At 36.4% G+C, this 72,089-nt stretch overlaps 2 protein-coding genes across 4 annotated transcripts in view; both read left to right on the top strand.

Moving 5' to 3' along the window:
• LOC137388906 (elongation factor-like GTPase 1) overlaps positions 1–11,109 on the top strand; it is a 57,803-nt gene extending 46,694 nt beyond the window's left edge. The window contains exons 17-22 of the mRNA XM_068075391.1: positions 1–91; positions 2,168–2,307; positions 3,397–3,921; positions 4,656–4,886; positions 9,308–9,492; positions 10,915–11,109. The exon at positions 1–91 is cut by the window's left edge and continues 57 nt beyond it. Of these exons, the coding sequence (XP_067931492.1) occupies positions 1–91; positions 2,168–2,307; positions 3,397–3,921; positions 4,656–4,886; positions 9,308–9,492; positions 10,915–11,103 (1,361 nt within the window). The 3' untranslated portion in view covers positions 11,104–11,109. The remainder of the gene's footprint in view (positions 92–2,167; positions 2,308–3,396; positions 3,922–4,655; positions 4,887–9,307; positions 9,493–10,914) is intronic.
• A 13,204-nt stretch (positions 11,110–24,313) lies between these two features.
• LOC137387167 (CUB and sushi domain-containing protein 3-like) lies at positions 24,314–71,849 on the top strand. 3 transcript variants are annotated; one of them, XM_068073492.1, is made up of 18 exons: positions 24,314–24,480; positions 28,738–28,986; positions 35,074–35,199; positions 44,483–44,704; positions 46,490–46,690; positions 49,372–49,539; positions 50,094–50,288; positions 50,512–50,697; positions 51,192–51,209; positions 56,827–56,997; positions 57,512–57,688; positions 59,637–59,816; positions 60,645–60,818; positions 62,167–62,272; positions 64,037–64,210; positions 64,972–65,067; positions 68,227–68,422; positions 71,035–71,849. In XM_068073492.1, exons 1-18 carry the CDS (start codon positions 24,423–24,425, stop codon positions 71,278–71,280), a joined length of 2,943 nt encoding a protein of 980 aa, XP_067929593.1. In that variant the 5' UTR covers positions 24,314–24,422; the 3' UTR covers positions 71,281–71,849. The 3 variants fall into 3 exon arrangements, with proteins under 3 accessions (XP_067929593.1, XP_067929594.1, XP_067929595.1); XM_068073493.1 differs by lacking the exon at positions 51,192–51,209; XM_068073494.1 differs by lacking the exon at positions 64,037–64,210.
• The last annotated feature ends 240 nt before the right edge of the window (positions 71,850–72,089 follow it).

Below are 72,089 nucleotides of genomic sequence, written 5' to 3'. Positions count from 1 at the left end.
TACAGATACATATACAGCCAACTGGTGAGCATGTTCTGGTTGCTGCTGGTGAGGTACATCTGCAGCGCTGCATCGATGACCTGCGTAAAAGGTTCGAGTTTTGTACTAGCTAACTCTAGCTGCTATGATCGGTTAGGTTTTCACTAGAATATTTCATCACTTAACACCTGTTGCTTTATCGTGCGGGTGATCCCCTAATAGCATATGTTTGCTGGCTGAGAATATTGTTGCTCTGGTAGTCCTTTAGAAGTTAGTCGTTTAGAATTGATTGTTTTATTAGTTGTCAACATGATGTGTAGAAATCCTTGCACTCCTTATTTAATCTTGCTTAAGGTGAAAATCTATTTTATTTTTACTTGATTCCTCAAACATTGTGACCTAACTGGTTTACAGTAGAAAACATTGTGACCTAACTGGTTTACAGTAGAAACATTGTGACCTAACTGGTTTACAGTAGAAAACATTGTGGCCTAACTGGTTTACAGTAGAAACATTGTGACCTAACTGGTTTACAGTAGAAAACATTGACCTAACTGGTTTACAGTAGAAAACATTGTGACCTAACTGGTTTACAGTAGAAAACATTGACCTAACTGGTTTACAGTAGAAAACATTGTGACCTAACTGGTTTACAGTAGAAAACAGTAGTTTACAAAGGTTCTGCTTCCCTTCAATTTGCTACATTCTTTACTTTCCTTGGTGGAGCTATTTTATGAATTGATATGTTATCACTTCTGCCTTACGTTTCTTCCATCACGCTGCTCTATGGTTTCTGTTTGAGCTGTCTCATATTTACTGTTTCTTGCTCTTGCTAGAGTTACCTCCTCATTATTTTTTTTTGTTTTTATTCCATTTGCTTATTTCACCAACATATGAGATAATATTAAATGTCATATTTTATCACACATGTGAGACAGAAAACGAGAATCCATAACTCCGCCGCAACGTTAGATAGGTAATATCTTAATGCATTTGTTCTGTATATCTTAAATATACCAGGCAAGTCTCTTAGTGAGTATAGCTAGTACTAGATGGTATTGCATGGGTAATAAATTAATTATTCAATGAATCACCTAATGTAACATAAGCTAGTAACATACTATAATAACAGCCATTTCCTTTATCTGAAGCCAGCTTGTTACGTTACACGTAATGATCTCTCATGCAATCATAAACTTGAATCATGCTAGCATTTTTGCAAGTGCTGCATAATTATGTGCACTATTATTCGATAGTATGGTAAGGACAGCGTAATGTAGTAAGTTGGCTCACCTGTTTGCAGATCTGGTGGTTTCGATTTCAAGCCAAGTGCAAAGCAAATTTTTCACTCCGAAAACTTTATTGCTATGGCTAGACACACAAACAACAAACACTGAGATGTACATGTATATATATATATATATATATATATATAGATTGATTGAATAATCAAAGATCTCTCTTAGTGAATGTAGCTAGTCCGGTAATCCCTTACTTCTTCATATAAAACTTTCTTGGCTTCAGTACTTCGCGGGTAAAACTTATTCATTAAAAATGAAAAATCCAAGAGAACACTGAAATAAAAGATCTAAAATGCATAAAATATCCCTCATGCCCTCTCATCTCTCATGCCCTCTCATCTCTCATGCCCTCTCATCTCTCATGCCCTCTCATCTCTCATGCCCTCTCATCTCTCAAGCCCTCTCATCTCTCATGCCCTCTCATCTTATTATAGCAGTCATTGCAGTTTGCTGCTTATTATGTTTTGTGAAGTCTAGAAGTGGCAAGTGTTTGTGACATCTTTCACGATGCCACCTAAAGGCTCTTGACCCTCAATATCATCTAATGAACTTAAAAAAAGAGGAAACCGCTCATAAATTATGAAAAAGTTACAGTCCTTTAGTGGGTTTGAGTTTATTAGTTTCTATCTTGTGGATTTTCACAGTTCAAGGGTGGGGGGTCTCTGATCAAGGGCGGGGGGTCTCTGATCAAGGGTGGGTGGGGTCTCTGATCAAGGGTGGGTTGGTCTCAGTTCAAGGGTGGGTCTGTTATCTTGATTAACCACTATAAATGTGGGATTACTGTAGTGACCCATCAAAGGGGTTATGGACCCGCTCATTGAGATGAATTACAACGAGACATGGTCGCAGTGACCGGGTAAAATAATTGTTTGCCATTTTATTTATAGGTACTGTGGAGTAGCCATAAATGTGTCTGAGCCTATCGTTCCGTTTAGAGAGACTATAGTGGAGTCCCCCAAATTGGATATGGTTAACGAGGCTATTGAAGGGGAGAATAGATTTGTCAAGGAGTCTCGTCAGGACTTAGGTAGCTCTTTTACAGTATATATCATGAGCATATTAGCATAATATATTGTAAATTCTTTATGCTATTTGATTGTTTGTAATGACAGTAGTGTTTGTATATATAAGTTTGTTTGCATCAACAAGAGCAGTTTAGGACTGTGTATGTAGGGGTGTGACCACACTAAATAGGTGGCGACTTGCAGCTTGCACTTTAGTGTTCTTGTTATTTACAGAAAACAACTTGTGCTATTTGGTCAAATGCGTTTTGCGTATTTATAATAAATAATGGTAAATGCACACACTACTAGGATGTGTACTTACTAATCAGGTTTTTTTTGGTCGTGTTTCAGTGGTATCAGCCATCTTATTGTCTATTCTGCTTTACGAGTCGAATTACTTCCTTTAATAAATTTTTTTTCAAAGCTGATGGCATACATAGTCTGTATTATTCATATATAACGAGTACAGTCGGGAATGATTACCATTAACAATACTGTAGATAATGACTTTTAGTGATGCCATGGGTCGCATGAGTTCTTGCATGATGCACCATTTACTCTATTGTTTGCAATCATCTTACTATCATCGGTCATGCTAATGGTTGTAGAACTGCTTACCTCAAGTAAAGGCAAATAGTGGCTTAATTTTTCTTTTTTTTCTGATCATTTCTGTGTTTAGGTAATGGTAAGTCTAGATATAACTGTAAGAAGAGGTTTAGCTGTAATTGTAAGTAGTTGTTAACTGTAATTGTGAGTAGTGGTTTAACTGTAGTTAGAGGTTTAACTGTAATTGCAAGTAGTGGCTTAACTGGAATTGTAAGTAGTGGCTTAACGGTAATTATAAGTAGAGATTTAACGGTAATTATAAGTAGAGATTTAACTGTAATTATAAGAAGAGATTTAAATGTAATTATAAGAGGTTTAACTGTAATTGTATGTAGAGATTTGCTTGTGACTATGAGTGGAGTTTAACTGAGAATTTGGGTTAAAGTGTAACTGTATTGTGAAGAAGCCCACCATCACACTTAGCTGCGGTTCTGGGAAACAGTTATTCATCTGGTCTACGCAAAGCATACTCCGTCAATGATTTGTCTCTCTTGTGTGTTTCACAGAGAAAGTTATATCAGTGACTCGAGGGAATATGACAATCTCTTTAGAGGCTGTCCCGCTGCCGTCTTCCATATCAACACTGCTTGACTCACACGAGTCTCTGTTACAAGCCTTAGATCACCATCTATGTCAGTCTATCGGGGGACGTACAACTAAGTATGACAGGCAAATCAGTCTGAATGAAGAATCATTGCTTAAACTGATATCTCTTCGTGAACAATTAGAAAAGTTGCTCTCGGCTATAGAAGGCTGGGATTGGCTCGCTTCTCGTATTTGGAGTTTTGGGCCTAGAAAATACGGACCAAATATTTTAATGAATGGTGTGAGGGACTATCATAGACCCAGTATCTGGGACATAGTAAACGCAGGAGAAGAATCACCGTGTCTGAGGGATTTTGATAGCTCTATTGTAAACGGATTTCAACTGGCCACACTAATGGGTCCCATGTGTGACGAGCCAATGAGGGGAGTGGCCATCATTATCAGATCTTGGGATTTCGATATTCAACCAGAACTTACACAACTAGGTATGTTCTCAGTTACTCACTGGTCTTTAAGAAAGATTGTTTTATCATATTTAGAACTGAATCATTTACAAATGGGTTTCTTCTAGATTTAATTGCGCAACAAAATTTTATGATTAATGCCTCAAATATGCCATGACTCACCAGGTCAACAAGATTGTATATGATTAATGCCTCTGTGTAATGCAATAATATCACGACTCACCAGGTCAACAAGATTGTATGATTAATGCCTCTGTGTAATGCAATAATATCACGACTCACCAGGTCAACAAGATTGTATGATTAATGCCATTGTGTGATGCAATAATATCACGACTCACCAGGTCAACAAGATTGTATGATTAATGCCATTGTGTGATGCAATAATATCACGACTCACCAGGTCAACAAGATTGTATGATTAATGCCATTGTGTAATGCAATAATATCACGACTCACCAAGTCAACAAGATTGTATGGTTAATGCCATTGTGTAATGCAATAATATCACGACTCACCAGGTCAACAAGATTGTATGATTAATGCCATTGTGTAATGCAATAATATCACGACTCACCAAGTCAACAAGGTTATATGATTAATGCCATTGTGTAATGCAATAATATCACGACTCACCAAGTCAACAAGATTCAAGTGATGAGTTTCATAAATTGTCACTGCTAAATCCTCACAAATATTATGGAGTATGGAGCGCTAAGTATAGTTTTACAAAAATAGGTTCTTTTCCTTCTCAGTCAAAGAAACAAAGGAAGAAACAGGAAGTGACACGGAAACAGACTCTATCTTATCTGGTTCCTCTTCCATGGTATCCGGGTCAAGAAGAAGTACACGAATGGCTTCTATCCACTCAGGACAAATAATCTCAGGGGTGAAGGAAGCGATTAGGAAGGCATTCCAGGCTCAGCCTCAGAGACTCATGTGGGCCATGTATTCCTGTGACATTCACGCTTCTGCTAATGTCTTAGGTTAGCCTCACTCATCTCTTCTTCGTTTCTTCTTGTTTTCTTCCTTGATAACTCTGTGTCTAGATAACTCTATATCTAGATAACTCTGTGTCTAGATAACTCTGTGTCTAGATAGCTCTGTGTCTAGATAACTCTGTATCTAGATAACTCTGTGTCTAGATAGCTCTGTGTCTAGATAACTCTGTATCTAAATAACTCTGTGTCTAGATAACTCTGTGTCTAGATAACTCTGTGTCTAGATAACTCTGTATCTAAATAACTCTGTGTCTAAATAAAACTGTGTCTAGATAACTCTGTAGCTAGATAACGCTTTCTCTAGATAAAACTGTGTTTAATTAACACTGTGTTTAGATGATGCCGTATCTACAGGATGCTGTATCTAAATTATTTCGTGACTAGATAACGCTGTATCTAGATAACGCTGCATATAAATGACCCTGTATTTAGATAAATTGTGCAAATCGCACTGCATTCCAGCCATTAAAGGCTGATTTAAATTAAAAGTTTAAAATTATGAATAAGATACAATATATATATTATGTTAGTATTAATCTTACCTAGGTCAAGGTCAAGCTAGAGTAAGTTACCTTGTGTATTTATCATCACCTCCATCTCTAATGATGTGTGTAAGTAACAACTCAAGCCTTCATTTATTTTCCTTTGATGCACTTTAGGTTTTCTGCGTGGTTTCGTATAGTACAGTGCACCCGCAGGATACGATTACCCTCATATACAACTTTTTCACCTAACGAAGTGGAACGCGATTATTTTTTCACCTCACTATATGAATTTTATTTCACCATACGAGTTCAACAAAATTTTCGCCCAAGTTCAAATTTGGCAGTCAGTGTGCTTATTACGTATGTCAAAATAACAAAGACACCGAAAAGCTTTTCGCCAAAAATATTTTCCAAACGCTTGAAAGAGACACGGTGACCGATTTATCTCAGCTCAGCAATTCCCGTGTGTAAAACGGTAATATTTTTTTTTTTAAATCAGTAGCAAAGTTAGATTGCGATCCCTTCATACTGAAGGTCTTCGTGGTCAAACAACTTCTCTTAACCCGCTAATAAAAATCCACTTTATTACGAAAACAGCATTGTTCAGGCTTTTTTGCCGAGTTCGGTTGCAAAAGGTTTTAAATGGGTCTGCTAAAAGTTATAGAAAAAGCGAAGACAGAAACTGATAAGTGATAAATTGTTGAAATACAGTAAAATAGTTGAAATAGATACCAAAACTTAGCTTCAAGTGTGAGTTTAGTAAGTTAAACTTATTTGAGGTGAATTCATAGTTTATGTTATACGTACGTCTTGAAGGTAAGAACTCCCTATGATGATACGTACATTATAATGTTACATTTTATTGCAGATATGGCAGATCATAATCACTAAATACACTAAAGTTATTGTAGATAGCATTAGTTACTAAGGTTAACATACTATTTTGTTACAAGTTTTTAATATGTACAGCACTTACATGTATATAAAATTTTGATGATTTTTCCCAAGAGATGTTTGCACTATATAATTACTATGGTTTCTATACCCCTACATACGACTTTTTCATCATACGGTGCCAACGCTGGAATGGGTCAAAATCGTTTCCTGAGGGTGTACTGTACATCTATTTCAATATTACATCAATCATTACCGTTATAGAGGGGTTATGTTAGCTGTGAAACTATAAGACTAATTACTATGCATTTTTATGGATTGTTATGGCAGTCCTGTGCACCATGAGAGATCATCGGGTGTAATAACTATGTGTACAATTATTACCTAATGCAGCAAGGTGGATGTGCGCCTGGCTGAATGTTAGAGTTCAAATCCCTTGCAGTATGGTATCTTTTTTCCTAATATTCACCTGCGGCTACGGATGGACATGAGTCGCCAGTGGATGGTCTGGGGTGGATCTTTACTATAGTAAAGATTTGCTCCAGTTTGTGACAGTCTTAGCATGCAAGTTTGATCTTGGAAGGAATTGCCACTTGAAGTCATCGGGGCAAACTTAGTAAATCCTGGAATATGCTGAAAACCATTTCAAATGTAGTCGCATTCTGCCAACTACCACAGTAATATAACTATATATTCTTGTTAAACTATAAGCTTGCTGCAAATTTGTGTAAATGACTCACCAATTATGTATTGAGTGTCTTTCTAATAGCTCTTTGAGATTTAAGCACCATTTCAACTGCATTAGATTGAAAAGTGTACAGCCAATCCTTTATAAATATAATCTTTTATAAATATAATCTTTTATAAATATAATCTTTTATAAATATAATCTTTTATAAATATAATCTTTTATAAATATAATCTTTTATAAATATGATCTTTTATAAATATGATCTTTTATAAATATAATATTTTATAAATATAATCTTTTATAAATATAATATTTTATAAATATAATCTTTTATTAATATGATCTTTTATAAATATGATCTTTTATAAATATAATCTTTTATAAATATGATCTTTTATAAATATGATCTTTTATAAATATGATCTTTTATAAATATAATCTTTTATAAATAAAATCTTTTATAAATATAATTTTTTATAAATATAATCTTTTATAAATATAATCTTTTATAAATATAATTTTTTATAAATATAATCTTTCATAAATACAATATTTTATAAATATAATCTTTTATAAATATAATCTTTTATAAATATAATCTTTTATAAATATAATCTTTTATAAATATGATCTTTTATAAATATGATCTTTTATAAATATGATCTTTTATAAATATGATCTTTTATAAATATGATCTTTTATAAATATAATCTTTTATAAATATAATATTTTATAAATATAATCTTTTATAAATATAATCTTTTATAAATATGATCTTTTATAAATATAATGTTTTATAAATATAATCTTTTATAAATATCTTTTATAAATATGATCTTTTATAAATATAATCTTTTATAAATATAATCTTTTATAAATATAATCTTTTATAAATATAATTTTTTTATACATGTAATATTTTATAAATGTAATTTTTTATAAATATGATCTTTTATAAATATAATCTTTTATAAATATAATACTTTATAATTATAATCTTTTATAAATATAATCTTTTATAAATATAATCTTTTATAAATATAATCTTTTATAAATATAATATTTTTTAAATATAATCTTTTATAAATATGATCTTTTATAAATATAATCTTTTATAAATATAATATTTTATAATTATAATCTTTTATAAATATAATCTTTTATAAATATAATCTTTTATAAATATAATCTTTTATAAATATAATCTTATATAATTATAATCTTTTATAAATATAATCTTTTATAAATATAATCTTTTATAAATATAATTTTTTATAAATATGATCTTTTATAAATATAATCTTTTATAAATATAATATTTTATAATTATAATCTTTTATAAATATAATCTTTTATAAATATAATCTTTTATAAATATAATCTTTTATAAATATAATCTTTTATAAATATAATCTTTTATAATTATAATCTTTTATAAATATAATCTTTTATAAATATAATCTTTTATAAATATAATATTTTTTAAATATAATCTTTTAAAAATAGTTTTTGGTGCATGCCTTTGGCCATCATTAAATTTGGGAGTGTTACCTATATCTTTTTATCAAACTTCAAATTACGTTCAGATAAGTTTCTAGGCATTGAGAATATATTCACCTTTTTTATTATAAGTCATTGTAGTCGACTGTTTACCAGCCTTTCCGAAATAGGAATAAAGGTCTGTACCAATGCAATATTATAATATTGTAGGACCACTCCATTTTTTTATGAAGATGTTAAGTTTTATTCATGAACAATTTTGATGTGGATATTATTTTTATGGGGTTTCTAATCTAGCTGAGTTTACTGTGACAGCCAAATTTACTTTTTAACTAAATGTTTGGTGCTTTATTTGCCTTCCATGAAGGAAAATTTGGTTGATTCACTCTATAATTTTGTGCTAAGCTTGTGCAATTCGATGTTTATGCTTCTCTCACCTCTGCTCTATATTACTCACTCAGGCAGTGTGCAGTCCTCCTTTAGTATTGCCGCAAACAAGCTATGGGTAGTCAAGTCTTGCTGGTAGCACCTGCTTGCTACTGCCAAAGTGTCAGTTTTGTAATTAAAACTAGTCATCCCAATAAGTAATGTCAGGTGAAACCTGGTGAATATAACCCACATAGCAGTGTTGGCAGGTTGTGATATTAGGTTTACCACACAACTCACCTTTTCACTCTTTAATATTCTATTTTATTAGCTCCTTCCAATAGAGAATGGCAAATTACGTCACAATCTGCTAAGGTGATCCTTTCCTTGATTCATAGTTTTTTATGTTGCTTAATATTGGAATATGGCTAGATGGTTTCCAAAATACAAATATAATTTGGTGTTCACAGGTAAAGTGTATGGTGTAATCGGGAAGAGAAATGGAAAGGTTATTTCAGAAGAAATGCAGGAAGGTACTCAGATATTCAACATTAAGGCAACACTGCCCGTCGCTGAAAGCTTTGGCTTTTGTGATGAGATTAGAAAACGTACGAGTGGTCTCGCTAGCCCACAGCTTATCTTTAGCCACTGGGAGGTAAGTAAAAACCTCAAGCAATGTCACGGTTGTATTTTTATTCGTATGGTTAGTAGTGTGAACATACAACCTCTAATCATTAGCAATTATTCAGTACAAAAGGGTTTAGCATGCGTATGACTCTATAAGAGTTACACATATGTATGTTTTATTAACATTTAATGAAAAGCTTATTCAAATTAAATAATTTTTTTTTCATTTTGCATTCAAACATCAGCAGCCGTGTAGTATGAAACCGATTGATCTCTCAATGTCATGTTGTCAGTAAGTGTACTCAACTGTCAACTCTAAATGTCAGCTGTCAACTCTAAGTGTCAGCTGTTAACTCTAAGTGTCAGCTGTCAACTCCAAGTGTCAGCTGTCAAATCTAAATGTCAGCTGTCAACTATAAGTGTCAGCTGTTAACTCTAAGTGTCAGCTGTCAACTCCAAGTGTCAGCTGTCAACTCCAAGTGTCAGCTGTCAACTCCAAGTGTCAGCTGTCAACTCCCAAGTGTCAGCTGTCAACTTCAAGTGTCAGCTGTCAACTCCAAGTGTCAGCTGTCAACTCCAAGTGTCAGCTGTCAACTCTAAGTGTCGGCTGTCAACTCTAAGTGTCGGCTGTCAACTCTAAGCCACCTTAAAACTTGTGAAGTACAAACTGAGTTGTCAATCACCTCATTTAGCTACCCAAAAGTGTAAGCCATGCCTCATTCTCACCAAACACTACAAAGTGCCTTTTTGCTTTTGTTTGGTTGTTGGGTTTTGCTATGAAATTTTGTATTTACGCTTTTGGGGTATGAAACACGCATGACTACAAACTAGTTTCTATAAACAAATATTACTACTATTTTTGGAAGTGATTACTTAATAAAATTGCCCAGAGAAAGATTACTTCGAGATATTATGACAAGATTAAGAAGTTGCTATTCATTTTTAAGAATAATCTGTGAATAATTTATGACATATTGTAATTTGTGAAAATTCACTATATAATCTATGTTTACTGTGAAAGACCTGGAAACAACATTTAATACAATCTAAATCTCACGCGGCTTGCAGCTAGCAAAAAAAACACTTGAACTTGGCTCAAAAGACACTTTCAACTAACCATTGGAGTTTGATGTTATCTTATCGGTGGAAAACTTACAAATCACACTTTAGGCAGGCAGTGTTCTATTATCAGCTTTTTTATAAACTGTAAAAGAAAGTTTTCTATGTTATTACTGTATTTTCGAATTCGATTGGTTTTTTTAACTATCGGTCTAATACCGATTTGTCCAAATCCAATCTGTCTGATAAACCAATTCGTCCAAAAACATTTAGTGTACAACCGATTCGTTGTAATAGATGTACCAAGCAGTGAGTAGATGCGGGTGAAAAGTCGATTGATATTTAGACGGTTGATAGTCGTATCAGTTTTTATTGAACTGATTCTTGTCAGGTGCTAGACTTGGATCCTTACTGGCAACCTTGTACAGAAGAGGAGATGGCCCACTATGGAGAAAAATATGACACTGAAAATCGCGCTAAAGTCTACATGAACCAAATAAGAAAACGGAAGGGGCTTAAAACTGAGGAGAATATCGTTGCTCATGCGGAGAAGCAGAGGACTTTGGGAAAGAAGAAGTAGATAGGATGGTGGATTGTTGTTTGTTGAGAAAATGCTTTTCTTGTTTTAATAAAATATTTTCTACTTTAGTGAAAGGTCTGCTATATTCTCCTAGAAAAGTAGTTTGCACTAATGGCACTATTTATTCTTTAAAGGTTGACTTGCAACAAAATTCACATTACAGTTATTTGGTATCAAAAGATTCACCATGTCTTACTCTGTTGTGTTGTAGGTGCCAAATATGTGGAAATGTGATTACAAGCTCTTAAAAGCTCAAAAACGAAAAGCCGCCGTAGATTGGAATCTCTTTATTTCTCTGACGTCATTACATTTGGTTATTGTCTTGTATTGAATGAATTGAAAGGCCAATAAAAAGCTCAATATAAACTTATCGTAGCACTAGTTTATGACAAACACTTCGGGTCATGATTATCAGACAATGATATGTACTCTTTCGAGCTAAGGTTAAAAAGTTTAACGAATTTTTACGGTAAGTTATAAGATATCACTGCTAAAAGTGACAGCATGATGGTGAATCTGTTGATACCAAATAACTGTAATGTGAATTTTGTTGCAAGTCAACCTCAAGATAAAAGTTATGTTCTATATTCTAATAGCAGTAAAGGTGCGTTTACACCAGGCCGATTTATCGGGGTTGCTTCAACTTCGATAGAGTCGGAGTTTGAACCGCTTCTAGTCTGTCTACGATTTGAAATATGTTTATGCAGAGGCTTTCACACCGGACCAACTCCGATTATACAAAATGGGTCACTATTTTAACCAATTGAATACAACATCGATACCTATTCCATTTTGACCGCTTATCACCAAAAACGGAAACGAAGGCCTCGCCATTGATGCATATCACGCCCACACTGCTTCTTACAGTAATTCTTATAGTAATAATAGTAATAATTTAGTTCATCTAAAGTAATTTTTTGCAATGATGGAACAAGACAACGACAATTTACTACTATGTTGTGCTGCAGCTGTTATAGCTTCAGATGAAGTCGAAGAAAAACAGGTACGTACACGTTTTAATTTAGATATAGAGTCTATTATTTATGTTATTCATATTGCGAACATTCAATTTAACAATTTTGTTTGCAATTTTTTTACCGATGTTTCAATTCACGTAATTTTATTAATTGTCACTGTACCCGATTAGACCAACCGTTAGAGAAATATTAGCTATTACTGTATTATTATTCTGGAAAATATTTCCTTGATTTGTGACCCAAACCAACTTTTCACATGATTCTACTACTGTCTGTTCTGTGTATTTGTAGGAAGATTTGAGGAAAAGTAAACCATAGGTCGGTCCAATTACTGGATCGCGTACCATACATGGCGCTTTTTATTCAACTGTGCCAAACTAATTGATGCTACTGGCGATGACAAACTACCATCCAACCGGGTTGGCACGTTCCAAAATTACTTTCGATTGTCTAAAGAAGAGTTTCGCTTAGTTTTATCGAAAGTGGAGCTAGAAATAAAAAAGCTAGATACCCACTATAGAGAAGCTATTACTGCAGAAGAAAGATTGATGGTAACACTGAGATATTTAGCTACCGGCGCTAGTTTAACTCAGCTGCATTATGAATGGTACATCTCAGTTGCTAGCTTATAACAAATAATTTCCAAGACTTCAAGAGTAATCTACAATTGTTTAAAAGATGATCTTTTTAAAACTCTGTCTAGTGTGCAAGAATGGCTCAACATCTCCACTGATTTGGAACAGAAATGGAATTTCCCAAATGCCATTGGTGCCCGTTACGGCAAACATGTCATGATGAACATGCCTTGGCATGCATGGTCTGAGTACCATAACTACAAGGGGCAGAAATCAATTATCTTGCTGGCTATGTGTGACGCAAACTACTCTTTGACATATGTTGATGTTGAGGCACAAGGTCGAGCTTCAGATGGGGGTATTTTTGAGGTAAGAACGCTGCAGGCAGCATTGACCAGTAATAATATTAATGTACCACCTGCCGGCTTACTGCTAGGGTGTGAAAAACCTTTACCTTATGTAATATTAGCTGATGAGGCGTTTCCTCCAAAATCTCACTCTATGCAACCATATTCAAAAAGGGTTTTGACAGATGAGAGAGGGATTTTTAATTACCGTTTATCAGGGGTTAGAAGACTAATCGAAAACTAACCGAGTAGGCATTGTCACAATGATACAGGTAGGCTTAATTTAAAGCATTTTATAACTAAGTTGCTTCATATTCATCTCTTGTATTCTGACATTTATCATCAGCAATTTCTGCACGGTGATACAAATAATTGCAATCATTTTAAAAATTTTCACATGATTGACCTGTAGTTTGGTAAGCATATCCAAGACTGTCTCTTGCGGTAGTGAATGAGAAGTACTTATGTTTTAGATCTGTCAAGCAATGGTAACACAGTCATGGTTTGATGAATTATTATTATATTTGATGTACATCAACCAACACTACAGTAGCTCATTTGATCGCAGCAATTATGCTGTTTGCCATCTACTGTACAGCAGTCAAACATTTGGCTCAATGGCATAGACAGTGTCTAAAGTGCATGTTTATTGAATATTTGAGTCCTATTGATCTGTGTAAAAAACATTCTCACACACTTATGACATATACAGTGGTGTGCAAAATAAACTAGACCTCTTTTCTGGGAAACTAAAAGTCTCATTTACAAACTTTCTTATCCACTGTAAATATAGTCTGTAAATTTAGTCCATGGCCATAAATTATATATTAATTTAATCCTCTTTTTGTCCTTATTTCCCATATATAAACGAAGCAGCCGTGAAATTAAATTTTTTAATAATTGTGTAGGCTGAATTCTGACCATTTCAATATTTTGAAATGTTGAAGATAAAAAGAAATGTTCAGAATTTAGCCTACACAATGGTTTAAAACATAATTTAGCCTACACAATGGTTTAAAACATAATTTAGCCTACACAATGGTTTAAAACATAATTTAGCCTACACAATGGTTTAAAACATAATTTAGCCTACACAATGGTTTAAAACATAATTTAGCCTACACAATGGTTTAAAACATAATTTAGCCTACACAATGGTTTAAAACATAATTTAGCCTACACAATGGTTTAAAACATAATTTAGCCTACACAATGGTTTAAAACATAATTTAGCCTACACAATGGTTTAAAACATAATTTAGCCTACACAATGGTTTAAAACATAATTTAGCCTACACAATGGTTTAAAACATAATTTAGCCTACACAATGGTTTAAAACATAATTTAGCCTACACAATGGTTTAAAACATAATTTAGCCTACACAATGGTTTAAAACATAATTTAGCCTACACAATGGTTTAAAACATAATTTAGCCTACACAATGGTTTAAAACATAATTTAGCCTACACAATGGTTTAAAACATAATTTAGCCTACACAATGGTTTAAAACATAATTTTACAACTCTTTTATTTACATATTTGAAATAAGGACAAAAAGGGATACATTTAATATATAATTCATGGCTACGGACAGAATGCACAGCGGGTAACCATGTTGTAAATAAGAGTTTCAGTATTCCCATAAAAGAGTTATATAAGCAGAAAATATAAGCTTATGATTATATAAAACTTGCTGGTATTACTATAATGTTGAATAGCTCGAATAACTGTCTGCTTCAGTTGATGTACCATATATAGGTGGTTGTTCTTGAAACTAAGCATCATGGAGAATTTGTTGGATTTTCAACAATGCGGTCGAGGCTAATTGTTTGTTCGGAATTTGACGGAGCTTGCCAGCATAGTCAAACACGTCTAATTTGGTTTGCCTATTTTCTTGCACTGTAATCATGGTGTATGTGATAGTTTTGGGAGCTTGGGCTCTAATTCCGTCGGGCTCTGACCTCTTGCGCTTCAGCGACCGGGGATGCCTGAACTGGAGTTTCAGCTTTGGGCGCACTTTCAGCATTTAATTTCTTGAGGCTGGAAAATGTGGCAATTGGTACAGCTAATACCAGTGAATCAGTTGTAGCTGACCTATCCATGTCAGCTTGACTGACTGAGTCTGTTGGTGCTGAAAAAGATGACGAATATGAGTTATTTGTAGAAGTGTCATACAGTAGCGTGGATATTGTTAAACACTCCATGTACAATTTGTAAAATTCTGTAAATGAACTATGTACCTTCACTAGGCATCTCAATACTAGACTCAGTCTGATTGACATGCACCGTCGCAGAAAGGAACATTAGGCTAGTGTAATATGGCCAAGACAGTCGATATGCATCTCCTGCGCCTGGCCTCTGGGATCTGAGCACCTTTTTGTATTCCTTCAGCCAGTATGTGCGTAGCCCTTGGTATTTGGCTTTGACAATTTGAACTAAAATGAGACGAAAAACATAAAATAAATAATTTACAGATTAAACTCTTGTGTAGGTAAAAGTGGGTGATCTGTAAGGACACCATCAACATTGATAGAAGTAGGTTGCAGTTTGGTAAGGGTTCAAATAAAAGCGATTATTAATAAATTTTTTGTAATAAACAAATTATCAACATTAACATAAATAATGTTTAATTACTAAATGCTTACTACCATTGTTAGATCAGCTGTTTACACTATAACACTGCACTGCGCACTAGTGCTAGTCCTACTAACCTGTACTGTTCAGCGACTTTGGCTAGATCCACATGCTGTCCTTGAGCCTGTGAAAAATGGTCCGGATGCGTATGGTTTCATATATGAAACCATATAGTTTATATAGTGGTTGCAACTCTGCAATTAACTGCTCAGTACTTATAAATTTTAATGCTAGTTTTAACTGATCTTTAGGTAAGACGGAATAGACAGCCATTTTTTATGCTTACATGTCCCACGCAATGGCAAATTTTTGCAATATTGCGAGATAATGATTGGTTAATTTCTTGTTTCCCTCTGACAAGGATGGCCGTCAAAATAGGACCAACATAGTATGCAGCATCTCACTGATTTTGTGACGGTGACGGGGGACAAGGCAGTTTTTACAACCGATTTGCCTTTTACACCAGGCCGATTTTGTCAGAGTTGAAACAACTCCAACAAATCGGCCTGGTGTAAACGCACCTTTAGTTTCTTTCATGCTTAATCAAATAGCTCGGGCAGCTGCATGTTTAATCAAATAACTCGCGCAGGTACATGTTTAATCAAATAGCCCGTGCAGGTGCATGTTTAATCAAATAACCCGTGCAGGTGCTTGTTTAATCAAATAACCCGTGCAGGTGCATGTTTAATCAGATAACCCGTGCAGGTGCATGTTTAATCAAATAGCCCGTGCAGGTACATGTTTAATCAAATAGCCCATGCAGGTGCATGTTTAATCAAATAACCCGTGCAGGTGCTTGTTTAATCAAATAACCCGTGCAGGTGCATGTTTAATCAAATAACCCGTGCAGGTGCATGTTTAATCAAATAGCCCGTGCAGGTGCATGTTTCATCAAATAACCTGTGTAGGTGCATGTTTAATCAAATAGCCCGCGCAGGTGCATGTTTAATCAAATAGCCTGCGCAGGTGCATGCTTAATCAAATAGCCTGCGCAGGTGCATGTTTAATCAAATAGCCTGCGCAGGTGCATGTTTAATCAAATAGCCTGCGCAGGTGCATGTTTAATCAAATAGCCTGTGCAGGTGCATGTTTAATCAAATAGCCCGTACAAGTGCATGTTTAATCAAATAACCTGTGTAGGTGCATGTTTAATCAAATAGCTCGTACAGGTGCATGTTTAATCAAATAGCCGTGCAGGTGCATGTTTAATCAACTAGCCTGCGCAGGTGCATGTTTAATCAAATAGCCTGCGCAGGTGCATGCTTAATCAAATAGCCTGTGCAGGTGCATGTTTAATCAAATAACCTGTGCAGGTGCATGTTTAATCAAATAGCCTGCGCAGGTGCATGTTTAATCAAATAGCCTGCGCAGGTGCATTTTTAATCAAATAGCTCGTACAGGTGCATGTTTAATCAAATAGCCGTGCAGGTGCTTGTTTAATCAAATAGCTCGTGCAGGTGCATGTTTCATCAAATAACCTGTGCAGGTGCATGTTTAATCAAATAACCTGTGCAGGTGCATGTTTAATCAAATAACCTGTGCAGGTGCATGTTTAATCAAATAACCCGTGCAGGTGCATGTTTAATCAAATAACCCGTGCAGGTGCATGTTTAATCAAATAGCCTGCGCAGGTGCATGTTTAATCAAATAGCCTGTGCAGGTGCATGTTTAATCAAATAACTTGTGCAGGTGCTTGTTTAATCAAATAGCCTGTGCAGGTGCATGTTTAATCAAATAACTTGTGCAGGTGCATGTTTAATCAAATAGCCTGCGCAGGTGCATGTTTAATCAAATAGCCTGTGCAGGTGCATGTTTAATCAAATAACTTGTGCAGGTGCATGTTTAATCAAATAGCCTGTGCAGGTGCATGTTTAAAAGACTGATTTTCAGGAATCAGATAAAGTTTTGAGGCCAAATATTTTAGCGACTTCGCAGAATACATTGAGCATATGTGTGTGATGTGAATGAAAGCAGCCCAAAAAATGTGGAAATGCATAGCGTTTGTGCGGACTAACAGACAGGCATACACAAAAATAAAATGGTCTTTATTAAATAACTGATAACTAATTACTGGTGACTAATTACTAATAATCCTACTCAGACCATTACGGGTAAACCTAAGCCAGCCAACATAACTCTCTTTTATTACCAGTTGTCACATACCAGTTCCATTGTAACAAACTGGAATGCTTATTAAGTGCTTTTCAGTTTAAAGGCAACCCTTAACTGGGAGTAAAGAAATATTTGTACTCATTCGACATACGCACACACTCTAACACCTGTATGCCAGTGTAGCATCTAATCACCGCCTTTTAGCATAACATGTAACCAGGCCTGTATTCCCTGAGCCGACTGAGTCACCCCAACTTTTTAGTGATTTTCGGCGGCAAAGTACTAAGAATTGCAGTCTAAGTTCATTCACTCAGAATTTCCAACAACTAATTTACTAGCAACTAGCGTTCTATATTGTTTTTGTGGTGGTTTCGCCAAATGAGTGATCTTGTGAGACTTTATTAAGACTTGGAAACTGAACTTTATTGCTTATAGTGGGGGTGTGAAGAAGACCCCAAAACTTGCATTTTCCTTTTCATAACATAACCAAATCAAAACATCGATGAGGAGCGCTCTGGGGCAAGCTCGTCTAAATAATCTTCTAATATTACCCATAAAAATGTTGAAATAGATACAGAATCAGTTGTAGAGGATTTTTGCCATGGACACACTGACAGAACAAGCTATTTCAATAAAAAAGTAATAGCTCTTGTTCTGGCAATGCCCCTTAAAGAAATATGTAGTGTCATGTGTTTTATATCATAATTTTGTTATCGTTCTTTGAATGAAAAAAATTTTTGCCTATCATGAACCATAAACAATATATTTATGTAGATTTTGATGCTTACAGTTATTGCATCTATGCATACTGTGAGGGTTGTTGATGCTTAAAAGGTCCAGAGCTGCGGGGCGCTGCCCCGAATCCTTTTGCATGGCTTACACCGCCCCCAGGTGTTCATAACTAGTCGCCTAACATTTGCCACCCCAACTTGCAACCAGGAATACATGCCTGCATGTAACTCCCGACAGTAATAAAAGAGAGTTATGTTGGCTGGCTTAGGTGTAATTCTCTCCTATAGCGAGTATGAGAATACTATAGCCTTTGTCAGTTAGGGTAAATACCATCATTTGTGTGTAAATTGTCAGCCATATTTGTCACCAGCGTTACTGCTAGTTTTTGACACATTTGGGTTGACCTTAGAAAGCCGACTTTTTACCATGAGTAATAAATAACACCAGTATCTATCTTTCAAATTTTGTTGTTCTAATAGCTTTGATCTGTTTATCAATATTTGTTGACACAGTCTCAATTTATAGCTATACTTGTATCAATCTTTTGATGCATTGGCTATTTATCAATCAGATTTGTGTCACGAGTAATGGCTTGGAGTCTGTTGTGATATGATATAAGAAGTTGTCTTCTCTTTTTCTAAAATATTTTTCAGAATAAAAAAGAAAACAACTTTTATGTTGCGTTTCACCAAAGACCTCAATTTATCTAATACCCACATTAGTGTATATCATTCATTGATCATTGTATAGGCAAATTTTTCACTTCAAGTACCTTTTCAAAACCGAAAGGACACTAACAGAATTACCAAAGAAACAAAGAGTGACGCGAATCTGTTCCGCAAAATATCAGCATGCTTGCCCAAGTGAAGATAGTAGAGAAAGCACTTGTCGAGTGCACCAACCTGCCTATCCTCGCATAGATGTCATGGAAAGCACATGTCAAGACATCAGCATGATTGTCTTAGTGTAGATGTTAGGAAAAGTGTAATCCAAGCTCATTGACACGCTTGTCGATGGCAGCGCATATCGAGCACTTGGACATACCAATCATAAAATATAACTGTTGTCAGTCAGTGTAGATGCCAACTGATAGAAGGAAGTTTGATCTGGAACCCTGGTTAGCCAAGGTAATTCTTCAGCATTGTGAGTTATCATAGATTATAACACTTGGCAATGAGTCTAACATTCAAACACAGGCTGCCAGCATGAGTTCACCTCTGAGGAGCCTCGTAAATGGCAACCACCATAAGTCAGTGTTAACTGCACCCCCCTGTTTGCAAGTGTGAATATTGACAGAGTAGTGAGGTTAAACTGCAACCCAAATCTACCAGTGTGAGTTTATCTGGTACAATAAAGCATATACAGTAATCTCTGTCAGTCTCTGTGAATCTCATCCACTGCCTGCTAGTCTAAAGTGCCATGAACTAAACGCAGCAAACATTTTAAGTGAGCATTAACTCTCACTCTTTTTAATCAGTATAAAATTTAACCAATGTCTGCTAGCAGCGCAAGATTAAACCTCCAGCACTCAGTGTCAAAAGCAACCAGCAGGAAGTTCTTTAAGAGTGTTTTTCACATCGCATCAAATCATCTCTAGCGTGATGCACTCTAGAAACTCTGGCGATGTGTTTAGTGTGACGCACTCTAAGAACCCTGGTTATGTGTCTAGTATGGTGCACTGTAGAAACTCTGACAATGTGTTTAGCATGATGCACCCTAGGAACCCTGGCAATGTGTGTACCATGATGCCTTCTAGGAACTCTGACTACGTGTATTATAGCATGATGCATTTTAAAAATCCTGGCAACCGCTTATTTATCATAAACTGAGCTTAAGTCTGCCAGCTAAAGATTCCTAGTCCGTTTTATACTGTTTGATCTGCTTTACTCGAGTGGAGAAACGCAACTCCGCTCACAGAAATGGTGGCCAATGGTGAGACAGGGCAAGCTGATCACTCAACTGACTATATGGACACCCTGAGCAACCTATCAGCTGCTTGTTTGATAGGAGAATACCTGTTCCTATCATTGCCAGGCATTACCCAACGTGGTCTCTCCTTCAACCCTTTGTATGGTTCATGTGAAAGGGTAGACAACTCCGTCAACGTTATAAGTGGATCATTGATAGATTGTGCATTTTCCAATGACTTTTACAAAACCTTATTGGCATCTTGGCGCCATGAACTGCTGGCAGCGCCGAAACAACTTGCTATCATATGTCATTGCCAATAATACTCACTGATATAGTTGTTCTCTGTTCATTGAATAGGACATCTCTACAAGTTCCTTCCAACTAACCTACTGTTATGACCAGGGTATAAAACATTAGGTGACCTCATAAACTATTGAACTGATAAATAGTCATAAGAAATAAAATGGTGCCGTAACCTCACACGACCTCTGTACATTCTGCACAAGAGCGCAGATCTACCGCAAAGACATCATGACCCATTCTGCATATAGACCTTTACACTTCTTCAATGATTGTGTCAGATGTTTCTCATGCAGCAGACATATTCTCTCATATCTGAACTGTTCATGTATCCTCTTAAAACTTTCAAACTTGTCCAATTATAATAGACAAGAATATTAATACATGATATCTGAAATATCAAAAATTATTATAAGAATATCTGAAACATGCTAAAGCGCTACCTTCTGCTGCAATGACCTCCATTTACCTAAACTTACCTAAAGGACAAATTTGGTAAAAAAATTTGAAGTTACTCGTTTCATATTGTTGGATTTGGTTAGGCGAATTGTTCAACTGTAGACCGAAAGTTGACTAGCTGTTACAAGCACTAAGAGGTTACCTTTCTTTTGACTAAATTCAATAAAACTAGTGATGTACATCATACAGAGTAAGTCAGCAGATACACTTCGCACTAGAGTGGCACCTTGCTTGCCTAAACTCAATGCAGAGAATGCCTTGCCTTTCAATACTCCATGAACTCTAGCCAAAGTGTCAATCAAACTTTCTAGAGTTACTGAGAGGCTAATAAAAAGAAGGCGATTCTGAATTGTTACCAAGAATTGAGTGAGCGAGGTGATACCAAATGTATTTCTTGTATTATGAGTAGGTTTCGGTCAGTCAGGCTTCTACTGGATGTAAGGAAATAGCTTATTGTTCCATATTGAGCTTATTGTTCCATCACTCGGTTGAAGAGCTCAACTTCACTAAATCCTTATACGGCACTGCTCAATCGGCCATTTTCTTGCCACTTTTTACCAATGATAAGCAAGGTAGCAGCTCCCTATTGGTCAGTCTTTGTATTTCACTCACTGACCTGGAGACAGTGTTGATCACGCAGATAACTCTGTTGGAATCTACTAGCTATTTGACTGACTTCAGTTCAGATCTCATATCCATTTCTATCTCGTTTTAGAATCGAAGAGAGAGAGAGAATGGCAGCATTCCGCTTGGAATAGATTTTAGATTTTGTCTTAATCCAAATGGCATTCAAACTACTCATCACGCTTCCATGTGAGATACATGACATGTCAAAAGGCGGTGTCACTGGCATCAGAGAGAATAACAAACATTGACAAACCAGCAACGCTATCTGGGTTCAAACTCCCATGATAAACAAGTTTTTTAGTTTAAAGAATTTGCTGATAAACTCTCCCACCGGCTCAATGACCCTTAAGACGTTAGATAGAGCAATCCCTCAAAGGTTGAGTATGGTGTCTACTTAGCTTACTGCAGGTAGAGACAGTGCATGCTTTTTAGAAGCATTTTAGTAGAAATAATGACTCTGTAATCATGTCTAGACATCTCTGAGTCTTGTGGCAAGGGAACTACAATGACTGGAGATATGTCCAGTTGCATAGAGCAATTTAAGGTTGGATGGTATTCCTGTCACCACTAGTGGACTTATTCGAGAATTCAACCCCAACCTGTTTGTTCACAGATAAAGGCTTCTAGGATCCGGCTGCTCTCTGCAGCTATGGTCTAGTGGTCACAAGATAACTTTGTATCTAACTCAAGTTTTTGTGCCTGAGTATCACACAAAATATTGTTGCTTGTGAAAAGACTGAAGAAACTGGCTGAGTATTCAATGTTTCCTTTAAAACTCTCTGCTGGAGAAGCTTGAATAAAATAGGTTGAAAAGCTTTGTCTTTTCTGAGATTTGAGTCAGTTTATACTCTGTTACTCTACTCGGTCAAATTCACCTTACTCATAATAACAAACAATCTACATATAACTCCAATTTCTGGGAAATGCAGAAAACTTGTGTCACACACTTATTGCTCTCACTTGATGCTGCTCTCTGAGGGATCTGCGCAAGGATATGAATCGGCACTTAACCGTGAATACAGAATGCTTAAGAACACAGGCTATTAAGTCTATACTCCCTACCGTTCTGAAAAATTCAACTATATCATCTCTCTTGGTCGCTAAGGCCGTTTCCATGGCATAAAGATGACGCAACACACGAGCGTTTCGCTTTCAAACAGTGACACCGAATCATGAGAGAATGAGAGCTTTGACAGTTTCCATGATGGCATTGCAGCGCCACATGGGGGTGTGTTACTACCCTATCACTGTATGGAAATTTAGTATGTATCATAGGCAAATGTGGAGTGGCTGTCAGATATCCAGCTGAGGCAGCTATATCACTTATATCATTGAGATTAATTGCATTTAAGGTTCTTTCTTCCGGTTTCTGCCAAAACATTCCATAAACATGCTGTCCTAATTCTCAAAGAAACTTAGAATTATGAGTTGTACTGCTATCTGATATAAGCAGGCAGCTAAGGAATTCTTCAGAAACTTTCTCAAAAAAACTGCTGAGAGAAATGCACTTGCATAACTGACTTGAATTGAAAACAATATGCATGGGTATTGACAGACTTTCTGTACTTGTAGCAGTAAGACGACTCAACCATCTCAGAAACCGACTGCTACTAATATCTTTTGTCTGCTCATTGTAACTCACTGTTCAACTAGCAAGCTGGCGGAAAAATTTCTACGCTTTGCAAAATGTTGGTGTAGATGGTAATCATCAGATGCCTCAATGACGAGTACCTCATCTGGCAACACTTTCTCTCTCCGCCCGATTGGATTAGATCGACTCATTTTAAACTCCTTTTTAGTTTAGAAAATGTCGGTGTGGTCGACCGATGAACATTTCCTGGATTTACATCTGCCTCACATGATAGCAAAATTTCTCCTAATATCGCCAATTTAAACAAACAAATGAATGAATTTCGTTAGTCACATACGTGGCTACTAGTACTACGTGCACCAGCTGCGGATTTCTCAATGAACTCAAGTCCAACATTGAACTGTTGACTTCTGATAAAGCTATCAATGATGTCTAAAATCTCTCTATTTAGAACACAGTCTTGGCCTTCATACACTATCCATGCGGGTCATTTGAGACATGCCCTTACTCTTGAGAAAATCAAATTTCCTGTAGCAGAGTCTATATACAAAGAAAGTTTATGAGTCATTTTGAATTCTACCGCAGAAAGACATCGTCACACAGGCCGTGATCTGCAATAAGGCTTCCTATGGCTTGGTAGACGTAGCCAAACTCTTCAATGTGTACCGGATAATGTTTTGATGTGGTAATTATATTGACTACAGCTGGTGCTCAGTCTACACAGCTATGAAATGTGACGTGGGTGTAGGCATCAACCGCTGCCTGCATAAGGCCAATTATATGCTGACATTTGAATAATAGGTTTGTCTATAGCTTAGCCTGAGCCCGCGTAATAATAGGTGGTGAAATATACTGGAGGTTTATCTACGAACAATAGCTGATTGATAGGGGCAAACTCTGCCGGTGCTGTGGTTGCGCGTGTCACGTTCGCCTCTCTAATCATCAGGGCATCTTCGTATCTACCAGCTGTCCATCATTTGCTAGCCTTTGGCAGCGTTACTGACGGTAGTTTAAAATTACGCTTAATATATTGTTCCCTAATTACAGAACATGCAAGATATTAGGGTTCTATCAATGGTTATACTCTTTGGAGCCACATTTATCAGTGGTAAGTGGCTTGTCTGTTGCTTTGGGTTTTCCTTCTTGTTAGCACTCTTTAGGATCTGACTGAGAACAAATGTATCTATCTATGTGCTAATATAGGGTGATGTGTCTATGTGCTAATATAGGGTTTTGTGTCTATGTGCTAATATAGGGTGATGTGTCTATGTGCTAATAATAGAGTGATGTGTCCATGTGCTAATATAGGGTGATGTGTCTATGTGCTAATATAGGGTGATGTGTCGATTTGCTAATTTAGGATTATCGGTTTATATTGCTGGTCAAGGATTATATGTCTATGGGTCTGTGAAGGGCGCTTTTCAATATTTTCAAACATTAGATTCTCTTTAATACACGACAACTGAGAGCTTCCATTTCTACCCACTTATAAAGCATTTATAGCACAGGGCTCTCCTAGAAATATAAACGTCCTTAGTAAAGATTCAATATAATTGCTTTTCCAAAAGACTGTTCAGTTTCGCTAAAGCGTGATTTTTAATTTTCCAATATAGTTCAAGTTATGACATAAATACAGCCTTGTCAATTTTTAAATTTTTCAATACGTGGTAGCAGCATTTTTGATGGATGACATAGAGTTGATTGGCTGCGAACCGTAATGAACTGCCTCTTATTTCTGTCATGTTTAATGAGTTTACACGCTTTAGTCTGGTAAGTAGATAAAGATAGTTGAACTCAGCACTCCAGGACTACAAAACATTTGATGCCCTGTTGCAACATGATGATTTCATTAAATACAGAAGTTTAAAGCCGCTCAATCCTATCTCTTGAACTCTTGCTAGCGTACCAGAGGGTTCCCAGTGCTTGTGGCAGCAATAATTCTCCTTTGGCAGATAGAGAAGTTTAGAGCGGTTACAGCTCATAACAATTGATCAGTGTAGACTCAGGATGTAGACTCAGAAAGATTAGTTGTTGAAAGCTATTGAAGGATGCATGCACTCTATCAGCTGGTCTTCATAAAAAAAAAATTGACAAGTTTTGGATGCACTTGAATTGAACGGGGTTCATTTTACAAATAGTGTATTCTAAAACCAGCTATGTTGTAATAATAATAACATTACAACTTGGCAGCAGACAAATTGAACATGAGTGCTTGTCAAACAATGAATGACAACCTAACAGGAGGTTACTGCTGAATGGAGTGCTTGTCAAACAATGACAAGCTAACAGCAGGTTGTTGCTGAATGGAGTGCTTGTCAAACAATGACAAGCTAACAGCAGGTTGTTGCTGAATGGAGTGCTTGTCAAACAGTGACAACCTAACAGCAGGTTGTTGCTGAATGGAGTGGTGTCAAACAATGACAAGCTAACAACAGGTTGTTGCTGAATGGAAGATCGAATAAAAATATTTTAAAAATGTATAAAAGAGCAACTCTCTCAGTTTAAAATGACTAGGATTTTCTTTTTAATAAACAGGTCTGGTTTAACCTAACAACAGCGCTGTTCTTCCTGTCGATGATTGGTTGGTCTTTCTCTCACTGGTTGGCCAGCCTTTCTATCACTAATTGGCTGGCCTTCCTATCGCTGATTGTCTGCCTAACAAACAAATATCCCTTCTATCCTCATTTGCTAGCAACTATTTCCTAATCAACAAAAGTGACCTCCAAATAAACAAAAATACTCTCCCTTATTTTACGCATAGCTTATATATGTAGTAATGTATATATATATATTATATATATCTTATATATTCTTATCATCAGTAGTAAGGTATATATCTCTTATATATTCTTATCATCAGTAGTAAGGTATATATCTCTTATATATTCTTATCATCAGTAGTAAGGTATATATCTTATATGTTCTTATCATCAGTAGTAAGGTATATATATCTTATATGTTCTTATTATCAGTAGTAAGGTATATCTCTCTCTTATATGTTCTTATCATCAGTACATGTAGTAAGGCAGATGTATCCTGGCCTCTATTATACTGGTAGGTAAATGCTGGTATGCAGAGATGTGTCACAATTGTCAAGGTTGTGAGTGTTTTCTTTTTGTGAATGTATGTTTTATGTGCTCCTCTGTGAGAGATAAAGCATAAGATAGAGAGATAGAGCATAAGATAGAGAGAGAGATGGAGAGAGATGGAGAGAGAGATGGAGAGAGAGAGATGGAGAGAGAGAGATGTGGAGAGAGATGGAGAGAGATGGAGAGAGAGGGGGAGAGAGGGGGAGAGAGCGAGAGGGGGAGTTGGGGGAGGAAGAGATGGAGGGGGGGGAGAGACAGAGGGAGGGAGAGGAGGGAGGGAAAGGGAGAGAGAGAAAAATGGAGGTAGTGTGGGAGATGGAGAGAGACATATGAAGGCTTTGTGAGCCTTTGGCTTTCCTGAACACGCAATTTTGTATTGAATGGCTTTATCCCACGACTAAACACGAGCGAAGCGATTGGTTGGGAGATTTATGATAAATGCACATGTGCACACAACTCCCGAAAATTATTCATTAACGGCCGTATCAAACCCTTGTACCGAAATCTCATCAACAGATTTAACATTTTTGTGTAGAGTCATTAAGTATAATAACGATACAAAACACATATAAACCTATTTAAATATGTTACCAAGTCTTTGAAAGGTTTCCGCAATATTCTAAAACTAACCCATCTGATCGGATTATACATAAATAGACAGATTAATTCGGCCAAAAATCATGATAAAAACTTGACAAGCTTTTTCTGATCAAAATTAAGACTGGCCAACGAAACGCCAATAAGGCCGTGCGACAAATGGTAGAACTATTAAGTCGTGCGCATTTCATGAGAAAAACGTGCACATTTCACCAGTCTATAGCATTGTCTAATTTCCAAAGGTTTCTGTAATTAACGTAAAAGTACTGAAAAGTTATCGTTTCTTTTTTGCCGATTCTACGGGACTCTGACATTTTAGACACTTATAACGAGTACTTTGGTATTCCAACTGATAGCCAAAGCAGTGAAAGTAAATGAAATGACGATGATATTTTTTTAACGATTCTTACAATATTACCTATAAAATTATTACAATATTTAATTGTAAGAATAATTATTCGATTTAATAAGATTTAGTTCGAATGAATATTCTTATATTCAGTAATATAAGAATATTCATTCGAATTTACAAGATTGAAGTACATAGTGACCGATGGTGTGCAATATGTTACTGTTATTATTTTCTAAAGATTTTGTTGATACTACTACTATTGTGGTACTACCAAGCCGTTTTTAATATCTGCAAAATTAAGTAATAGGCCTACATTTTTTTTTTAGATATACATCTATTTCTATGACAACCAGCTAAAATCTGTTTAGATTTTTAAATTCAGCATAATTCTTTAGATATAAATACAGAAATCTAGATAAATATCACAACTTCTTGATATTGGTTGCTATGACCAATGATATACAGCACCCCCCCAGCCTGTGTATTTTACACAGCAACTTGCCGTTTTACTTTTAATATTGCATTTCTCTTATTGCATTCTCGCAGGGAGAGATATAAACATATAATCTTTTCCTTTCATTACTGCTGTTTGTTTTAATAACACCCAGCACATTACAGCTACCATTGCAGTTCTCCTATTGCACTGCAGTGCCATTTGACTGCTAATATTGCATTTGTCAACCAGCAGTACCCTTTTTCCATTATTACTTTGGTCGCGGGGGGGGGGGGGGGGGGGGGGGGGGGGGTTCTGTATGACAGGGGAGTTTCTAGTTAATGATACTTTTGTTTGTAATAATAATACTTTGTAATAATAATAATAAAACCTGGTAATAATAAGACAAATAATCATCAAGTGATCAATAAAGTTTAAAGTGATGTTTAAAGACATGATGTTTACCGGTTTAGGTTGATGTCAACATAGATTTAGTATTTTTATTGTAGTTATTGCAGAAGTTATCATTGAAACAAAGCTGCACTTTTTTCTGATTAACCAGATAATATTTCACATAAAAATGACAACACTTGGAATGAGCATAGTTCAAACGTGAAATAACAGCATTAGTTGCCTATCATACTCGCAGTAGTTGTGAACGGCTTGCTTGTGCTGAACTAGTTGTTTGTGCTTTTTAAACAAGCACAAACAATTGGTGCTTTTCAGATCATTAGTGATTTCAACTGCTCAATTTAACACAACTACGTTAGTTATCCTCTCATATTTAGGCTCTTCAGGCTGCAATGATGGAATGTTTGATGGAATGTTCGCACTTTGATTGCTTTGATGTCCCACTTTTGTCCTTGACTCACCAATCTCAATCACTTTTCACAGCACAAACTGACCTATGCACAATCGGCAAACGCTATCTGGAAATGTGTAAGAATGGATGCAACAAATTCAATCAAACATCTGACCTTGAGGCTGGTGTGCTTTTGAGAACCTCAGAGAGAATTTTGAATAGATGCTCTCTCTTCATTGAAACAGAACCTGGCTATGGTATATTTGTAATCACGGGAGTCCTCACAAATATAGGCTCTTGCGGCCGAGAATGCAGAGATGCCAACTACCTAAGTTTCTCAGGTCAGTCTAACCCTAGACCTTCTAAACATATATTATATTATTTTTTATTAAGACTGACAGATTAGTACACCTCGGCCTTTATCATAGCAATACACGCAGGCACATACACACAGGTAAACACACACAGGTAAATACATGCAGGTAAACACACGCAGGTAAACACACGCAGGTAAACACACGCAGGTAAATACACGCAAGTAATTACACGCAGGTAAATACACGCAGGTAAATGCACGCATGTAAATACACACAGGTAAATACACACAGGTAAATACACACAGGTAAATACCAGGGATCGCTAAACATATTATGGAATTGTTTACTTTTCCATATCCATTTCCATAAACATAAATATTTCCATAATTTTATGGAAATGGATATGAAAATTTTATTTTGGAAATATGGAAATGTTATGGAAATGGAAATAATATGAAAATGAATTATGGAAATGTTATGGAAATGGAAAAAGTATGGAACTGAATTATAGAAATGTTATGGAAATGGAAATAATATGGAAATGAATTATGGAAATATTATGGAAATGGAAATAATATGGAAATAAATTATGGAAATGGAAATAATATGGAAATGAATTATGGTAAACACACACAGGTAAATACACGCAGGTAAATACACGCAGGTAAATACACGCAGGTAAATACCAGGAATCGCTAAACATATTATGGAATTGTTTACTTTTCCATATCCATTTCCATAAACATAAATATTTCCATAATTTTATGGGAATGGATATGAAAATTTTATTTTGGAAATATGGAAATGTTATGGAAATGGAAATAATATGAAAATGAATTATGAAAATGTTATGGAAATGGAAAAAGTATGGAACTGAATTATAGAAATGTTATGGAAATGGAAATAATATGGAAATGAATTATGGAAATGGAAATAATATGGAAATAAATTATGGAAATGTTATGGAAATGGAAATAATATGGAAATGCATTATGGTAAACACACACAGGTAAATTCACGCAGGTAAATACACGCAGGTAAATACCAGGGATCGCTAAACATATTATGGAATTGTTTACTTTTCCATATCCATTTCCATGAACATAAATATTTCCATAATTTTATGGAAATGGATATGAAAATTTTATTTTGGAAATATGGAAATGTTATGGAAATGGAAATAATATGAAAACGAATTATGGAAATGTTATGGAAATGGAAAAAAGTATGGAACTGAATTATAGAAATGTTATGGAAATGGAAATCATATGAAAATGAATTATGGAAATATTATGGAAATGGAAATAATATGGAAATAAATTATGGAAATGTTATAAATATGAAAAAAAAATGGAATTGAATTATGGAAATGTTATGGAAATGGAAATAATATGGAAATGAATTATGGAAAGGGTATGGAAATGGAAATAATATGGAAATTATGGAAATGGAAATGAATTATGGAAATTTTATGGAAATAGAAATAACATAAAAATGAATTATGGAAATTGTAACATACACGTAATCCAAGATATAAACAGAGGGGAGTTATGTTGTATAGACTAGGCTACATAAATAGACAATGGCAATACACAAATAGCTAACATCAGTGGTATTACAGAAACTATTAAGGGAGTCTGAAAGAAACTATCTCAAATCGTCTCTGGCTTAGTTAAAGGCAATGGTAGCATGCAGCTTTGATGCTGCCTGGACCCTAAATAAAGTATATTAGCAAGCAAATATTATATTCATATTATGTATAAATTAATCACATGTTCGGGAAGAGTTGACGATTGCACACACACGCTCATTTGACACGCAAACACGCACACATACGCAAACACGCACACATACGCACACACCAAGGATCGTTAAACATATTATGGAAATGTTTACTTTTCCATATCCATTTCCATAAACATAAATATTTCCATAATTTTATGGAAATGGATATGGAAATTTTATTTCAGAAATATGTAAATGTTATGGAAATGGGAAAAATATGGAAATGACTTATGGAAATGGAAATAATATGGAAATAAATTATGGAAATGTTATGGAAATGGAAAAAACTATGGAAATGAATTATGGAAATGTTATGGAAATGGAAATAATATGGAAATAAATTATGGAAATGTTATGGAAATAGAAATAAATTACGGAAATGTTATGGAAATGGAAATAATATGGAAATAAATTATGGAAATGTTATGGAAATGGAAATAATATGGAAATGAATTATGGAAATGTTATGGAAATGGAAATAATATGGAAATGAATTATGGTAAACACACACAGGTAAATACATGCAGGTAAATACACGCAGGTAAATACATGCAGGTAAATTCAGATATTCAGAGAGCTCCTCTTCTAGATTTGCTACTGTTGAATAATCCAATATTTTTTCCAAAGTTCTTCCATATCAAAGGTTTTGCAGTTATGAAGAAAGCTAATTTTATTTTTAAGCGTTTTTTGCACAAGTTGGATTTTTAAGTGTTAACCTTTTCACTGTCATCGATGTACAAATTTAACTATCGGCCTACTGCCAGCCATTTTACCGAGAATTGCCAATTTTGCTTAACGATATGTATACGATTTCTTTTTAACTTCAACCTCTATCTAGAACATTTTGGTTATATATTTTATTTCACCAACATGTTAACAAATTGTGCTATGCAAAAAATTCAATGTATCTATACTTTGTGCATTGCTAAAGCTATGTGAAGCTACAATCGCTACGAAGCTAAAACGATCCTCTACAATGTTCCTTACTCTTACAAAACTATTATTTTCACCACCGTCAGAGTCAGTGCTGCTACCTTAATTATCTGTGTAATCACGAAAATCAGCATCTGAATCGGCTATAAGGCCATCAACAAGTAATTTTCTGTTTTCTAACTCGGGAGGTAGCCTACTTATGAAAGCCATAATAACACTAAACAGTTCCAACATCAGAAAGAAAAAATTTTCATTTTCAAGTTGGAAATTCCAAAACAAAATTTTTAAATTGCTTCGTGACTTTAGGTTAATTTCATAGAGAAGTCAATACCATGATACTTTTATGGTATTTGACAACACTGTCAATACCATAAAAGTCCTAAAGACCGTTGGTCATGTTGTCAACGAATATAAAATTAAGTTACTACACAATTGCTGGGAAAGTCGCATAAATGTGCATACGGCAGTCGACTATAGATTACGCATAAATGCGCCTGCGGTAGTGAAAGGATTAAGGAACTTTGTGCTAGGCAACCGGCCACCCTGTTTACAATGCTGTCAAAGTTTAGGTCTTGTGGTTTTAGCATCAACTTGTTGAATTGCTATAAGTTATTGCTGACTGCCAACTCAAAATCTGTGTAGCAGCTTCCAAGCATATTTGCAAACACTCAAGAATGCTGTCGAAGCATTGGTACTCAGCATTTCAGGTAGCCAGAGTTCGGTTTTTGAGAGTTCCTGCGAGTACTTTGCTTTTACAAAGATAGTAATGGCTATAACGGTCAGCCTAAATTACTCTTTGAATCACAGTTTAGCAGAGTGATCCGATCACCTGCTATAGCACCTGCTAGCACCTGCTAGTATGTCACTGTTTCCACCGTGCTGTTAATCAGAAGGTTTGTGTCATCCGCTAAATAGAAACGGCAAAAAGCTGCAAATCAAGCGAGTTTATTTACTCACAATATTTTATCGAATGATTCACCCTGGTGAAATATGGAGACAGTACTGGGAAATAATTCACCCTTGTGAAATATGGAGACAGTACTGGGGAATAATTCAACCTTGTGAAATATGGAGACAGTGCTGGGGAATAATTCACCCTTGTGAAATATGGAGACAGTACTGGGGAATAATTCACCCTTGTGAAATATGGAGACAGTACTGGGGAATAATTCACCCTTGTGAAATATGGAGACAGTACTGAGGAATAATTCACCATTGTGAAATATGGAGACAGTACTGGGGAACAATTCACTCTTGTGAAATATGGAGACAGTACTGGGGAATAATTCACCCATGTGAAATATGGAGACAGTACTGGGGAATAATTCAACCTTGTGAAATATGGAGACAGTACTGGGGAATAATTCAACCTTGTGAAATATGGAGACAGTACTGGGGAATAATTCACCCTTGTGAAATATGGAGACAGTACTGGGGAAGAATTCACCCTTGTGAAATATGGAGACAGTACTGGGGAATAATTCAACCATGTGAAATATGGAGACAGTACTGGGGAATAATTCACCCTTGTGAAATATGGAGACAGTAATATTCAACAGCTCACTATGTACAATATTGACAGCTCACTATGTACAATATGGACAGCTCACTATGTACAATATGGACAGCTCACTATGTACAATATTGACAGCTCACTATGTACAACATGGACAGCTCACTATATACAATATTGACAGCTCACTATGTACAATATTGACAGCTCACTATGTACAATATTGACAGCTCACTATGTACAACATGGACAGCTCACTATGTACAACATAGACAGCTCACTATGTACAACATGGACAGCTTACTATGTACAACATGGACAAAGGTTTAGTGGAATTTTAGTATACACTTTTTCTTTCATAACTTCCCCTATCTTCTCTGTTGTTTTTCTCTCATCATTTCTCTCTTCATCTCTCTTATCATCTTTCTCGTTATCTCTCTCAACATACTAGGTTAATAGATTGATTTTTAGCTGTTCAAATCACTGTCATCCCTTTTCTAGTGTCATGGGAAACAGAAATGTGGCTATTAATAATGTGTTATGTAGTAAGAAATTGAAAGAAGAGGCTTGAAATGGTCAGGCATCACTGTTTGTTGGTGTTTATTGTACATTAAGGAATTTAAGAGGCTGTAGGCCTATAAGCCCTAATTGACATTTAATGCATACTTCTCACATTTTCACACCCATTAAAGACCTAAATAATCTATGTTTAGGTACAAGCAATCATGATTAGCTTATGAGAATCATTGGACGAAATTGAATTATTGAATTATTGGGCTTATTGAGTAAGGAAATATCAGTTGGGAATATGTCTTATTGAATCGACTGGAGGGATGTTTTCCGTTTTTCTATCAGTTGTGTGAGCGATCCCTCGAAGATTCTGATGTCTGCTTAGCTTACCCCCACCAGAGGTTGCAGTGATGTCTGCTTAGCTTACCCCCACCAGAGGTTGCAGTGTTGCCTGCTTAGCTTACCCCCACCAGAGGTTGCAGTGTTGTCTGCTTAGCTTACCCCCACCAGAGGTTGCAGCGATGTCTGCTTAGCTTACCCCCACCAGAGGTTGCAGTGATGTCTGCTTAGCTTACCCCCACCAGAGGTTGCAGTGATGTCTGCTTAGCTTACCTCCACCAGAGGTTGCAGTGATGTCTGCTTAGCTTACCTCCACCAGAGATTGCAGTGTTGTCTGCTTAGCTTACCCTCACCAGAGGTTGCAGTGTTGTCTGCTTAGCTTACCCTCACGAGAGGTTGCACTGATGTCTGCTTAGCTTAGCCCCACCAGAGGTTGCAGTGATGTCTGCTTAGCTTACCCCCACCAGAGGTTGCACTGATGTCTGCTTAGCTTACCCCCACCAGAGGTTGCAGTGATGTCTGCTTAGCTTACCCCCACCAGAGGTTGCAGTGGTGTCTGCTTAGCTTACCCCCACCAGAGGTTGCAGTGATGTCTGCTTAGCTTACCCCCACCAGAGGTTGCAGTGTTGTCTGCTTAGCTTACCCTCACCAGAGGTTGCAGTGTTTTTAGGAGTGTGGTTTACAATGTTCTGTCATCTTGGCTGGACATGTCTGAGTCCAGTAGCCAGAGAATTTCGATGACGGCGGACATGTTGCGGTTGTCCAGAGAGAATTTCCTCCACCAGCGACTTTTTCAGATTTGAACCCAAACCTCTTGTGCGCATGCCAGACGCTCTAAACGACTAGGGCACTAGCAGTGTTCAGCTAACACAGATGCGATGACAAGCACTTTGAGAACTCAAACATTTTACAATAGAATCACAAGATTTAGTGCATGTCTTTCCGAGTCTTAGATGAGAATTTATTCTTTCTGTAAGCTATAGAACGGAATGAAACAGAAAGCGATAACAGCTTCCTTACTTGTTTTGTAGATGGGCTCACAGACGAATGCATATGTGGTGATGAAAAGCTTGATCCTAACAGCCATTTGTTTGCCACAAATAACAATATTCTCAATATTGAGTACAGCAGAGGAGAATTCACCCTGCATGTTCAAGGTAGGCTGCTCCACCATTGAAAGTTTTACCCAACATGTTTAAGATAAATGTTACTGCTGAAGCATGTTAGCCCTACAGGTTTAAGCTAGATTGTGACAGCAAGGAAAACTTTGCCTTTATTTCTGTCTTAAAATCTTGTCAATGAGTATATTGAATGATCTACTCGCGCTGTTTATTTTGCCATAAAAGCCGCGCCAACTATTTACTAATTGCTCGCATAATTTTTGGTTGTGAACAACAATTATGAATTCCTATAAATGAATTATAAATTGACCTTCACCCCAGGTTTTCACTCTAAACCTGTTATCGTGGCACACCGTTCCATATGCATGTATGTGCAAACAATGTTCTGAAAGGCGATTTAATTTAAAGTTGGAATGGCATCTACAGTGAACCATATGCACGACAACAGAGCGCAAGGCCTGAGGACATATATGATGTCATACATATAAATAGTGTTGCCTCTCCAGATCTTACGGCTTTACGAAAAACAAATTCATGTTACTACATAGCAAACGATTTTTCACCTTATGCTAATTAAAATGTGTAAGTAAGTTTCTATACAGAGATAGTGTAGTGACAACTGGGTGCACCAGTGCCGAAGGGACACGTTGGGCCAACAAGCAGAAGATCATGTTTTTATAGGGTGTCATAGTAGAGGTATGGTTGTGTGATGCCTTGTGTCAATGCATGTCTGCATATGAAGCACCAGGAGAGAAAGACCTATGCACGTGCACAAGTATGACACCATTGGTCGTTAAGGCAGTTTCCTTGGCACAAAGATGGCGCATCGCACGAGTTTTTGCTTCCAAACAGCGATGCTGAACCACGATAGAATAAGAGAGACACGGCTGTTTTTATGATGGCGTAGCAGCATCATATGGGGGTGTGTCGCTACGGTACCGCTGTATGAAAGCTTAACAAATTAGCATCGCAGCATATTTGTAAAAACTGATTTAAATTAAAATCAAATTAAAAGCTGCAAGTTACTGTCGGGAATACTTAATAATAAACTTATATTATAAAAATTTGTCTTCGCATCATAAGTTTGATTGCAATTAACATCATTATAAACAGTTTATCGGCTGCTCAAAGCAGCTATATCGTGATTGGACCAGCTATGGTCAGTAAAAATCCAGCTAACAATATTGATAAGTATTTTGAGAATAATAACTTGTCTCACCGCATCATTGGCTAACATTATGCAAGGAAATCAATTCAGAAAATCTCTTTACCCGTGTAAGTGTATATCCTTTAAAACGTTTCTTAAATATGTGACAGAAATAGAGCCAAAATGCTAAAACGAAAATGGGGACCAGAGCGTAAATTATTACAAAAATTATCTAGATTGAAAATCCTAATTTACATGAGACAAAAATTCGCCTCAAACTTCATGAGAATCCATGTCTAAGGTTTGAGAGTGGTTACCAAATAATACGGGTGTCGCATGTTCATGGTCCACTGTCTACAGTACAGGCTTTTTCAGACAATGAAAGTTGAATGCATAATAAATTTCAAATGAGGATTAAGTAATTCAACAAGAATAAAACTCTTTTGTATAACTGAAGCCTTATATTACTAATATATTAGTAATATATTAGTAATAAGTAATATATTAGTAATATATTAGTAATATATTACTAATATATTATTAATATATTACTAACTGAATAAATTTAACTAAGACCATCTAAACCAAATGATGAGTAAAATCACTCGCGGTATGATGAGAGTTCAACCATTCTAAATGTTTCCTTTTGTAACAAGTTAAAAACTTGACTATTAAATACTCAACAGATTTTTTTGTTTCCAGTTCATACATTTTTAAAGTTGAACCTTTATAAATTATGACTCTGTGTTCTTGTTAAGATAAGGTAAAAAATGATGAGGAGTCCCAATGTATTTTGCATTACATAAACAGATAAGTTATGTCAATTGTTTTCATTCGGAAAAGTCCTCGTCGTCGTTCCTGTAACCTCTGACCTTTTGAGGCATTGTTTGCCAGTCAAGCATTGAGAAGGCACTTAGCAAGTTTTGGCAGCCTGTGGCTGCTCGGTAAAATATCAATCACTCGCTGCCCATTATTCTGTCATCAGCAGCATTTAAAACTAGTTAGCACCTGGTCATCTCTCACTCATGAGAACGGCTACTTGTTTTTCTACTTGCCTGCAATCATTAAACAGAGACGATTCTGTTTTCTCACTGAGTCACATACTGAATGAGCCCATTGTCTACCCAGCATCACAAACTCAGCATACTGAACTCTCAAGGCCAAGTATAGACACCCGCATTGTAGCAATTTAGCCAGGCTAATGGCTAGGGCTGTTCGGCAGCTGCTCTGAATGAGGCTTTTATTTGCGGGGAGTCATTTTTAGATGGCATTACTCAGCGCTGCCTCTGTATAAAGGCAGTTAGAGGTCAAATAAGCTGTTGTTAGCAGATCATGGATATAAATAGCATGAAGATTTTTGTTGCACTCGCTCGGGCTGAAATCAGATAACAGTGGTGTCAGTCTTGGAACAGAACTTTGACATGTTCAATGGGCAATTGCTCTTATCACATAGAACCCTGATTAGAAATGGTACTTGCGCTCTCTTTTGTTTTACCGAGGATATAAATACAGCAGAACCAATCAAGGTCAAGGCTTTACAGGAACACTGACGGCACAGGTCAAAAACCACTGATGTGAAAATCGCTGACTTTTGAATAGTTTATTACTTGCAGTGAGGGTAATTGCAAAGTTGTCACTTTTATACTTGGTAAAAATAAAAAGGGGCTGCAGTTGTCTTCTCTTTTTGTTGTATTTCAACATTACGTGTGGTTCCTATATCGTTTTGCGAGATCCCGGCGGTAATCTCGCGCAGTAAAACATTTGTGGCGCTAAGCTCGGCGGCTTATGTTCACATAAAGTCGCATCGCTGATTATCGAATAAAAATGGCCGTTCGCCATGCCGTTTGAAAGTGCTGATCTTCACCGGTACAGTGCATTTAGGGAAGATTTTGCCTGCGGCTTCTTGTGAACGTTGAACAGCCCTGAACTCAAGCTGTTTATCGCAAGCTTTGTAGTCTTTGTTTCTTGGACCCCCTTCTTGGACCCCCCTTCTCAAACCAAAACTTCCAGCACTGAAGGCTTCAGAACAGTGAATATGTGATGATGCAATAGAGAAGTTAGTATCTCGAAATTGCTTCCTTTTCCTTTAATGCCACTTAATCAAAACAGTCTACCAATTTCACGTTAATTTTAGGTTAAAAATATCATTTGCTAATTTATGTTAATGATATGTAACTGAGCATGCTTGAGCCGCCAGGCTAGGGTTGAGGTTAACATGACTCTGAGGCTAATGGCGAGGGGGGCCGGCTTGGGATTAACAGGCACTGAGGTTTGGTGACTCTGTTATGTCTCAGTCATGTCAAGGTCATGATGTCCTTGCTGGATCTTTTGTCACCACTAATCATGTAACCAAAGAGTATCTATTATGTATTAATGCTCATCCATAGTTTGCGTCGCTATCGGTACTCTTACATTTTGCCTTCAAAATATTGCTCTGCGTAATGTTAAAAATCAGCTAAAAACAAAGATATTTTAAGTTTAACAAAGGAATCAAACAAAAGAAAAATGCTTTGTTTCTGTGATTTAATCAGCCAAAAAATTAGTTGAATTATTTTGTGGATAGTTTCAACTGACACCAGTGGCCTTCACATATCATCAGCAATATCTAAACATAATTTCCTATAAAATCAGCTCACAGTAGAAATGAATATGATGGAATCATTATTATGTTGACTGGGAATTTTGACCAATCACACACGCATCAGCTTCTTTTCAGCCAACTCCATCAGCATGTTCAGCTAGATATGATGAATCAATGACCAATCGCAATTGATGGATTTGTCAGTGTGCGTAGCCATAGTTTTACTCAGCTAAGCTGTGGTCTACTCTAAGGCTAGCTATGAGAACTCTATTGTTAGGTATGATGATTACAGGATTGTAGTCAGGTCTGTTTTGATAGATGCTTATCAAGCTAGAATTTGCTGCCATGGTGTTAAAGAAATATTAGACTGTAACATCCCCCTCTTCTGCATCTTACATACGTACCATTATCACATATTATTATATACTAGTACCTACTACTAATACCTGGCAGTCCTGCGCGCCATCAGAGTCATCCAGTGTAATAACTAATAGCACAATTATTCCAAATAGGGCAAGCTGGTTGGTTGGTTCAGTTGGTAGTGTTGGTCTACCAAGCTGAAAGTTGAGGGCTCAAATTACATATAACGCAATCCTTTTTCCTAACCACTAAGCGTGGCTATGGACAGACAGACATACATACATACATACTGATGAACAGACAGACACCGCTCTTATTAAGTAAAGATTGTCACACATAATATTGTCACACAAGCATTTGATAGTAATTTTGTGGAGCGCAATGAAAGCAAACTGAAAAAGAATTAGCTCAAGTTGTCAACTTGGGTGGCCCCTAAGGCATCTGTTATACGATGCACCTTGCGCCTTGAAGACCCAGCAGCCCCTTTTGGGAGTTGCTGTTCTATCTAGGCATGGGGCAGACATTTAATGTGATTCTTATGGCATATCTACCCATTAGAAAGTTTATGTGTTCTTTATAGCTGAGGCTTTCCATCGCTTAGTTTCATCTCGGCCTCTCATAATCTCATGAATGGTTTCTCTGACTCGATTTGTTTCCTGAATTACGAGCTAAATGTCACATCAAGAGTTTTAAATTACAAACTGGTGTCGTAGTTTTTCCACTCTTATTGTTATCTCTCACTCTGACTCATCTGATTGAAAATACAGTGATAGCCTTGTGTTTTCACTACGATCTCGCCATACATTTGATGTTGATAGTATTCATCTGTTTTAGTGACACAATCATACAAATTCCTTACTGGTGTTAAATCAGTACTGTTTGCACAGATTCCTATGAATGATCTTTGTTACAACAGCTTTCCTATATTTCCTTAATCATTATGTTTCCATAGTGTACAGTGTAGACTGTAGACTGTAGAATGTAGATGATGAGGGTTTGGAGTTGTGCACACATTGAGTGACCATGCTATAAGTGTTTCAATGCACATGTGCATGTTTTGGGTTAAAACTGTTTGAATACATGTTTGGGCACTTTATTAAAAAAAATAAAGGTTTCTACTCCAGAGTTCATAGCGGCGCATTCGGAACTGCTCAAATCGAAATGAGAACGATTGAAGTATGGAAAATGCTTAAAATGGAACAGCTTGCTTGGAAGTTTCTTTCGCATCATTTGCGAGTGCCGTTTCTATCTTTCACAAGCATGAAACAATCGACAAAAATTTGCGAGTAACAAAACTCACTCGACTTGCAAATTTACTTTTACTAACTTGCGGAAACATTTGTACATACATATATACACAACATATGTACGTATGTACACAACATGTACAGATGCACACAACATATGTACATCTGTACTTGTATATATTGACACATGTATGTGTCAAATGTACACATGACACATGTATGTGTCAAATATGTGCACATGTCCGTATGTACATATTTGACACAAGTGTACATGTGTCAAATATGTACACATGTTGGTATAAAGACAAGGGTCTTTACCAGCATGTGTACATATTTGGTAAAGGCCCTTGTATGAGCCAAATACGTACACATATTGTTTGACCCTTGACTTTACCAAATATGCGAATTTTTGTTCCTAGTAGGTATTACTCATCTCTATTCCTAGTAGGTATGACTCATCTGTATTCCTAGTAGGTATTACTCATCTTTATTCCTAGTAGATATTACTCATTTCTATAGGTATTACTCATCTCTATCCCTAGTAGGTATTACTCATCTCTATTCCTAGTACTGTAGGTGTTACTCATCTGTATTCCTAGTAGGTGTTACTCATCTCTATTCCTAGTAGGTGTTACTCATCTCTATTCCTAGTAGGTGTTACTCATCTCTATTCCTAGTAGGTGTTACTCATCTCTATCCCTAGTAGATATTACTCATCTCTATCCCTAGTAGATATTACTCATCTCTATCCCTAGTAGGTATTACTCATCTCTATTCCTAGTAGGTGTTACTCATCTCTATTCCTAGTACTGTAGGTGTTACTCATCTGTATTCCTAGTAGGTGTTACTCATCTCTATTCCTAGTAGGTGTTACTCATCTCTATCCCTAGTAGATATTACTCATCTCTATCCCTAGTAGGTATTACTCATCTCTATTCCTAGTAGGTGTTACTCATCTCTATTCCTAGTAGGTGTTACTCATCTCTATTCCTAGTAGGTGTTACTCATCTCTATTCCTAGTACTGTAGGTGTTACTCATCTGTATTCCTAGTAGGTGTTACTCATCTCTATTCCTAGTAGGTGTTACTCATCTCTATCCCTAGTAGATATTACTCATCTCTATCCCTAGTAGGTATTACTCATCTCTATTCCTAGTAGGTGTTACTCATCTCTATTCCTAGTAGGTGTTACTCATCTCTATTCCTAGTAGGTATTACTCATCTCTATCCCTAGTAGATATTACTCATCTCTATTCCTAGTAGGTGTTACTCATCTCTATTCCTAGTAGGTGTTACTCATCTCTATTCCTAGTAGGTGTTACTCATCTCTATTCCTAGTAGGTGTTACTCATCTCTATCCCTAGTAGATATTACTCATCTCTATCCCTAGTAGATATTACTCATCTCTATTCCTAGTAGGTATTACTCATCTCTATTCCTAGTAGGTGTTACTCATCTCTATTCCTAGTAGGTGTTACTCATCTCTATCCCTAGTAGGTGTTACTCATCTCTATCCCTAGTAGATATTACTCATCTCTATTCCTAGTAGGTGTTACTCATCTCTATCCCTAGTAGGTGTTACTCATCTCTATTCCTAGTAGGTATTACTCATCTCTATTCCTAGTAGGTCTTACTCATCTGTATTCCTAGTAGGTGTTACTCATCTGTATTCCTAGTAGATATTACTCATCTCTATCCCTAGTAGGTATTACTCATCTCTATCCCTAGTAGATATTACTCATCTCTATTCCTAGTAGGTATTACTCATCTCTATTCCTAGTAGGTATTACTCATCTGTATTCCTAGTAGGTATTACTCATCTCTATTCCTAGTAGGGTTACTCATCTCTATCCCTAGTAGGTGTTACTCATCTCTATTCCTAGTACTGTAGGTGTTACTCATCTGTATTCCTAGTAGGTGTTACTCATCTCTATTCCTAGTAGGTGTTACTCATCTCTATCCCTAGTAGATATTACTCATCTCTATCCCTAGTAGGTATTACTCATCTCTATCCCTAGTAGGTATTACTCATCTCTATTCCTAGTAGATATTACTCATCTCTATCCCTAGTAGGTATTACTCATCTCTATTCCTAGTAGGTATTACTCATCTCTATTCCTAGTAGGTATTACTCATCTCTATCCCTAGTAGATATTACTCATCTCTATTCCTAGTAGGTGTTACTCATCTCTATTCCTAGTAGGTATTACTCATCTCTATCCCTAGTAGATATTACTAATCTCTATTCCTAGTAGATATTACTCATCTCTATTCCTAGTAGGTGTTACTCATCTCTATTCCTAGTAGGTGTTACTCATCTCTATCCCTAGTAGGTATTACTCATCTCTATCCCTAGTAGATATTACTCATCTCTATCCCTAGTAGGTATTACTCATCTCTATCCCTAGTAGGTGTTACTCATCTTTATTCCTAGTAGGCATTACTACTGTACTAGCTGTATCACCTGGCGTTGCTCGGGTAATAAAAAGGTCTTTGCACAGAAAATTGAGTTGTATTTAACATATAACAATATTTGCCATTCTAACTTTTAAACTACATATCATGAGAATAGTGTTTTGTGTAGTTGAAATAAATTAGGAGAGAAAATAAAAACAACTGTAAAGGTTTTCAAACTTTGTCAAACAACTAACTTTCAAACTTCATAGAAAATGAGGAAAATGTTTTGTGCTAGTCAAATAAATTTAAAACAAATAAAATAACTATAAAAGGGTCTAGATATAAATGTGAAATAATTAGCAAGTAATAGCTAAATTAAGTCGGTTTCGCTACGATTACAATAAAAGATGATTCAGTAATGATGCAATTAATATGATCTCAGAAAACAAAATAGAAATCCTGATTATGTAGAATTAATAATAACAATTCTTGCGTAGAAGTGCGTGTGTATAAAAAAGGTTACTGCTTCACTAGAAGCTATCCATTAAAACTTTGAATACGACAATAGTGGTACCTTTCAATACTGGTACCTCTCGATACTGGTACTTCTCGATACTGGTACCTCTTGATACTGGTACCTCTGGATACTGGTACAAAAGTAAAAATGAGTAATCGTGCAGTTTTTGTCTGACTGAACGGAGAGAGAATGTCGAGGCTCTTCCCCCAGAGATAATATAATTGTCCGCGTCAGAAGATATGGCCTTGACCTACATACATGGTAATTGAACCTAACGAAAAATATTTCTTAACGGGGGATTGTAGCTTGTGGGCAGTGATACAAGTAAGGATACAAGCAGTGATACAAGCAGTGATACAAGCAGTAATACAAGCAGTGATACAAGCAGTTATACAAGTAGGGATACAAGCAGTGATACTAACAGTGATACAAGCAGTGACACAAGCAGTGATACAAGCAGTGATACAAGTAGTGATACAAGTAGAGATACAAGCAGTGATACAAACAGTGATACGAGCAGTGATACGAGCAGTGATACAAGCAGCGATACGAGTAGGGATAAGAGTAGGGGTACGAGCAGTGATACGAGCAATGATACGAGCAGTGATACGAGCAGTGATACGAACAGTGATACGAGCAGTGATACGAGCAGTAATACGAGCAGTGATACGAGCAGTGATACGAGCAGTGATACGAGCAGTGATACGAGCAATGATACGAGCAGTGATACGAGCAGTGATACGAACAGTGATACGAGCAGTGATACGAGCAGTAATACGAGCAGTGATACGAGCAGTGATACGAGCAGTGATACGAGCAGTGATACGAGCAGTGATACGAGCAGTGATACGATCAGTGATACGAGCAGTGATACGATCAGTGATACGAGCAGTGATACGAGCAGTGATACGAGCAGTGATACGAGCTGTGATACGAGCAGGGATACGAGCTGTGATACAAGCAGGGATACGAGCAGTGATACAAGCAGTGATACAAAACAAGAACCATACAAATGTGCTCTGCTACCCCATATAGTCATTGTCTAACACCCAACGTGTCTGTTCTTTACAGTTAGAGGCTGTCTCACTTCAGACCTCATCACAGGAAGTAGAGCTAAGTTTGAGTATGTTAGTGGAAGTCCTAAGGCAGGAGGGGACTACATTGTAAATGTCACCTGCCCAGAGGGCTACCTCCTATCAAAGAAGTATCTCTATTCAGAGAACCGATGTCTAATTCCAACGAACGGCAGAAGCTACATTGGAACCTGGCAAAAAGACACTGTCAAGTGTAGAAGTGAGTTTTTAATTCTCTCGGGCTAGTTGAGAGTCTATTGGTGAAGGGAAACACGTTTTAGGGGAGGAGAAATGTCCTTCCCTTTTGTTACTATTGATAAAAAATGTGATATATAGGTACATATATATATGTACATATATATTCACATATATATGTACATACATATGTACATATTCTTATAATTTGATGTCATATTTGAAGGAAAACTGCGTACGCATGTTCATATTTTCAACACTATTTCAATAGAATTTGAATATTGCACGATGGTCACTCCGGATGTCGGGTACTACAGTATATTTATTAAAATTTTATGATGTACATCTTGACTTTGCGTGTGAAGGATAAGATAACTTGAAGCTTGATTGCAAGTGATTGCAAGTGATTGCAAGTGATTGCAAGTGATTGCAAGTGATTGCAAGTGATTGCAAGTGATTGCAAGTGATTGCAAGTGATTGCAAGTGATTGTTATAGAGCTTATCACAAGCTATGCAGAGGGTTTTTAAAACTTTCACTCATTGTTATTTTTGTATCTATTTCTTTATATCTAATTCTGACCACTTGATACAGAGTTAATCTTCCTGATAACTGTTTCTAATGTAGTTTTTTTTTTGTCAATCAAATATAAATAACTCTCTAGAGATATATATCTCTCTAGAGATATAAGTAACTCTCTAGAGATATAAATAACTCTCTAGAGATATATATATATATCTCTAAAGATATAAATAACTCTCTAGAGATATATATATCTCTCTAGAGATATAAGTAACTCTCTAGAGATATAAATAACTCTCTAGAGACATATATATCTCTCTAAAGATATAAATAACTCTCTAGAGATATATATAACTCTCTAGAGATATAAATAACTCTCTAGAGATATAAATAACTTTCTAGAGATATAAATAACTCTCTAAAGATATAAATAAATCTCTAAAAATGAAGATTGCGTCAGGAATTCAGCAGCTCAAGCATGTATATATGTAAAATTGTTACTTTGTCTTATTATTATTCTCAATATTATTCTTATTATCGTTCTCATTACCATTATTATTATTATTCTCAATATTAATCTTACTATAATACGTACTTATTATTATACCGTATATGATATAAGTATTATATACAGCAGTTCCTTGTCATACGGCAGTCCCTTGTCATACGGCAGTCCCTTGTCATACGACAGTCCCTTGTCATATGGCAGTCCCTTGTCATACGGCAATCCCTTGTCATACACCAGTCCCATGTAATACGCCAGTCCCTTGTCATACGGCAGTCCCATGTCATATGGCAGTCTCTCGTCATACGCAGTCCCTCGTCGTACGGCAGTCCCTCCTCATACGCCAGTCCCTCGTCATACGACAGTCCCTCGTCATATGCCAGTCCCTCGTCATACGCCAGTCCCTTGTCATGCGCCAGTCTCTCATCATACGGCAGTCCCTTGTCATACGGCAATCCTTTGTTGTACGCCAGTTCCTTGTCGTACGCCAGTCCCTTGTCATACGCCAGTGCCTTGTCATCCGCCAGTCCCTCATCACAACAACAAAAAAGCAAGCTAAAAGTAGATAGTCCTGTGGCTGAGAATAATTTCTTGAATTAAAATGAAAGATGTGATTTTTTTTTAAAGTAAAAACAGTCATTTATGCATGTTTTTATTCAAATCTATCAGAAAGATAAGCTGTAGAGCACAGTGTAATAAATACGCTATTGCCGATGCGAGTGTAACCAAAGATGCCCAGTGTATCCAAAACTATTATGAATGTAGCTGCATTTCCTGCATTTTAGAGGCAAGATGTGCCGCACCCGAAGTTCCTGAGAATGGTCTATACAGGCCATACACACCAGATGAATTATATGAATATGGAGAGACAATTGAACATGAATGTGAGAGAGGATATGAACTAGTTTCTGGTACAACAATAAGACGGTGCATAATTAGGCATGGGATTGGTCCGGTTTTCAGCGGAGTTCTTCCTGTTTGCAAAAGTGAGTTTCTGAAGCAGTATTCAATATAAATGTGTACCTATTTCTATAAACCTATCAATTTACCTTTTTATTCTTTTGATGGGCTGCATGAATCTGTAAATCTGAGCTGTCTATAGTTGTATCTATCATAAAAACTTGCTTGGGAGTTAGCAAGGAGTTAGCCAGAAGTTAGCAAAGAGTTAGCCATGAGTTAACAAGGAGTTAGCAAGTAGGAAGAGAAGTGGAATTTACTTTTGTTCACAATTGAAAGTTGACTGAATAATAATAAGATGTGCCTGTAGCGGGCTGGTTAACAGGGGAGCCTTAAGATGTGCCTGTAGCGGGCTGGTCAACAGGGAGCCTTAAGATGTGCCTGTAGCGGGCTGGTCAACAAGGGAACCCTAAAGGCGTGGTCACACGAGCACCGAACCAAACTAAATGACGCAAAACGACGTCGCTCTCAGCTGTAAAAAGTTCAGCCGAAGACATTTCTAGCCGAAACGAACTATTTCGGTACTGCTCGAAATTTCGTGCCGAACCCTTGCTCTTATTGGCTGGTTAAAATTCTAGAATTCTAGCGAGCACGCGTCACATTTCTCCTTTCGTGCGTGTGAGTAAAGTTAAAAAAGAAATGGGACGATACTTTTATTTCGTTAAATAAACAACATGAAGCAATTTACGACAAGGTTCACCCGGACTTGTGATTGGGTTGCATAAATGTAAGATGTTGCACTTAAGTTTTGCATAAATGTAAGGGAATGGTTGTGATTTTCTTTCGTGTGAAATATAAGTAATGTGTCATATTCATCCTGATGAAGTATCGTTGACTGATTTATTTATGTGAAACCACAGTACTATGATAAAGACTGTTTTTGTTTGTTATGTACTCAGCATAGAAAAACATTCATATGTTAATAAGAAAATATAATTATGTTAATGGGAGGGGTTAGCAAAATCTTTGTATCGAGTGATTTATTTTGAGCAGCTGAACGATCTTCTGATAAATCTGCTGTGTAATTATACTTTATAATTGTTCCTCAAAGTTTTTTGTTTACAATAGAAATATTTAACTCAAATACATAAAAACTACTAATGAAACCGTTTCCTGTCTCTATACGTATGGTATCTAAGAAGCGAAGTTACTTCGGTGGCCGTGTGACATGTGCCACGAACCGAACCAGCCTCTGAACCGAACCGAACCGATCCTACGTCGGTTCGGTGCTCGTGTGACCACGCCTTAAGATGTGCCTGTAGTGGGCTGGTCAACAATGGAGGCCTAAGATGTGCCTGTAGTGGGCTGGTCAACAAGGGAACCAACTTTTATCGTATTAACTAGGTAAATCAGACACGCTGATTCCGATTTTGTAATCAAAATAAAGATTAAGCCACGAACTTTCAGAGTAATGAAGGATTTTTTATAGCGTTTTAATATCGGTCTCGAAAACAACACGATCGGCATAACAAGCCCCGCCCATAAATACGTGACATAACCTAGCTTTTTAGGAACAGAAGTTACGTAGGGATGATTAGACCGATTTAGCCGATTTAGAATAATAGAGATGGGTGTTTTAAAATCCATTAATATCTAAATTCAGCCTTAAAAATAATATCAGTCTTTTCTGAAAGGTAGATGGGTAGGTGAGCTGGATTTAGATAATGATGGGTTTTAAGACACCCATTTATATTATTCTAAATCGAACTAAACATCCTAACTTCCGTTTCTGAAAAAGCTAGGTTTCGTCACATATTTATGGGCGGAGCTTGTAATGCGATTGTGTTGTTTGCGAAACGGATATTGAAATGCTTTAAAAAAGCCTAAATGACTTTGAAGGTTAGTGGATTAATCTTTATTTTGAGTACAAAATCGGAATCAGCGTGTCTGATTTACCTAGAATCTATGATAAAAGTTGTTCGTGACAGTTATGGTTTAAAGATACATAACCTGAACACACTTCGCTGTTTGGCATTGCTATACCTAATGACAGAAAGCGCAGAGACACGAAGAAGGTGGAAAAATATTATGCTTCAGCGAGGGAATTGAGCAAACTGTAGAAATTATGTAAAAGTACCACCTTATAGGAATCGTCACATTGAGTTCTCAAGGAAGTTGTAAAAAACCTGCGTAGATTAGACCTTAGGAGGGAAAGATACATTTCGTTGCTTTTCTAGGATCAGCTGGAAGTCTAAAAAATGTTCCAGACCTTGCTTTTTAGTTGTTCCAAACAGATTCTCAGCACAAACCCAATGAAGGTCTGAGTTGTGCATGAAATCAATAGTAATGATAACACAATAACATATATAATAATATATATGCATATACTGTATATATATATAACTTATGCAAGTATTTATATGATACATATATATGTGATGATATATTTGTAGTAAAAATAATAGTATAACCCCCTCCTTGTTGTTATCATATGAGTGAGTTTCAACTGCCAACTGACTCAGTGACATTCACCTCATGTTTATGTTATTAAGGATGCATATGTTATACAAAACCATTGAATGTTATGCAAAACATAAATCATAGTCGTATCTGTTTTTAATTATGCTAACATTCTAGTTGGTCTATTTTTAATTGAGCCATTGGCAAATAATCCATTTTCAGAGGCCATTTGTATCCATCTTTTACAATTCTGCTGATTTACAGTGAGTAATTTGTGCGAGGCTTGTACCTATGAAGTGGTATGTTTTAGAAAAAGATTGTGGGGAACCTTCTGATATAGAACATGCAATTATAGACGGTAGAGATACGCTTTACAATGCCACTAGGGAGGTCAGCTGCTATAATGGTTACAAGTTGGATGGATCTCCTCTCACTTGTCAGGAAGATGGCAGCTGGTCTGTTGCCCCTAGTTGTAACAGTGAGTTCAGCAGAACTTAACTCTATGGACAGCTCTACTCCTCCTCAAGACTGTTTGAAACACTCTACTCACTCTGTTCATACTCTACTCTTGCACATATCGTATCAGTCATATGGCCTGCGATATTACACTTTGAGTTGCGGTCATTCGATCATCTTTTGTTTGCCAGACAATTCGCTTTTTAGGAATACTTCACTTAATATTTGCAGCTCGTAGCAGAAAGTATTTGTGTTTATCGGAGTAGCGGTCCAACATGTAGTAGACTGGGGCAGTCTGAGAGCAAAGGTCAAAGGTCAGGGTGCCAAGTGGCTAGAATAAAGCAAGAAGGGAACGCTAACTAAACATTTCAGCTTCTTAATATTTCTGCTTTGGAACTGATGAAAACTTTCGTTTGGAAAAATTCAATAATAAGCTGCAAATATCACTCAAGGATTTGCAAAGTCTTTTCCATTAACTTATCAAAGAAAATTAGCAGATATTATTATTATTGTAATGGTCATGCCATATTAATGTTAGTCATTATTATATTATTACTATTTGTTATTATATTACAGTTATTGAATGCCCAGACCCACCAACTGTACCACACTCACGCTATGAGTTGAGAGCCGTAGGACCTGTACAGGGAATGACAAAAGTGTTTGGTAGTAACTGGGAGTTTACATGTGATGCTGGTTTCAGACTCCTCGGAGATGCAATCATGACTTGTCAGAAAAATGGGTCATGGAGCACTCCTCCCATTTGCACAGGTAGGTTATCTATGCTAACAGTCTCTCCAAAACTCTTTCACTATAATATTTTCAGCCAAATGCATGTCAAAGCGTTGGCCCTTTCATCTCAAAGCAATCTTTCATTGGGAAGCTACTCAACGAATTGAAGGTTTGTGTTTTAGGGTGTGTAGGCAAGGCAAGGCAATACATACATAGATAATTTTTATATAATGACTGCTGATATTTTATTTTTGACAAACAGCTGAGTTCTGCTTATTGGATGATTTGCCTCAGATGCCAGTTTATGAGTGTATAGACTGTGAAACTAATCTCGATGTGAGGGTGAATGCTACCCGTCAATACAAATGTCTCCAAGGTTATGTGGAACAACTCCAGACAATTCGCTGCCAAAGAAGTGGTACTTGGACGAACCTTAACCAGTGTGAAAGTAAGTCATACAGAAATAAATTGCATTTCAACAAGCGCAGGGTTGGTATTCATGATGGTGTCACCCACCTTTGTGTTTGTCTCCTCCTGCCACTCAGCTACTCAAATTGAACCTATATGAGCTATATAACTTTTTATTGTTTAATATGAATGTCTGTGTGCTAGTTACGCTATAACCATTTATACGTAGCTTTCACTCATCAGATTTTAACTGATGGTTCCAATTTTAACAGATTATAAAATATAACTCATTATTATTAGGACAGTTTTAAGAAAGTAGAAAGCCATTTATGACGCTCTGAATGTGAGAAGAAAATAAAATACTTATGTGATTTGCTGAATTCTCTGCTTTTTATTCGTGTAGCATTAGATGACAAAAATATCTACCATGTGGTGACTTCCTAGGGTTCTTACAGCCACTTGAATTGTATCGGGCAATGCTACTTATTTCAGCATACCTTCACATGTGTACATGTATGTATAATCCTGTTGCAGGTGTCACAACAAGTGCAGGTAGCTTTTGCTCATCTATTATTCTGTCTGTCAATGCTGGTGGTCTATTCCCTGTCAATGCTGGTGGTCTATTCCCTGTCAATGCTGGTAGTTTATTTCCTATCAATGCTGGTGGTCTATTTCCTATCAATGCTGGTGGTCTATCTCCTGTCAACACTGGTGGTCTATTTCCTGTCAATGCTGGTGGTCTATTCCCTGTCAATGCTGGTGGTCTATTCCCTGTCAATGCTGGTGGTCTATTCCCTGTCAATGCTGGTGGTCTATTTCCTGTCAATGCTGGTGGTCTATTTCCTGTCAATGCTGGTGGTCTATCTCCTGTCAACACTGGTGGTCTATTTCCTGTCAATGCTGGGGGTTTATTCCCTGTCAATGCTTGTGGTCTATTCCCTGTCAATGTTTGTGGTCTTCTTATCAATGTTGACAGTCTATCACCCTTTAAATGCTCGTGGGCTATCCTCTTGTCAATGTGTATGTCATTTTGATGTGTATTTCTCCATTTTGTGTTTGCTCCTGCAGAGGTCTAATTGGCATTACAAGCACTAAACTATCACTCTTTTTAATATGATTTTTGTATATCTGGAGGGAGGTAGTGTATAAAATTCATTGTAATTAAACTTAAAATAACAGTAATAATACAAAGATAATAGTAATAAGGAGAGTGTCTGGTTATGCATGTAGCTGTTGACTTAGTGGTCCAAAAGTGATAATAAAGCTAATAGGTAAAACTGACAGGTGCCAGCAGGTGTTGGAATCTGATCTTGGAAGATTGCGCGAGACTTGACTGCTACTATTACTGACAAGTGGATTTAAAACAACATAGACTTCTTTGATTACAGCTAGTAAAGGCAGAGCTTAGATTATTCTATAAGTCATCTAAAAAACAGCATCTCCAGGAGAGGTTTTCCAGTTATACTTGGTTTATTGCACTGAATGTAAGCACAAGTGAGTGAAAAACATAAACAGGAAGATAAGAGAACTTGCAAACGTGCAGAGGAGGAGTGTACATTTAGATGCTGCATGTCATATAGGGAATGAGAACTAAAGTATTTAGTGGAGTCTGCGCGGCTGGAAGAATGCAGACTGTCGAATGGCTTGAAGAGATCAATGGAGATACACCAGTGTGGGAAGAAAACCAAGAAATTATGGAATGAATGAGCATACGATGTAGCAAAATTAATGAAAAATGAAGCTAGTCAACAGTTAGTATCCTGTTAGGTGTGTGTGATTGACGAATGAAGAAAAAAGCAGAAGGACTATAGACGTGGCCGCACATGATCAGGTTTCGCCAGCCAGAAATCAAATAGTGCTCATAAAGGGAGACAAAATCTGTCTGATACCTAGAAACTATAATGAAACCGCTATACATGTGATTGTTAATGCGCGAAGTGTGTTGTGAATAAGAACTGGTCCCATCAATAAACAACTCGGAGTTGTGTGCACTTTGTGGGTTCAGAAAACTAGGAAGTGGTATAGCCATGAAACCATGGTAGTTCTTAAAATAAAAGTACTTTACTATTTTTTAACTTTAGCATACATACCGACAAAATAGTTAAGTTAGAGACCAGGTGTTGTAGTTATCTACAAACAGAACTCCGAGTCTGCCATCACTGATCTCACTGTACCTGAGTGACTCTGAGTCTGCCATCACTGATCTCACTGTACCTGAGTGACTCTGAGTTTGTCACCTCTGATCTTATTGTACCTGAGTTTGTCATCACTGATCTCACTGTACCTGAGTGACTCAGAGTCTGCCATCACTGATCTCAATGTACCTGAGTGACTCTCAGTCTATCATCACTGATCTTACTGTACCTGAGTGACTCTGAGTCTGCCATCACTGGTCACACTATACCTGAGTGATTCTGAGTTTATTATCACTTATCTCACCATACCTGAGCGACTCTGAGTCTACCACTAGAAGTTCCCCTGTCATACAGCCCACGACCAAAGTGATAACGGAAAAAAAAGGGTACTACTGGTTGTTGAAAAAGTAGTTACAAAAGGTCAGAATTCTACAAAAGTAGAATTCTTTAGTTAGATGTTGTAGGCTTCTCCTTCAACATCTACTAAAGAATTCTCTGAATCAGATGAGTTGTTATTATTTTGAGTAGCGTGTTGTTGAACATTAGCATTTGATGTTGATGGTTGCTGTGAAGAGCTTCTATTTCTCCTCCTCCGCAATAATTGGGAGACACGTGGACGGCCACTGCGACGTCGTGATGTTCTGGGAAATTGTATGTCCATGGTAGTTGCCAAGTTGTTTTGAAATGAAATTCAAAAGGTCAATTGTGCAAAACAAAAGGTTGTATAAAAATCAAACCTAATCTACTACTATCTCAAACCTATGTTTTACAACAATAAAATAAATATTAATTCAAGCTGTAGGCCTAACCTACTGTACGTAATTTAACTAACAACAGCAATAAGGAAATATGTTTATTATATCTCTGAAATGCAATATTAAAAGTAAAATGGCGTTTGCCGTGTAATATACACAGTTTGAAAGTTGTGTTGGAAAGTTGAAAATTGGTTGTGTTGAATGTTGAACGCATCTCGAAGTTTTCTGCAAACTGGAGTAAAATAAAGAAATATTCTCGTCACAAAGGGGCATTGTAGTTCGGCCCTAGCTTGTAGATATGATGTAAAGAAATCTGGCTAATGTTCTAGATAATTAAATGAAACCTTCGGTAATTGGACAAAAAACATAGGCTGATAAACTGTGTACCACATTTTCGTACCTGTAAATCAGTCTACGTCTCAAATGGTCTACGTTAATTAAAGAAACCTTCGGCAATTAGACAATGCAATCACTATATACTTCGATGTTGTAAATTCTAACGATTATTCTTATAATTAAATATTATTTATAAGAAGTAATAAATTTTTTATAACATCAAATAAATAATTCGAATAATAAAATCGGCAAAAAAGAAACAATCACTTTTGAGTACTTCTAAGTTAATTACAGAAACCTTCGGCAATTGAACAATTTTATAGACTGGTGAAATATGCACGTCTTTCTCGTGAAATTTGGGCGACTTAATGATTATACTATCTGTCGCACGGCCTTATTGGCGTTTTGTTGGTTGGTCTTAATTTTGATTAAAAAAGGTTTTTCAAGTTTCTATTTCGATTTTAGGCCAAATTAATCTGTTTATTTATGTATCATCCAATCAGATGCGTTAGTTTTAGGATATTGTGGTAACCTTTCAAAGACTTGGTAACATATTTAAATTGGTTTATATGTGTTTTGTATTATTATTATACTTGAAAGACTCTGCACAAAAATGGTTAAATTTGTTGAAGAGATTTCGGTACAAGGGCTTGGTAATGGCCAATAACGAATAATTGTTCGGGAGTTGTGTGCACATGTGCATTTATCCCAAATCTCCCAAACAATCGTTTTGCTCGTGTTTGGTCGTGAGATTACTAATATCATTCTACCTGAGGGACTTTGAGTCTGTCATCACTGATTTCACTGTTCCTGAGTGAAAGACGATGAAATAGACAGATTAGACATCTGAAACTCTCAGTCTTCTGTAGGCTTAACTGTCATTAGTCGTAACTCCCCAAAGAGGGAAGCGTGGTTGACGTGACACATTTTTCTGGTGGTGACTAATGGGATTGTAATGTTGCAGGTACAGTTTTCACTGACTGTACATGTATGTTTCTCATAGACTCCTAGGGTATGATGCGTATGTTATTTTTATTTTGTAAAGAAGCCAAAAAGACTCTTACTATGCACTACACAAAATCTCAATCAGCAACAAGCTTCTGTTCAAGATTACAACATGTATTTTTGCAGATATAATGAAATGTAGCTGTATACAAAAAAGCAAAGCGCAAGGGCGCTCTGCCCTTTTTTTTCATGGCGGCCGCCTTGTATACTGACTTTTCGTGTCTTGGCTCTGTCCCATTCTGAGCCATTCGGTCTTCTTGCCAAAAGTCTTGTCATTTGGACTAGGTCGAGCTGACTTGAAGCTGACCCGAGAGTTGGCCCGGCCACAGAGCCAACCTTCAACCCTAATAGCCTCAGGCCTCATAGCCATGTCAGTTTGTATTTGGTCAGTCAGACAAAGTACGCCCTTCTTTGATATATTATGTGTATGAAAAGGTTTCATTCCACCCCTCTTCCTCTTTGTGTTAAAATGGCTACTGAGTTTCTTAACAGAGACCTGAGAGTTTCAGCGCTGGCTCTAAGTAGTGACTAGTAGGTAAGTGTGACTGCACCCAACCCACTCACATCTGATAAGTAGGAGCGACTGTACCCGATGCACTTATGACTACTGTTAACTACTCTTTTGACTACTGTTAACTACTTTTATGACTACTGTTAACTACTTTTATGACTACTGTTAACTACTCTTTTATGACTACTGTTAACTACTTTTATGACTACTGTTAACTACGTTTATGACTACTGTTAACTACGTTTATGACTACTGTTAACTACTTTTATGACTACTGTTAACTACTTTTATGACTACTGTTAACTACTTTTATGACTACTGGTGTAACTGATGTTCTCATATCCAAGTATATTTTCACCTCTTCTCTCAGGCGCTAGTATTTACCACTATCTCCTTTTCCTTGCTTGCTATATTCTCCTCATTTGGAGCTACAACGTAAATTATTTAGTCATTTTAATGTTTTGTATCAATTATCTTTATATCAAGATAGTCAGCTGGCATATATCTGTTTAGATGTAAAAATCCAAAAAATCTTTAGCGCAATCATTTCCATTGACCTCATCTAAAGTTTTCCACTAATGCTGCAGAGAATTCAAGTCATAACTGTTGCATGCACACCTGTACACCACAATGACTTCAAGTCATAGCCATTGCATGCACACCAGTACACCACAATAAATTCAAGTCATAGCCGTCGTATGCACATTTGTACACCACAATAAATTCTAGTCTTAGCCGTTGCATGCACCCCTGTACACCACAATGTATATGTTATCACTATACCCTGAATCACCTACAGTGTCAATCAATGAAAACAACCATGTTAAAATTCTCTGGGATAGATATACATGTTTATAAAGCCAAACCAAAATGACAGCTCGATATACTATTAAAAGCATCAGTTATAGAATAAGTAAGCCAGATTTTACTGAACTGGATAGGAATATGCGCTATAATTTGTCTCTTGCTGGGGCAGCTGTCAAATGGTAAGAGACCCTTACCAACATCTAACAGCTGCCCCAGCAAGAGACAAAAATTATAGCACATATTCCTATACAGTTCAGTAAAATCCGTTTTCCTTATTTTGTATATAGTGTATATATCTGAGCATGGCATTGTGGTTTTGCATGTGTCTCATCCCAATTTTATTTTTATGGCAAAATGAGTGTGATGGGTAGTGTATATTCTTCCTATTAAAGCATGGCAGCAAGTGCAGGTACTTTAACACTAAAAGTGATAGTTAGAGCAGGTACTCCCACACCAAAAGCAACAATTAGAGCAGGTACCTTTACATTAAAGGTGACAGTTAGAGCAAGTACTCTCACATTAAAGGTGACAGTTAATGCAGGTACTCTTCAACAATAAGCTTAAACCAACTCTGCGCTACTATTTTTCATGTATCATAAATCGTTGATGATTTGTTGTAGGAGTGAACTGCGGTCCACCTGAAGAAGTGCCTCATGGAAATTGGCAGTATACAAGTAGTAACCATGGTGACACCGCTAGCCTCATCTGTGAACAAGGGTTTGTACTAAGTACAAATGATTTGTTAACTTGCAATCAGAGCGGGGAATGGAGTAATGGACCAACCTGTATAGGTTAGTAATTTATAACAGTTAACATGATATTTTCAAATACCTGTAGTGACAGGTACCGGAGTTTGAAAATGCTATAAGTTACTTGCATCTATTATGCATTCATATCTACACACACACCCTTGCACTCTCTTATCTACCCTTGTATACCCTCACACACTATCGTAAATCTAACATACGCGTCCACGCCTTAACCCTTGTATGCCCTCATACAATCTTATACACTCATGTACACCCATACTTACATACACCCTCACATCCTACTGTATACCTTCGTACACTTTAACACACATTTACACACACATTTACACACCCTTGTACATCCGCACTTCTCTACACTCTTACACCCTTCAACAGATCCTTTAACCTTTGATACAGTTTTGTACATTTTGCCACACTACTGTACGCCCATTAAAAAAAAACCTTGCACACTTTGGAGCCCCTAAAACACTATTGTACACTTTCGAACACCAATGAGGATGTGTGAAATTATTTTTGCTTCTGATATATTTATTAGAGGTTGATTGTGGATCCCCTCCAAGGCCACAAAATGGAAATCTGGAAGAGCCATTCACCACTACCTATAATTCAACTGTAAACTACAGCTGTTCGAAAGGTTATGTATTAAATGGCTCTAGAAACTTCATTAAGTGCCAGCTGTCTGGCCTATGGACAGAGGTCTCCGGTTGTAATGGTGAGTCATTGTTAGAACCACCAATCCATATTTATTCTAACAAGATTTTTACTAATGGAAAAAGTTAGTTTTTTAAATATGAACAAGCATTGCTCCGTGTTAACCTGAATATTTGCAAAATGAGAAGGCAACTCCTTTTTAGCAATGCACTGTCCTAGATATACAGTCAAACATGGATAACTCGCCCACGGATAGCTTGAACACATGGTTAATTCGAACGGTTTCTTTGGTCCGTTCCCACCTAATGATAAATTGCTATAGATAACTCAAACTCAACACTGTTAACTCGGACTGTTTTTTGCCCAACGGCTACCGAAACGGTTGTTATCGCTTTAGAAAATCACTTTATTCCAAGCCATAGAGGTAAACCTCAACTTTTCGTAATTCATAAGCGTCGTTATTACCACCATCGGCAAAATATTTTTGTCAACGACTTTTCTAAAGGTTTGGTGAAATTTGATTTATACCAAACATCCGCTTAGCGATCGCCCTTCGGAAGCAAGGAAAGTGGTATTCGTTAAGAGCAACACTCCGAGGCAGTTCAATTAGAAGTTTTACGAGGTTTTACGGTACATTGTATATCACTCACGCTTTTTGAATGGATACTTATTGAACGTACATGTATTCTGTGTTTAGGTCAAACGATAAATAGTTTTCCGACGTTGATTACATGTTGAATCAATGTCGGAATGTTGAATGTTTAAAACGTCCTAAAAATTGTTGTAATTAAGCGTATACGTTGTCTTAGCTAAAAAAAAACTATTCATCGTTTGACCTAAACACAGAATACGTGTGTACATTCAATAAGTATCCATTCAAAAAGCGTGAGTGATATACAATGTACCGTAAAACCTCGTAAAACTTCTAATTGAACTGCCTCGGAGTGTTGCTCTTAACGAATCCCAGGTAAAGTGAGGTAATCTTTGCATAAACTTCAAGAAAAATCGGTAAAATTGATCGTGGGTAAAACGCTCAAAAAAAAAAGATGTCTTTTCTTTTGAGCATTTCAACAACGATCAAGTTTTGCTAATGTCAATCTAAAAAACGTCCTGGCAATAACATCACCTCAAACAACAAACCAATCTCGAGTGATAGAAAAATCTCTATACTTTTTGATAAAAACGTTTTAAACTTTACACTAGAAGCATTTAAATTGAAACAAGCCATTGGTGCTTTTGATTTATATTATAGTTTGTATATGTACATGTATCTACTAATAAATAAGTAAATACATGGACTTGCGACAGTGCTCTGATAACGTGAATGCTCTGATAATTCGAACACTTTCGCTCGGTCCCGTGAAGTTCAAGTTATCCATGTTTGACTGTATATATATCTATATTCTAGATATATATATATTCTAAATATATACATATATATATATTCTAAATATATACATATATATATTCTAAATATATATATTCTAAATATATACATATACATATATTCTAAATATATACATATATATATTCTAAATATATATATATGTATATGTATATGCATACCGGTACATATATATATATATATATATTCTAAATATATATATATATATATATATATATATATATATATATATAGCATGAGTATTATGCTCCCTCACTTCGGTTAGGTTGAGCGCTCTGTGAGAGGTGCGGCACTACTAGCCTTTGTGCAAAGCTCATCACTTGTGTGATTTGAGCACTCTGGTGCCAGCACATTGACTTTCTTAAAGTCTGTGAAGCAACTTAGTTGTTTCGTGGCAGGAAGTCAACTCTCATTGGTAATGGGATTCGTGTCCCTTGCCTAAGCTCTGAGCTGCACTGATGAGGCTTCAATAGCCGAAACAGTACTGTCTGTAGCATGAGTATATATATATATATATATATATATATATATATATATATATATATATAGGCTACTACTACTCCTTTGTTAACAATGGTTTCTTTAAGCGTATCTTGTCTTACAGCTAAAGACTGTGGCCAGCCAGGCAAGCTGTTAATAGCCAATGGAAATCATGAAAATATTCAACAAACTGTTTATGGTTCTACAGTTGAATATTCGTGCGATAGGGGATATATGTTTACTTCAAATAAAAATATAGTCTGCCAGGCTAACGGGACGTGGTCAAGCCTTCCGCAATGCAAAGGTTAGTTTTTCCACTAGTGCTGTCCATTCCAAGCACAATTTAGTCTGTTAAACAAACTCGCTCTGTTATATTAAGAAGCTAACTAAGATTGCCAAGTATTATGTTTATAGCTCAGGTCTAAATTTTGGTATAAACTCAGAAAGAAGTGTGAAGACTTCATGAATTAGGCGTCAAAGCAGCTTTTCAAATTCTAGATAAGATACGAAACTAGGTGGTTTTTGGGCTTCCTATGTGAAGGCTATGCGTGTTGGGTGCCTGCTTGGCATTTAGGTTTTACTCGCACTCGTCTCTGATTCGTTGATGACACGTGGTAGTCTTTGCTTTGAGTGTAGCATATCACTTCGCTCTACGCAATAATCATGTTCATTGCCGTTAATAAGTGCCTGCCTTTCAATTTATCACTAAAAGCCAGATCTTTATAAATAGGTAAAGTTTGGGGGGCTACAGTATACTAGCTCCCAACAGTATAATAGCCAAGTATCTGCTCCATAACAAACATGGTCAGCAAATGGCAAAAGTTTTTTTTTTTTATTCTTTCTACGCAGCCTATCTTTGATAGTCACATGTAAAGATAACTCCAATTTTATGTATTGTGTAAGCCTAAACACTTTCTTATTGCATATCCAGGCTCAGTTAAAAAGAATTTTAGATAGTTTTCCTGCAAAATTGTTCAGAGAATTCGGACGCACGATTAAATTTTCTTTTCTGATTTTTCGTTGCTTATCATTGCCATGGAAACACTCCATGACCAGTGCCTTGGGATGAATTATGTTAAGATCATTCAATTCAATTCCAATTTCTTTAGCACAATATTTGTTCGACTTCTAGAAATAGATTGTGCGATACCTGGTAACATCACCTCAGCAAAAATGGTATCACACAACGGCACTGGCCTTGGAGACATTGTCACCTATCAGTGTACACTTTATATTAGTGAGCTCAGTGGAACTTGCGGAGAAGATGGTACTTGGAGTTATCCATCCTGTCCTGAAAGATCGACAGGTCAATATTATCCTTTTCATTTTGGCTATTGAGTAATTTATATATCTATGCTATTATTATCTTGTGAATATAAAGAAATTACAGTGTCAGCATTATACATACTGTCATGTTGTTACATATTGTCATGTTTTATTTTGTATGGAGATTAATCAAGAGGTATAAGTGACTAGTCAGTATGTACTAGTTACTGGTAACTAGCACATACTGACTAGTAACTACTTACTAGTTACTAGTAATTACTGGTCCGTGCCTCGCAAGGTAATTGAACTCACACACTCCGTTTTACTGGCCGTCGCACTAACCACTACATCACTCGGCCCCCTTGTCACATCACAAAATAATTATGGAGATACTGATAACTCATGACGGTTTCCCACAATGCACGAGACTGCTAAACAGACCAGTATACTACAGAATACAATAAATTAATTACATGTTATATTATGTAATATGTATTGTAAATTCTACGAATATAACAATGATCGGCTAATAATGAAAACAGTGTATTCTCGTGTAGAACAATAGAGACTTGTATTCTTGTGTAGAACAATGGAAACTTGTATTCTTGTGTAGAACAATGGAGACTTGTATTCTTGTGTAGAACAATGGAGACTTGTATTCTCGTATTATTTTTACTAGTACACTTGCCAGTCTCGTGCACTGCGAGAGACCGTCATGAGTAATCAGTAAATGGAGAGTTATCCCATCAAGCGGTAAGGTACCAGAGTAGTGCAGCGGTAGCATGCTTGTCTTTAAATCTGACATCTCAGATTCGATTCCTGCGCACGGCAACATTTTTTCCTAATGCTCTTAGCCTATCTTTGGACAGACGGATAGACAGGCACTGCTCTTATTAAAGTAAAGATTATCGGGTTTGTCAGTAGTGAGAGGAGACAATTCCAGTTATGACAATTTGTCATTTGCTAACAGTTTTCAATATAGGTACTGTACATGTATGGAGTGGATTCAACAAAGTCAGTTATTGGAAGCTTTTTACTCCAACCAGCGAAGAAGCTGAAGAAATAAAATGGTTACATCGTGAACAGGTCTTGTTAATTCACTGTCTTATAAAATAGAGCAACTCTCATTGGGAGAAGGTCTTGTTAATTCACTGTCTTATTAAATAGAGCAACTCTCATTGGGAGAAGGTCTTGTTAATTCACTGTCTTATTAAATAGAGCAACTCTCATTGGGAGAAGGTCTTGTTAATTCACTGTCTTATTAAATAGAGCAACTCTCATTGGGAGAAGGTCTTGTTAATTCACTGTCTTATTAAATAGAGCAACTCTCATTGGGAGAAGGCAAATGATATCTTGAATGAATATTTGAAGTACAAAACCTATTGCAGACCCAATGCTATGGCTCTACATCGGATGCACGATTGGAATCTTAATCGTCATAATTCTTTTTATCCTTATCGTCGGGCTCTGCTTCAGGAAAAAAGAGAAAGCAAGGTAGGAGTATTTTATCTTTGAATTGCCTAGTAACATAGTCTGCATGTATGAAACTCATTGGTGCTATGAATACAGCTGAATGTATGTTTAGCATAGAATTCTCACTATCCAGTGTTGTGTGATGCTTGTACTTTATGAACGTAGAAATCACAGGCTATAAAAGTTGTTTATTAACACTTGATAATTTTTTTAGCAAAAAGTTCTAAATAATGACTCTCAACTAATCTTAAGCATTGCATGTTCACTCAACCAGCCACAATCATTAACTTCTCGACTGGTGAATGTAAGAAGAAATGGCACATGGAATACTCTGTGTCCACCTCTCAAGGCCTTTTGCTTTGACCTCAAAACTGGTAACTTTGTCCTACATCGCACATATTACCCGTATCTTTAGTCGGTTTGGTTAGTTTGGTCAAGTCCATCGATGCAAAAAATCACCTGCAGTCTTTCTAGTATACCGCAAAATCTTTATTTAAACTCCACCTTTATTTGAACACCACCTCTTATAGAACACCACTATAGAAAAAGAGTTGAAAAATGCTATGCCACCTTTTAATTGAGTGCCACTTTTATTTTGTCCGCCAACTTGGCATTATTTAATCTTTACAAACCCATAATAGCAAGTGATCAGTAGAAAAGTGTCCATAAAATAGTGCTAATAATGACTCAGTTACATGGATAGCAATTAATTCTTTTGTTGTTGCTGTAGTGGTTGCCCTAATTTTAGTGACGGTTTACCTGAGGAGTTCTCGTCACAATCATCAAAACTACACTCTGGTTCGAAGTCACTAATTGCTAAATCCGATATATTGTCTTCAAATTCATCTATTATGTGGTTTACAATCTGACCTGAAAACTAAAGCATTTTGATGAATGATGAGAATACTTTTCAAGAACACAGTACGACATAGTACCAGCCATTTTTATGGTGTATTCTAAATTTTAAGCGTTAAAAATGTCTAATAACTTAAAACGTAATTTTCGTTTTTTAATTCCGAAGCTTTACAGTTTTTACTTTGAAACTCTGAAAGTGATACCTCAAAACAAGTAATAACACACTAATATTAGTAATATATTAATAACAGTACCGTGCTAATACTTGCAATCAAAGTAGTTCTTCGTTCAACTCGGTCTGATACTCCGATGTATATGAAAAACGGCTTAGCAAAAATACTGATGCCGTCGGGATTAATGCCGATCTGTTCAAAGGCGAGTGTAAAATCTAGGTAACACTACCATCACTTTGTCCATAAAAGGGTTAAATTTATCATTCCAAAATTTTGACAAGCTAATCAATAAATAGAGCGCCACTCATTATTTGAACGCCACCTTTGATAAAACGCCACTATAGGAAAAGGGTTTAAAAAAGCGCCATGCCATTCAATTAGATGTTTTACTGTAAATACGAGTTTCATTTGCTAAAGTATGTCGCGTGCTATCTCGTTTCCATTTCTAACTATACCATCTCAAGATGTCATTTCCCTAGTAGATGACATTTCATTTAGCAAAACTAAATACAAAGAGAAATGTGTTACTAAATATCTCAAATGATATCAATGATATTAAAAATAATATCAACATTAATAATGTTTATAAACTTGAAAACATTTGTGTTTCCTGTAAGGTTTTCTCTATTAGACATTAGCTTTTTGTCTTGTCATAGAAACAGTGCTGCTTTTCCGCTGTCAGCATTGAAAGGTTTTGCTATGACACAGGCTTGCCTTTTGATTTCTAATCCTAAAACCCTCAACATGGTAACTGCAGAAGAATCAGTGAGAAAACGCGGAGTTTCTATGGCAGAAGAAAGGTGAATGAGAAATCAGTAAAAGACAGGTTCAACAGAAGCAAAAACTCTGCATGCAGCAGCGACAGCGGACTGTCTGTCGGAGAGCAAATCGGGTCTGAGCACCAGTTTTCACTCAGCCGCTATGACTATAAGTATGGTATTTCACATCTGCTGCTATCGACGCTTGCTCCTGTTCCCCTGCTTTTCTTAGTAGAGCAGTTCTTCAGCCTGTGATGCTGTGTTTCGCTGATGGTCAATTGCTTACTTGCATCGCATTGTCTATACATGCATGTCATATGATTTCTTTAGTAACAGTGATTAAATTGTCTATCTGCATTTGATAAGGGTAGTACTATAGCTATACATGTACTCCATACAATTCTATCTGCATTTGATAAGGGTAGTGCTATATCTATACATGTACTCCATACGATTCTATCTGCATTGGGTAGTACTATATCTATACATGTACTCCATACGATTCTGTCTGTATTTGGTAAGGGTAGTACTATATCTATACATGTACTCCATACGATTCTGTCTGTATTTGGTAAGGGTAGTACTATATCTATACATGTACTCCATACGATTCTGTCTGTATCGATCAGCTAACAGTCCTAGTGAGTGTAATATTAGTTATGAAACATCTACGCGGTCTTTAATCATAACTTAATTTCTTGTCTACCACAAAACCTCATCAATTGCTGCCTGCTATTATATGTGCCAATGTTGTAACTTCCAGACAGTGCTTATATTGATGCCGACTTTCCTGGCCAACTTCTTTTCTTAACTCTCACATAAAATATAGGACTCGTCTTCTCTTGGACCACAAGCAGCCAACCGCTCATTCATGTTTTATTTCTGCAAAATCTGCAGTCATTGGTGATATCCATTACTGTATTGACTTATTTAGACAAACAAGTTCCTCGCTGATGGAGCCATCGCGAATGACTAGTTTGGAAGCTTCTCCTCAGTACTCAACTAATTCCTTGAATCAACCAAGGTCAAGGTAAGGTCAAGGTAAATGCTTCAGAGTGTCGCGTTAATTGCTAACAAGACAAGCATTAGAAAGTATTAAAATAGTTGTAATGTGATAATTGCTAATATTTAAAGGTCGACTTGCAATAAAATTCACATTACAGTTATTTGATATCATAAGATTCACCATGTCTTACTCTGTTGTGTTGTAGGTGCAAAATATGTGGGAATGTGTTTACAAGCCCTTAAAAGCTAAAAAACGAACAGTTAATCGTAGCCACACGAGACTGCCGTAGTTTGGATTCTCTTTCCAAAATGGCTCAAATGTGACGTACTCTAGGACACTTATGTATTCGCGTCATCTAACGTTCGCATTTTCGCGGAGTCATCTTCTCACGAAAATTTCGTGAGCGAAACTAAACTATCATAACGAACGAGTGAAAACGCGAAATTAAATAGCTTTGTTCATTGATAGTCCAAGAAACAAATGGCAGCAAGCGATCAAATTGAATTTTTGATCTCACCCACACATTTCTACCTGCGGTTTACAAATACAAACTAGTCCCAAATTACAAAATTTATCTTACTAGCGAACTACACCTGAGGAATCTAATCTGTTTGTTCCACTTCTTTTATTTTCACGCCACTATATTTTCGCACTCATCAGAGCCACGAAATTAAGTTGCAGCGAAATGTTACTCAGTATTCTACTCACGAAACTAAATACTAGGGAAATATAAGTGTCCTAGAGTAGTTGTAGGAGATGGCTTCTGTTTACACTTTCACGCAACCTCATTTGTCGAAATATTTTCACAAATATACTTCACGCATTCAATAAAACCATGTCTATTGTTCTTACGCGTCTGTTTTATCGTCATTGTAATGCTGTCACTTTTAGCACTGATATAACTTACCGTAAAAATTCATTTAATTTTTTAACATTAGCTCGTAGGAGTACATATCATTGTCTGATAACCATGACGAGCCTGTTGGTCAACTGTGATAATCGAAAAGTGCTGCAAAAATTAGTTGCAAAGTATTGGGTCACATGATCAGATTACGACTTGACGATTAGATCAAGCCGAAACAAAACTGTAAAGTAGCGAGTATTTATATTTGATACGGGGTCTTCGGTAAATTCCGAAGTATTTGCTATAAACTAGTGCTACGATATGTTTTATATTGAGCTTTTTATCAGCCTTTCAATTCACGTGAGAACATCATGTGACAAGACAATAACCAAATCTAATGGATACCTCAGAGAAATAGATTCCAATATACGGCGGCTTTTCGTTTTTGAGCTTTTAAGAGCTTGTAATCACATTTCCACATATTTGGCACCAATAACACAACAGAGTAAGACATGGTGAATTTTTTGATACCAAATAACTGTAATGTGGATTTTGTTGCAAGTAAACCTTCAAGTATTGTTATTGTGTAATAATTTTTGTTATGTAATAATAGGTATTGTGTAACAATTGTTATCAGGTGATAGTCATCATTAAGTAATAGTCATTATCATGTAATAATTGTTACCATGTAGTAATGGTTTTGCTTGCGCATCTTATGATCATTTACAAACTCTATCGGATAGATTTAACTCCTTCAGTTTAGTCTTGAGCTACAATTAAAATGTACAATAATGCCCTCAATATTAGTTACAATTAACATGTATAGTAGCGCAGCACGACAAAACGATATTGCACGATGGGTGACAATTTTGTGTGGAACGATATCATTTTGGTACATTTTGTAGGTCGATTCTGCAATTGGGTATATCGGCGTTTTCGATAGCATGTCAAGGCGATAAATATCTGTGTTTAATTGGCAGAACCAACATCGATTATTGCCGGCTTTCGTGATTCAACATCAGCACAGTACTAGTTCCTGAAAATTTATTTGCAAGCCCGCAGATTTCCTTTATCTTTGAGAATTTTCTAGAAACGGACCGGCGAGGTAGAATAAAGATTTCATAAGAGTTTCTTAAATAAAGTTAGAGAGAAAAGACAACTCCTAATTTTTTTTGTATTTGGACACGATTATTGCCCTTGTATTTCTGTTTTTTGGTGAAACGTCACAATAATCTATATCGAGAGAGCAAAACTCCAAAGTTTTGAAACTGACCGATATCGATAGCTCATAGGGCCAATATATTGTTTTGGCATGTGGTGTTATATCGTACAACACTAATGTATAGTGAAGCCTTCAATATAAGCTACGGTAAAAATGTACAGTAAAACCCTCAATATTAGCTACAGTTAAAATGTACAGTAAAACCCTCAATATTAGCTATTGATATTCTTATCGATATATTCAGGCCCGTATTCCCTGGAGCGGCTGGCCGGCTGAGCCACCTCAACTTTTTAGGAAACTATGGCGGCTAAGTACAGTCAAACTCGAATAACTCGCTCTCGGATAAAATGTAAAATTTTATCATGAACGGATTTGTTTGGTCTGTTCCCACACAATAATAAATTGCTTTAAATAAGTCGACCTCAACATCATTAACTCGTACAGTTATTTGCCCAACGGCTACTGTTTTTATCGCTGTATAATATCACTTTATTCCAAGCTATAGAGATAAACGTCAACTTTTAATAGTTCTTGGGCGTCGTTATTATCATCATCGGAAAAATATTCTTGTTATCGACTTCTATAAAGGTTTGCAAAAGGTCAAGTTTTAACAAACATCCGCTTGGCAATGGCCCAACGAAAGCGTAGAAACCTTTGGATGAACTTAAAATAAAATTGCTCTTTGTTAAAACGCTCAAAAGAAAAATGTCTTTTTTCTGAGCATTTTAACTGCAGTCATGTTTAGCCTATTTTAATCTGAAAACGTCCTGGCGGTCACATCACCTAGAACAAACAAATCTCAACAGAAAAAATGTTTATACTTTCCGATAAATTTTTTTCAAAACTACATGAGATGCCCAGTTGAGGCCCTACATGAAAGAAACCTGTTGAGGGGCTTACACCGCCATACATTACATAACTAGTCGCCTAACATTAGCCGCCCCAACTTGCAACCAGGGAATACAGGCCTGGATATATTAGCTAACTGTTAAATATTCTTTATCATGTTAAGGAGCCTGTTTTTAGACAGCCAATAGCAAACGGTGTTTTTGTAGGCAGCCAATATCCAATGAGGTGTGTTTGTACTCATCCAATAGTGAATAGGGTATGTTTGTAGACAGCCAATAGCAAACGGGGTGTGTTTGGACATGATGACTGTTGAGGAAGTTGATTGTGACATAAAAATCCCACTGTATGGAGAACAGAGGATAGACAAGAAAGGCAGCAGAAATCAGAGCTCTGCTTTTCTTGGCAACAGCCCTGTGGCATCAGTAGGCACAGCCAGTCCCCTTCTTAACAACCTCGGCTCTAGGGTGTGTGCAATCGTTTGTGCATCTTTAGGATATTAAGAGTTGTTCTATCAATAAGACAACAAAAACCCAACTTGAATGTAGAGAAGATAAATCTTTAATCAAATTGTATGCTTTATAAAATACAGTGAAACTCGGATAACTCGCCCTCGGATAAATCGAAAACAGGGTTAACTCAACGTATTTGTTTGGTCCGTTCCCACGCAATGATAAATGGCTTTAGATAACTCGACCGAAACTCCGTTAACTCGAACAGTTTTTTGCCAAACGGCTACCGAGACGGTTGTTACTATCGCTTTAGAATATCGCTTTATTCCAAGCCATAGAGATAAACATCAAATTTCAGTAGTTCTTAGGCCTCGTTATTACCAACATCGGCAAAATAATTTCAATAACGACTTTTCTAAAGGTTTGCAAAAATTAAATTTTACCAAACATCCGCTTAGCGATAACCCTCTGAAAGCAAGAAAAGCGCGGTAAAATTCGGATAAACTTAATGTAAAATCGGCAAAATTGAAAATGGGTTTTTAATAGTAAAGCAGTTTTGTAATAACTGACTTACTGCAAAATAGATCTTGGTTAAAACGCTCGGTAGAAAAATACGTATGTATTTTTTCTGAGCGTTTTAACCGCGATCAAGTTTTGCCAATTTTAATCTGAGACCGTCCTGGCAGTCACATCACCTAAAACAACAAATCTCAAATGATAGAAAAATATTTATACTTTTTGATTAAAAATAACTATTTAAAACTTCACATGAGAGACCCTTTAACTTGCAACAAGCAATCTATGCTTTTGATTGATATATAGTTTGTATATGTACATGTATCTACTGATAGATACTTGCACTTATGACTGTCCTGATAACTTGAACGCTCTAATAACTCGAACACTTTTGCTCGGTCCCTTGAAGTTTGAGTTATCCGAGTTTCACTGTAGATAACTGTCTGTGATTTGTCATAACCAAAGCAAATAATTATTTATCCAAAACTTTAAGATACAACAAATAAATAAATACATTAAATATATACAGTCAAACATGGATAACTCGCCCACGGATAGCTCGAACACATGGTAAATTCGAACGGTTTCTTTGGTCCGTTCCCACGTAATGATAAATTGCTATAGATAACTCGAACTCACCACTGTTAATTCGAACTGTTTTTTTGCCCAACGGCTACCAAAACGGTTATTATCGCTTTAGAAAATCACTTTATTCAAAGCCATAGAGGTAAACCTCATCTTTTTGTAAATCATAAGCGTCGTTATTACCACCATCGGCAAAATATTTTTGTCAACGACTTTTCTAAAGGTTTGGTGAATTTTGATTTATACTGCTATACGATGAATAGCACGGGCTAGCCGGGTCACGCGCAAAAGGATTTTTGCCACGCACATGCAAAACAAAAACAGCGTGTTGTTTTTGTTTTGTATGTGCGTGGCAAAAATCCTTGAGTGCGTGACCCGGCTAGCCCGTGATGAATAGTTTTCCGACGTTGATTCCGTGTTGAATCAACGTCGGAATGTTGAATGTTTAAAACGTCTTAAAAATTGTTGTAGTTAAACGTATACGTTGTCTTAGCTAAAAAAACTATTCATCGTTTGACCTAAACACAGAATACGTGTGTACATTCAATAAGTATCCATTCAAAAAGCGTGAGTGATATACAATGTACCGTAAAACCTCGTAAAACTTTTAATTGAACTGCCTCGGAGTGTTGCTCTTAACGAATCCCAGGTAAAGTAAGGTAATCTTTGCATAAACTTCAAGAAAAATCGGCAAAATTGATCGTGGGTAAAACGCTCAAAAGAAAAAGATGTATTTTCTTTTGAGCATTTCAACAACGATCAAGTTTTGCCAATGTCAATCTAAAAAATGTCCTGGCAATAACATCACATAAAACGACAAACCAATCTTAAGTGATAGAAAAATCTCTATACGTTTTGATAAAAACGTTTTAAACTTTACATTAGAAGCATTTAATTTGAAACAAGCCATTTGTGCTTTTGATTTATATTATAGTTTGTATATGTACATGTATTTACTAATAAATAAGTAAATACATGGACTTGTGACAGTGCTCTGATCACTTGAACGCTCTGATAATTCGAACACTTTTGCTCGGTCCCGTGAAGTTCGAGTTATCCATGTTTGACTTTATGTTAATTTGTAACTAATTGTTCGAATTTCTTAACACACTGGTACTTATTTTTAGAACATAATCTATGAGTTTGTTTCTATTGGTAGTGATGGCTAATGAGCAAATAATTTGTCGCTAGTCAACACTCTCTACATCAATGGTATCTATGCAATAAAAAGCAAACAATTGATAGCCTCTCACTATAACTGATTTGCACCGATTTACCTATAATAATATTATATGAGAATATATGAAGTATCAGTAAGTTAGGTCTACTTAGCTTTGGAGACAATAGATGTTTAATCACACATCATCTGTAGTTCAAACAGAGTTCAAACAGGAATATTGCTAGTTAGGCATATGAGTACATATAGTCAACTGCATGCATGGGAAAAATAGGCTTTTTTACAAAATATATTGTATACAAAATGTATCACAAATATTGAACTATTTATATCTGATCTTTGCTTTTAGGAATGGGAAGATAACCACAGCGCTAGAAAACACAATACTCTGATATTAAATGGCAAACAGGGAAATATCGTTGAGCCTTATCCATCCCACAGTATGGACAGGCACAAGTATCACGCTAACCCTCTCCAGCTCCGGGTTATTCCGGGTCAGGAAGTAGGTCGCACTGAAGAATGTAGCCTAAGCCTTGATTCTCAAGAGGTTTTTGGCCCACTGCTTGCTGATAAACAGTACCCTGTGTATATGTAAAAGTTGTTTAAAAACTTTAATCTCAGTCTTACCAAACTTGACCAAAAATACTCTTAAAGCATTAAAACCAGAGGTCACTATATAGACTAGTTTGAATAATATAGAGTTATCTACATAGGGTGGTTTGCATGGCATAGAGCTATCACCAAAGTGACCTACAGTGTATATAACATAGAATTATCTACATAGAGTGGTTTGCATGACATAGAGCTACCAACCGAATGACCTATATAACGTAGAATTATCTACATAGAATGGTTTGCATGACATAGAGCTATCAACAGAGTGACTTATATAATATAGAATTATCTACATAGAGTTATCTACAGAATGTAGTCTCATATTTTCATTGGTTGTGGATATGTTAAATATCTAAACAGTTTGTACATTTTCTTCGCATTTTGAGTTTTGTACGTTTTGCATTTTTATTTTTGCTGCATTCACTGGTATTTCCTGTAAGTTGATCTGATACCTTGCTTAATAAGGTAAACTTGTTTAGTTTGCATGGACTGTGGTCGTTATATCTATTTTGTTATTTTCATATCATTATCAATACATTTGTGCAAAAGAGGTAACAGAGGCAATATTGTATACTATGGAACACAGACTTTAGTCAGTAGGTCATCTGTCATGTTACAGAATCTCGGTGCCACAACCCCCTAACTTGATGCTTATACCTAAGTTAAAACTGAACTTCCTCTGGTAGGGCAGACAAGTCTGTTTTCCTCTGGTAGGAGAGGCAAGTCTGTTTTCCTCTGGTAGGTAGACAAATCTGTTTTCCTCTGGTAGGTAAGCAAATCTGTTTTCCT

The sequence above is a fragment of the Watersipora subatra genome, chromosome 2 (assembly GCF_963576615.1).
Source record: "Watersipora subatra chromosome 2, tzWatSuba1.1, whole genome shotgun sequence".
Taxonomy (NCBI): Eukaryota; Metazoa; Bryozoa; class Gymnolaemata; order Cheilostomatida; family Watersiporidae; genus Watersipora; species Watersipora subatra.
Note: the sequence above shows the minus strand (reverse complement) of the source record. Positions and strands in the feature narration are given on the sequence as shown.

What these genes read in the sequence shown, in the direction of transcription:
- LOC137387167 (XM_068073492.1), top strand. Translation starts at nt 24,423, where the DNA reads ATGCAAGATATTAGGGTTCTATCAATGGTTATACTCTTTGGAGCCACA. An exon ending in ATTCACCCTGCATGTTCAAG is followed by an intron (nt 35,200 to 44,482) that starts GTAGGCTGCTCC and finishes TGTTCTTTACAG; the next exon opens with TTAGAGGCTGTCTCACTTCA. An exon ending in AGGAAAAAAGAGAAAGCAAG is followed by an intron (nt 62,273 to 64,036) that starts GTAGGAGTATTT and finishes TGGTAACTGCAG; the next exon opens with AAGAATCAGTGAGAAAACGC.